Below are 60948 nucleotides of genomic sequence, written 5' to 3' on the forward strand. Positions count from 1 at the left end.
AGATTGATCGGTAGGGGCATGACTGGCCATACTCTAGGTCACAGGTTCAAGCTTGGCTAGCCCCTTATCCCCCTTTTTATTTTTGTTATCAGATGGGTTATAGGTAAATTATAAGGCTAGTCCCTAAACTTTCTATATATTCAAAAATTAACCCAGAAATTTCCATTTTGGTCATTTGATTAAATTAAACAAATTATTTATTTTCTAATTTTAAATTCGGGGTGTGACAATCTAGCTCTCTACCACCTTCTCTTTTCCTATGACCTTTGAAGCTTCATTATAAGGGCAGAACATAAGAGGAGCATGTGGGGCCCTGGCTCCCCAAAAATTGAGAACATATAGTTTAGTCCCTTAAAATATTTTAAAATTTTAATTTTAGTCCCCATAAAAATTTTAGAAATTCATATTAAGCTTTAATTTTTTTTAATATTCTTAAGTAAACCCTTACATAATTTTTAAAAATTCTCATTAAACCTCTCAAATTTTTAAAATTTTAGTTATACCCTTCAAAATTTTTGAAAAAATATTAATTTAAACCCCTAATTTTTTTTAAGTTTTAAGTTAGCCCCCCACATTCTATCACCAAGTTTTGCCACTGCTTTACCACCTTCCTTTACTACACAACATGTATACATGAATTACTATTTGATGACAATTCAAAATAAGCATGTGGAGGAACTTAAAGATATACAAAATGTCTCTAAAATCTTATAAAAGTTTTCCATTCATGGCCAAATTCATCAACCCTAAACTCTTCATCACCTCTCCATCAAACCCTTGAGTAAATGCTAATAATTTACCTTCTTGAAGCTTTGCAGGAGAAGGGGGTAAACAAACTTTACTTTTAACTCACTTTGTTTTTGTGATTTTTAGAGAAAGATGAATGAAGTAAATTTTAATGGAATGATGAAAAAAATATTTAAAAGTAAGATATGAAATAATAAGGGTTATTATTTAAAAATAGAGAAAATAGGTACAGGCAAATCACTTTGCCCATACCCCTATCAGCTAGCCAAATCTTCTTATATCAATGAGAGAGTTAGTTTTTAAAATGGATAATCACTCTTATGGGCATCCAACTTCCTACCACTTCACACAAGCTTCTCAACATCTTTAATTACTTACAAAAAGGTCCAAAACTTTTCCAATTTAAGCGCAACAAAACTAGAGCCTAAATTAATTTATTTATTATTAACCAAAGTTAATGCTCGAACATTGACTCGAGAAATTGGGTCGTTACAAATACATCTTAATATTAAAAATAATACATCATATATCTTTCAATACTGTAACAGGCCCTGAAAGAGAAGTAATCCATAGGTTGTTGCTTTCCAGATGAGAACTTGGACCTCAGAACATAGTTTAATTGGGCTAGGATGAACCATGTTTGGATGTAAGTATTGATCCAAAAAATTGAGTTGGATTTTGAGTTAAATAATATTTTTTAAAATTTGAGTCAAATTAAGAACAAATAAAAAGATTTAATTTTTAAATCAAATTTGAATGAATAAAAAAACTTAACTCAACCCTATACATAACTATCACTAATAAAGATTAGGATAAAATACATAAATGGTCCCTGACTATAAGGTAATGTTTTATTAAGTCTACCGACTATTAAAAGTTACAAAATGGTCATTTGACTATTGGACGTTACTTTTTTTAGTCCCCCGACTATTAAAAGCTACGAATTGGTCAATCGACTATTCATATGTTCTAAACTTATCCTTTTTCGTTAAAAAATACATAAGATGAGTTAAACGCGTTAATCTGTTGGTTGGATATGATAAAATATGATCTCAAAATCTCAACCGACTATGATATCCAATCAACGTGTTAGCGTCCAACTCACATGACTGTCAATTTTTTAACAAAAAAAGACGAGATTGGAACATATGAATAGTCAAGTGATCATTTTGTAACTTTAAATAGTCGAAGGACTCAACAAAGCAATACCAATAAACCAAATAACCATTTTCTAACTTTTAATAATTAGATGACTCAACAAAGTTGTCACAACCTTATTTTTAAAAAATAAAAATAAAATTAATTATAAATTTATTACCTAATTTGGGGATTAAATTACAAGTTTTCGAAACTTGCAGCCTAGTTTAAAAGTTATGGGAAGTTCATTTAACCCTAAATTTTCTCTTTTTTTTGGTCAGATGAAAAATTATAAAAAATGGGAAATTATGTGGATGGGGGTATTGAATCCCCTGACATCTTACATGGCCGGTCATGCCCCTACCAATCCAGTTAGGCTATTATTGGTGATTTGAAATAATAAAAATTTTATTTTAGTTTTTAATAACTAGGTGTTAACCCATTTTTGAAAACCCCTGGTGCTCGTGTGATCCCAAACCCAAAACCTATTTTCCCCAATTAAACAACCCCATCGTCGCATCTTCGCTTAGCTTTCTCTGGTCGATGGTGAAGTGCACCACAGCGTCCAGCGAGCTCGGCAACAACCTGTGATCCCCAACCCCTGTTTAACCGGATCGACCTCCGTCTGTCACAAAGTAGGAAAAACTCATCGAAACCCATCGCCTCGATTAAACGCATTTTTTGGCCACCACGAACATCACATTGCCTCACCGCTGCTACCATTGAACTCTCAGGAGATTTCGACCAAAACTCGATCGGGTTCGTCATCTGAATTCGTCTTGTCATCTATCGCATGGGTAAGCTTCTCGTCTCCTTTATTCAATTATTTCACCATGTTGTGGTGGTTAAATTAAGTTGTTTTGCATATGTTTGAATTTGGTGATACTTCCAGAGTAATTGGTTGTCCGAAACTGACTTGTCGCTGTCGTCACAGGCTGCCACGTATTGGCAACGTGTATGGGGCTTGTTCGTGGTTTAGTGAGCTTTCTAGAATCGGTCTGAGTCAACTCAGACTGAACTAAGTCAACCTGAATTGGCATGAATTAACTTGAACCGATCTAACCCATTGACCTTGACCCGAACCATTGACTTTGACATGACCGCTGACATGCCCATTAACTTTGACATGACCGTTGACATGGCCATTGACTGTTGACCTACCCGTTAACTTTGACCAAAAAGGTAAAAATTTCTGAAAAGTCATATTTTATGTTTTTCGACGTCTTGAGTCTAAATTCGAAGTCCATTTTGCCAAATTCGAACTCGATAAGTTGTTTTTCACTGATTAACCTCCCGATTCAATCCATTTTTTGCAATTAAGCTTCGTTTCTAATGTAATTTTTGTTGATATATATATATATATATAAGATATTATTAGACGTTAACTTCAAGTTTGAGAGTGATCGAATAGAGTTTAAATGTTTGACCAATGTAGCTCGAGAATTGAGGTAAGACTTTGCTACCCTATGCATGCTTTACGATACATGTTGGTATTGCTAAGTGTATAGATGAATATGTTTCATCACATCTATATAGTTAATTATTTCTAAACTTGATTCGAGTACGATAAAAAGTAAGTAACTGAATAAAACTCTGATTGCTCGTATAAGAAATTAGAAGATTTATAAGGAACAATTCCAAGTTTTGTGATTAATCAGTTAAGAGTTTAACCTTATAACCTTTAAAATTTGAGTACTCTTATTAAAAATTGAAACACCGAAAATATATAGAAGAGAAATTACAAAATTACCCTTGAGAGGTAAAAATAGCTCGGCTTAATTTTGATTGAGAAAGTACCCTAAGATTTCGTATCTAATCCGAAAAATTATTGATTTAACTATTAAGTTCCTATTTTATTCGGAAGATTTCTGATAAACAGTTCGTAAGCTCTTAGAATGAACTAGACCCAAAATTTCTTATTTTTGATCATTCACCTGAAGATTAACTTATCGAAAGTACTCTTACTGTCAGAAATGTTTGAAATGACTGAAATAAATAACAAGTTTGAATTAAATGGAAAGACTGGAAGGAAATAAATTATTGAAATACCCTTGAACTGTAAAATAACCAAAATACCCCTGAAGTGAGAAATGACCTAAATACCCCCAAGCTCTGGAATGATTGAATGCCCTTAAGCTCTGGAATGAATAAATCTACCTCAAATACCAGAATGGTCTAAATACCCTCATGAATTGGACTAAGTAAAATGCCTTTGGATAAATTCTAAAGATACTAGTGAAGTTTTACATGTTCTAATGCCCTTAAGGTTTGTAGAGTACTACCTTAGTAGGTCGATCATCTCTAATACTATTACAATATGAAAAGTAAATAAATACTACATAAATACTTGTTTTTCTCCTCATGATCCACCTAAAGATGGTTCTGAAGGTGATCAGTTCAATTTTGCAATGCAACCAGTTTGAAGAAATGAATATTCGTGATAATTGATAAGTGTCACCTTTGCTTGGAATTGTATAGTCAATCGAAATTGAAAACCTGTTAAGACGCTTGGAATCTAGAATTATATAAATCACTACAGAGCCTTATTAAATTGATTTATCAAATTTTTCAAGAAGTAAATGACTAATATACCCTTATAAGCTTGATTGTTGGAACCACTTTATGAATGTCTAAATCATAAATAATTATGATGCAATAATTCTTGAATACCTTGTTGATATATCTGAATACTATGATCTTGATAAATCACTTCCCAAATGACTGATGAATATGCTAGTTATCAAACTCTCTTCTTATAGGGAACTCGTTCTGAAATTCAATCAGTTTACAGAAATTACATAGCTCCCTACCTGATAAATACTAAGTACCTTCGAAAAATAATTGGATTCTCTAATGTGTTCCTTATGTTCTATATGATTATTTTATTTGTCCTGAAATGTGATTTACCGAAGTTATTGATTTACTGAATCTTTTAATTGTTCGATATTATGATTTATTGATGTATTGATTTATTGTTTATGAACTATGGCTACATGATATATTCTTTCTGATTACATGTTTTCATTGGAAAATATAAACGTTATTGATTTATGGATCATGGAATCTATAGTTTACTATATGAATCGATTATTAGGATACTGTCTGGGTAGGATTTTAAAGTATGAAGGTTCAGCTCTGATCAAGCTGGTAATTCTTTACGGGCCTAAGGTATCCTTGGGTGGCTCTAAGGCCCCAAGGCATTTCCTTAGGTAGGCTCTAAGGCCCCAAGGTACTTTCTTGGGTATGTTCTTAGGCCCTAAGATACTATTTTAGGTAGGTTCTCAGGCCCTAAAATATTCCCTTAGGTTGGCTTCTACGCCCAATGAGCCTAGGGTAAGTCCTTATGGATGCAGTTCTGGGGAACTGCATATCAGTGTTCGGTTGAAGGGTATTACTGTGGTTTTAAAATATGTTTTAAACTAATAATGTTTTTAAATGATCTATACACATTTCTCTATTTTGTTGGAACACACAAGACTCCCCAATTCAATCTTCTGAATCTGTCTCTCTCTGAATACTTCATTCAGACCATAAATGCATGTTTGTAACTGAAGACTTAGCTAATGTAATTTGAATTCACTGCTAGAATCTGATGATGATTATCCCACTAAGGAATTTATGCTTTACCTTATACCCGATGACCTATTGCATTCATATAGTAGTTATGTATTACCGAACTTCCCAAAGCTCACTCTTTACTCACCATTTCAGGTTAAAAAATAGATCTAATGTAGTTATCAACTTCAATATTGGGAGTTCCTTCGGCTTTTCTTGTAGAGTACGATATAATTTGTAATTAGGGGGCATGTAGGTCACATTTGCTCTTTTATACTGAGTCTGAAATTTGTATGATTTTAATTCCTTTTTTAATATATGAATGGTTTTTCTGAACTTGTATTTAATTATAAATTATTTTATGATTTTACACGTTTTAACAAAAAATTTATTTTTTCTTGGATTTTTACTATGGGTCACTCCGGTTGCCCTAATGTAATACCTCGGATCGGGTCACCCGTATCGGTCTGAGGGTATTACAAAAGTAATATCCTATAATTGGAGGATCATTTGTGTACTTTACCCTAAAAACTAATATAGAAATCTCATCTATTACTTTATGATATGAAAACAAAAAATAAACAGAAAAAACTACCAATCTTTGTAATCTAATATTTTATTTCTAAATAAAATAAATTAAAAACACATTTCACACATCTTTTAAGTCAATGACGGTGCCTCTCCCTGTAGAGATAGTACTGTTGATGGGTCAACCGACCATCATACTATGACCAATGACTGCCCTACAAGTAGGATTGGAATTGAGGAAGTCAAAATGGCTCTTAGAAAGATGGGTAGGGACAAAGCTGTCGGTCCAGATCAAATTCCTATCAGTGTGTGGTTGGCCCTAGGAGAAGAGGGAGTTAAGTGGTTGACCAATATCTTTAATATTATTTTAGAGATTGCCAAGATGCCAGAGGAGTGGAGAGAGTCTACGGTGATACGAATCTATAAGAATAAAGGAGATCCCTAACGTTGTGGTAACTATAGAGGTATTAAACTACTCAGTCATACCATAAAGCTATGGTAAAGGGTGATAGAGGCTAGGTTGAGATAGGTTACTAGGGTTTCGGAAAACCAATTTGGCTTTATGCCAGGCAGGTCTACTACGGAGGTGATTCATCTACTTCGACGGCTTATGGAGAAATATAGGGAAAAAAATAGAGATCTTCACTTGGCGTTCATTGACTTTGAGAAGGCATATGATAGCATTCCCCGCGATACGATCTGGAAGACCTTGGAAACGAGACGGATCCCAACTGCTTATATCCAAGCGATTCGTGATATATACTGTAGATCTACTATATGTCAGGACTACAGTTGTCGATACCGAGGCATTCCCGGTGGAAATCGGACTCCACCAGGGCTCATCTCTTAGCCCTTACATCTTCGCCTTGATTATGGACGACATCTATTGTGCGACACCAGACGGTGTTCCATGGTGTATGTTTTTTGCTGACGACATTGTCCTAGTTGCTGAATCAAAAACTATGCTGAATAGTAAACTGGCTACTTGGAAGACTGCTTTGGAAGAAAAAGGTCTAAGGATCAATATTGAAAAGACAGAGTATTTATATTCAAACTTCAGTGGGAGCCAAAATGATGAAGATGTAGAAGTATGCATAGAAGGACACGTTCTCCCCTCAAATGATTGTTTCAAGTACCTAGGGTCTATGATACATAAAGATGGGGTGTAGATGATGATGTTACACACCGTATAAAGGTGGGATGGCTAAAGTGGAGGGCTGCTACTGGAGTTTTGTGTGACAAGAAGGTACCTCTAAAACTTAAGGGAAAATTTTATAGAATGTCAATAAGACCAGCGCTGCTGTATGGATCAGAATGTTGGGCAATCAAAAAGGATCACGTAAGGAGGATGGAGGCCGTAGAAATGAGAATGCTTCGATGGGCATGAGGTAGGACTCTATGGGACATGACACGAAACTCTGCAATTAGGATTTCCTTGGGGTGGTGTCTGTATTCGAAAAAATTGAGGGAGTGAAAAGACTACGGTGGTTTGGGCATGTCCTTAGGTGACAACCGTCGGATACGGTCAGGAGGGTAGAGTCGATTACAGTTGACGGTGCTAGAAGGAGAGAACGACCAAGGAGGAAGTGGGTACACTGCTTGAGATCTGATTTGAAGGATTTAGCCATTACCGAGGACATGACCTCTGATAGGAAAGTATGGAGACTTAAGACCAGGGTAGCCGAGTAGTGTGGGTCACAACCATAGGGTGTAGCATCTCTGTCTTCTTTTTAATGCCTTTGTAGTAATTTCCATGACTTCTACTTTTTATACGTTTCTGACATTGGAATTTATGAAGGCTTAAAACTAGGGTAGCAGAGTAGTTTTGCCTTAGTTTAGGTTTTAACCCATTTGACTTTATTCCTTCTCGTAGCTTGCTATCGCTGACTTCTGTGTATCATTCTCTTCATGTTTCCTCTTTTTTAAATTTATCCAGGTCTTACGCTTCTGTCTATATGTAGAGATTTTTACGCATTGATTTATTTGCAGGGATTACTTCCCATTACAGACGTGCATCTGAAGACTGCATAAAAAGACTGTTCAACCATGTATTTATTTATTTATTTATACATGCATTGTGTTTTATATTTATTTTTAATTTTTTGACTGCCGGAGGTCTTCTACGGAAGCTGCTCTCAACCAAACATTGGGGGCAGCCTACTATCCTACCTCCCCTTTACTCCATTGCATATGAGAATAGAGTTTTGTTGTTGTTATTGTTTTAAGTCAATAAAAAATATTTATTTATTTTGTGTGGGGTTGAAGTTGTCATTTTCAATTCCTAAAACATAAGACTCATGGTAAGAAATGAAAATAAAAAATTATTTAAAAAATTTAATAGATTCATAGAATATATACTGAGATGGGCCCCCAATTTGTTTGTATAATTAGTAAAAGAAGAAAGGCAACATCCACATGTGATAGGGACCCAACATGGATGTTTATTTAACAGATTCAATGCACAAACACATGCATTGTACCCCCAAATTATTATACTACTAAAATAGCAATTAAATAAATATATATTTAATTTAAATTTAAAGATAAATTATTCTATACATTAACTATGAAGTTTTATTTTATGTATCTTTAATTAATATTAAAAAATCAAATGAAAAAAATTATTCATTGATTTTTCATTTTCACACGTGGAATTAAGAAAATTACAACCTCGTTGATTGAATTTAATTCAATAGATGATATCGTTAATATGATATATAAAAAGATATAAAATCAAATATATTTAGATATTCAATATCTTTCAATTTATAAATGAGGAGAGATTCAAATAATATATGCAAGTATAGGTATGATCAAGTCGAGTCAGGTTATTGATCGACTCATATTCAATCCAAACATTCTATCCATGCACATACTTAATTCGATTGGATAAAAATATATATCTACAAAGTTATATTTTTATTGAGGACAATAAGAGTCTAATTGAAAAAAAATACAGAGGAATATATTATTATAATTATTTCTAAATTTAAAAAGAATAATTATATTATTTTCTTGGATCAAAAATTTGTCATCTTAAATATAAATCTGATTTGATATTATATTTCAAAAGTAAAATCAAATTGACTCAACTTAAACGCGAGTTCTCTTTAAAAAAAATGATTATATAAAATCAAATTGGATCAGAACAGTTAGATAGAGGTTTCATGCTCATCTTTAAGTATATACATTGTATCAAATGGTTAAAATAAAATAAAATATCTATTCATTTTATTTATAAATTTATTAATTATAATTCATTATTCTCTCAAGTTCTCCCTAGACGCTAAATCAACTAATCAATCATTCATTGAATTAGATATTCAATTTTTTTTCTTCATATAAATCCTTTGAAAAACCTTCTTTCTTTCTTTCTTTTATCTTCTCCTCTTCGATCATCATTCATCATAAAATTCTCTCTGAAATCTCAACCAAAACCCACCAGAAAAGATAGAGAAAGAAGAAGAAAGAATGAATGCTTCATCAACGATTTCATCTTGTTTTCTCACACAAGGGATGTTTCTGTCGTTGGCGATCTCGTTTATTGCTCCGGTCTACATCTTCCTGCTCATCTTGGAGTCTCAATGGAGCAACAACGGAGCTCATTATTCTTCGTTGCTTCATCAAGATTGCTGTTTCCCGATGTCGAACAAGATGGGTGATTTCGTTGTTGTAAGTGATTCGAAGTTGTCAAATCTAATGGAAAATGGAGCCTGTTTTCCCTAGCAATTTCCTCGCAACATTAAGAATAATTGTTTGGAGTATATGTTTTCTTTTTTTGGGTTTAATTTGTAGGTTTAACCAAAGTTTTGATTTAGGGTTTCAACGTGAATTTTGTTTAATTTTGATTACAATTTCTGTTGATATTAATGATTAATATGGTGAATGATGTATTTGAGTTTCATCAATTAAATCCCTTAATTTAGCTATAAATTTGATGATAACCCAAATTGTGTTAAACTAATTCTCTAAATCATCATTGTTTAGAAATTTGATGGGTTCATCATATCAGCAATTAATCACACATAAAAAATAGAGAAAATAACCTCAGTGACCAAAAATCTCATATAATATACGATTTTAACCAACTTTTTTCGGATTTGCCAAAATGACCAACAAAATCGCAATGCGATTTCTAATTCGCAACGCGATCTCCATTATCGCAAATTCGCGTTGCATTTTCGCAATGCGATAGTTGAAAATCGCGTTGCGATGGTCTACAGTATCGTTGCGATTTTCCCAATTCGCAATGCGAATAAGTAAATCGCAACGCGAATTGGGAAAATCGCAATGCGAATAAGTAAATCGCAACGCGAATTGGGAAAATCGCAATGCGATACTGACTATCGCAATGCGATAATAAAAAATCGCAACGAGATACTTACTTTCGCAACACGATACTGACTTTCGCAACGCAATTTACATAGCGCCATTCGTATTAACGCGTATTTTTTTTTCAAATTCCAAACACGTATTTTTTCTTAATAAATCGGAAAATGAACCGTCCACAGTAATTACAACTCATAACCTCAAACCCAAAAACACAACACTCAGTCCCATCTCCATCTCTCACTCTCTACGGCGAAATCCGTCCCCATCTCCGAAGATTTCCGTCCCCATCGCCGGCGAAATCCCTCACAACCATTCACAGTCAAAAATCCCTCACAATCATTCAGAAATGGAAATCAACCTCCGAGGGTTAGTTTTTTTATTTTATTTTGAAATTTTGCATTATTTTAGGTTTTTCATATTGAGATTGATGATAAGTTTACTGGTAATTTCAATAATAGATTAACCATTTCACTTAGATTTCTTATTAAATTCATTCGATTGCTGCCAATACTGCTAAACTGTTTAGCCTGTGAAGTTAGTATTTGTCTTTGCTTTGTCTTTTGGTTGAAGTAATGCAGAAGAAGAATAGTTTCGAGAATGAAAATCGCAACGTGGAAATAACTATCGCAACGCGAAATAAAAATCGCAACGCGAAACCAAAATCGCATTGCGATTTTCATTTCGCGTTGCGATTTTTATTTCGCGGTTGCGATTTTCATTTCGCGTTGCAATTGTCTGGTCGCGATAGTCATTTCGCGTTGCGATTCTCGTTGCGATAGTCATTTCCGCGTTGCGATTCTCATTATCTCGTTGCGATTTTCATTTCAACCAAAAGACAAAAACAGTGTTGCAAATTTTAGTTTCAAGAATAAACTACTATTTATGTTTATTGTTTGTTTTGGTATATCTTGACAGTGTAATTTTTGGTATATCTAACTTGTATGTTATTGTTTTTTGTAGAAATTTTTTTCGGCTTCATTGACATTAAGGAATAAAGTTAGCCTAGCCACTACAATTGCTTCGAAGCTTCACCACACAAAGAAAATTGTTTGAAGAAACCTGCTTCGGGCCATGGCTGAGAGTACAGCATCCGGGTGGAGATGCTAGTTTGACCCATTTGTGGCTTCAGACCATGACTAGCGATCTACCCGACAGTATACAACGTGGTGAGGAAGAGATATGGTTTCATTTTCCACCGGCGTATACTTGTTTTGGGCAGAAGGAGTTCTGCTTAATCACTGGTCTACGATTCGGACACGATGATGTAGGCCGGTACACTCGTCATATCACCCGCCCATCATGGTTATCCAGGGTTTTTCCTGATGAGTCAATAGAGAAGCCGAACTTACACGTCGACGACATGAAGAAATTGTTTAATAAGAAAGATGGTTTTACTCGGATGAATGACGTCGATGTTGTCCGAGTATGCCTTCTACTACTTTTGTATGCCGGCTTTCTAGGCAGAGAGGCCAGACAACCTATTCCTCAGGAGCTAATATTATTGGTAGAGGACCTAAATGCATGGAATATGTTTCTGTGGGGTTCGTATATATGGAAAGCTACCTGGACTAAGTTGTCGTCTGCCTTTGATGACCGCAAAAGTTTGCGGGGCGATGGGTCGAAATACACTTTGTCAGGCTTTGTTTGGGCCTTTAAGGTAAGAATTTCTATATAATGTTTTCAAAATTATAATTAATTATTTAACAATTACTAATGTTTGTTATTATATTGTTTGTAGATTTGGATATTCGAGGTTTTCCCCAGCATGCGGACATATGCATTAAAATCCTCAGATGATATTCCTAGGGCTATTTCCTGGAAGAGGAAACGTATGTTGGATTGGGAAGACTTAACCATATGCGACAATAAATAATGTAAGTTAACACAAATACTATCATATATAAACAAGTTATTAATAGTAGACGTTTAACTTTGTTTTAGTTTTTATATTTTTAGGAGGCCAACACTCCATTAATGAGACTGACACCCACGGAGGCTGAGCTTGCCACTGATTGGTGGCAAGCTAGTCAGCGTTTTTTTGATGGCACGAATGATGAGCAGCCTCCACTTCCTCCACTTCGAGAGCCATCACCTCACCCAGAGCCATCACCTGATCGACCCGACTATACACCTCTACAACGAGAACCATCACCTATCCCGTCACATCATCGAGTCTCTTCTCCACCATCACCTCATGATAGGCGACCGACAAAGATGCCACGACTTCTATCTCCCTGTTCTCCACCTCCACGGGATGAGTCAAGGGAGTTACGTGATGAGGTCAATGCCTTGCGTGAGGAGATCGGTACTCTAGGCGATAACGATGGTGCATGGCGTGTGGAGGTGTCTACTTTACGTGGTGAGGTTGCCGTTCTACGTGAGATGGTAGTATCGTTGCAGAATGAGGTTCATACTCTACGCAACGAGGTAAGTTTAAGATTTTCCATATTTAACTTGATGATAAATTTACTCGTAATTTCACTTAAATTAATCATTTCACTTAGATTGCTTAGTAAATTTATTCGGTTGCTGCCAAAACTGCTAAACTTTTTACTTTAACACTGTGAAGTTAGTATTTGTCTTTGTTTTGTCTTTTGGTTGAAAGTTTGAAATATATTTATCTTTGTTTTCACTGTTTAAACATCATGTCTGTTTATTTACTGATATTTGTATTTTTATTTAGCGACCGATAAGGTGGATGCTTTACGTCAGGTTTTTCTTGCACGACAGAGTTCACGCATCAGACGGCGTGCACGTGCTATTAAGTCTCCGTATACCCCAATAGTGCGAAGACACCGCAAGAAGAAGCCCGACTCGCCTATCATCCCTCAAGAGTCCACTCCTATCGTTGAAGAGGCCCCTATCATTCCTCGAGAGTCCCCTCCCACCATTCAAGAGGCCACTGTCATCGTTGAAGAGGTCCCTCCCACCATTCAAGAGCCCGATTCACATGGCTCATATGTATATTCTTGAGAAACCCTCTGACGTGCCGGACATGATGGATTCAAGTTGGCTCTCGTATGAGTTACCGGCCAGTACCATACCGGTATCTGAAGAGGAGAAACAACTACCGGACACAATTCTGGATAACACCCTTTGGGCTAAGACCACAGTTGATTTTTATCTACATGAGCGAAGCCAGGGGTGTTTCACTGACATATGCAAGCTCAATGATGATATCTATTTGTTGCTTGATCGGTCTTGGTGGGGCGTATTATTAGGGGTCGAAGACAATGGCTATTTCGATGGAGGGGTAAGTCTTATATTTTCTTATATTTTCATTTGATTAATTTGTTTAAAAATTAATGTAATTCACTAATATATATTTTTTTTGTAAAACAGCATATCGATGCGTGGGTGTCACGTCTACTAATAATTAGGAAACTTAAGGAAAATAAAAGAAATACACGGTATACAATAATGCCGACGGCTTTTAACGCAGTTCACTTAAAGAATCAACGAGATGAATCATTTGCGTTGGGCAATGGACAAGCTAAACTTTATCCTGCATGGTGGAGGTCGATAAGGTTAGTGTTTATTTTAGATTGAGTTTAAAGGTATTCATAAATAAGTGCGCAAATGAATGAATTATTACTTAGATTGCAGGTGTTTATCCCTGTTTTGGAACGTAACCATTGGCTTCTCGTCGAGCTTCAGATCCCATCCCTTAAGGCAATAGTATATGACAGCATGATAATTACATATCATTGGCTGATTTAAGAGATATTATTAAGGGATGGAGCTCTTATTTGGCTAATACTTGGATGCGATAAATTATTGGACTCGTTCTGGAAACAAGAAGCCAAAGAAGCTCAATATTACAGTTAGCAGAGACGAGACCGCACCACAACAAACGAAAGGACCCAGAGGGATTGTGGTCCTCTCGTATGCTTGGCGTTGGACCGTTTGATCACAGGAAGTATAAAGTATCTACCTCCCACCGTTTGAACCCCGTACATCCATTTCACGCAGCTCACTTAAGGATTAACCTGCAGAAACCAAACATTTGCTCAACAAGACTTCCTACACATCTAAAACCTACAAACAGCAAATTATTGAATTCTAGGTACTTAACCAAACATTTTCAAACCAAAAGGAGTATATATGTTAACAAAACTTGCATTTGACTTACCAATTAACAATGAACACTTTCATAACGCGGATGCAGGTAGGCAGTGTCTCGAATATATTGCTCTAGCCATATAATGCCGAAACCACAAGCCTACTGCAGCTCTATCTCTATCGTGGGAGGTAAAAACTCTGTGCTTCCCGTCGTCAAACGCGCCAAGCAAAGGCATACTAGAGGACCACAATCCCCTCTGGCTCCCGGCGATTGCTGTGGCGCGGTCTCGTCTCTGACAACTGTGACATTGAACTTCTTTGGCTTCTTGTGTCCAGAATGACTCAAATACTTAATCCCATCCAAGAATTTAGCCAAATGAGAGCTCCATCCCTTGAAAATATCTCTCAAATCAGACAGTGATATGTAATTGATCATGTTGTCATACACTATTATCTTCAGGGATGGGAGCTGAAGTTGGACGAGAAGCCAGTGACGACGTTCCAAAACAGGGATAAACACCTGCGATCATAAGTAATAATTCATTTATTTGCGCACTTATTTATTAACACCTTTAAAAAATTTAAAAAATAACACTAACCTTATCGACCTCCCACCATGCAGGATAAAGTTTAGCTTGTCCATTGCCCAACAAAATGATTCATCTCGTTGATTCTTCAAGTGAACTGCGTGAAAAGCCGTCGGCATTATTGTATATAGCGAATTTTTTTTATTTTTCCTAAGCTTCCTTATTATTAGTAGACGTGACACCCACGCATCGATATGTTGTTTTACAAAAAAATACATATATTAGTGAATTACATTAATTTTTAAACAAATTAATAAAAATCATATATAAGACAAATATAGTCTTACCTCCCCATCCAAATAGCCACTGTCTTCACCCCTAATAGCACACCCCACCAAGACCGATCAAGCAACAAAAACATTTCATCGTTGAGTTTGCTGATGTCAGTGTAACACCCTTGGCTCCGCTCATGTAGATAAAAATCAACTGTGGTCTTAGCCCAAAGGGTATTATCCACAATTGTTTCCGGTAGTTGTCTCCTCTCCACTTCAGATACCGGAAGGGTACTAGCCGGTAACTCATACGAGAGCCAACTCTCATCCATCATGTCCTGAACCGGTGGGGGTTTCTCAATACTTCGATATATTACCCCATGTGAATCGGGCTCTGGAATGGTGGGAGGGACCTCTTCAACGATGACAGGCCTCTTGAACGGTGGGGGGGAATCTTGAGGGAGAATAGGGGCCTCTTGAACGATTGGAGGGGACTCTTGAGGGATGACCGGTGAGTCGGGCTTCTTCTTGCGGAGTCTTCGCACCATTGGGGTGAACGGAGACGTAATAGCACGTCCACGCCGTCTGATGCGTGAACTCCGTCGTGCAAGGAAAACCCGACGTAAAGCATCCACCTTATCGGGCCGCTAAAAAAAATTAATACATAAATCAGTAAATAAACAGACATGATATTAAACAAAGACAAATATGTTTCAAACTAGCATTGTATTCACCTAAATCATTATTCTATCATAGTTCACAAAATGCTCAGATAACATTCCAGAAGTAAGCACTTATATAAACATTTAAAAGGACAACATATATAAACATTCCAGAAGAAGAATAGTTTACTTTCGCAACACGAAACTTAAAATCGCAACGCGAAATGACTATCGCAACGCGGAAATGGCTATCGCAATGCGAAATGAAAATCGCAACGACAAATCGCAACGCGAAATGAAATCGCAACGACAAAATCGCAACGCGAAACACAAATCGCATTGCGATTTTCATTTCGCGTTGCGATTTTGTCGTTGCGATTTCATTTCGCGTTGCGATTTTGTCGTTGCGATTTTCATTTCGCATTGCGATAGCCATTTCCGCGTTGCGATAGTCATTTTCGTGTTGCGAAAGTAAACTATTCTTCTTCTGCAAATTGAAACTTGAATGGATTGCATTACTTCAACCAAAAGACAAAAACAAACCAAAAACAAATACTAACAAAACAGATTAGCAGCAACCGAATGAATTACGAGTATGAAAAATCTTAAACTTACCTCGTTGCGTAGAGTATGAACTCATTCTGCAACGATGCTACCATCTCACGTAGAGCGGCTACCTCACCGCGTAATGTAGACACCTCAACACGCCATGCACCATCGTCTTTGCGTAAAGTACCGACCTCCTCACGCAAGGCATTGACCTCATCACGTAACTCCCCTAACTCATCCCGTTGAGGTGGAGGTGGAGAACAGGGAGATAAACGTCGTGACATCTTTGCCGGTCGCCTATCTTGCGGTGATGGTGGAGAAGAGGCTCGATGATGTGAAAGAATAGGTGATGGCTGTCGTTGTGGAGGTGTATAGCCGGGTCGATCAGATGATGGCTCTAGGTGAGGTGATAGCTCTGGGCGAGGTGATGGCTCCCGAAGTGGAGGCTGCTCATCAACCGTTCCATCAAAAAAACGCTTACTAGCTTGCCACCAATCAGTGGCAAGCTCAGCTTCCGTGGGTGTCAGCCTCTGTAGAGGAGTGTTGGCCTCCTAACAATATAAAGCTTAAACAAAGTTAAATGTGTACTAGTAATAACTTGTTTATAAACATATGGTAGTATTATGTTAACTTACATTATTTATTGTCGTATACCGTAGTAAATCTTCCCATTGCAAGGTTCGTTTCCTCTTCCAGGAAATAGCCCTGGAATATTATTTGAAGTTTTTATTGCATATGTCTTCATGGCGGGAAAGGCCTCAAATATCCAAATCTACAAACAATATAATAACAAACATTAGTAATTGTTAAATAATTACTTATAATTTTGGAAACATTATATAAAAATTCTTACCTTAAAAGCCCAAATAAAGCCTGTCAAAGTGTATTTGGAACCATCGCCATGCAAACTTTTTCGATCATCCAAGGCAGACGATAACTTATTCCATGTAGCTTTCCATAAATACGAGCCCCACGGAAACAGTTCCACGCATTTAGGTCTTCTACCAATTTGATTAGATCATTTGGAATAGGTTGTCTGGCCTCTCTGCCTAAAAAGCCGGCATGCAAAGAATTAGAAGGCATACTCGGACAACGTCGACGTCATCCATCCGAGTAAAACCATCTTTATTATTCAAAAATCTTGTCAGGTCTTCTACGTGTAGACTCGGCCTCTCCAGCTCAGGAAAAAACCCGGGATAGCCATGATGGGCGGGTAATGTGTCTAGTGTACCGACCTACATCATCGTGTCCGAAGCGTAGACCGGTGATTAAGCAAAACTCCTCCCGCCCAAAACACGTATACGCCGGTGGAAAATCAAACCATATATCTTCATCACGACGTTGTATAGTCTCTGGTAGATCTCTAGTCATGGTTTGAAGAAACAGGTGTGTCAACATCGCATCTCCACCGGGATGTTGTACTTTCAGCCATGGCCCGAAGCATGTATCCTCAAACATTTTTCTTTGTGCAGGTGAAAGCTTCGACGCAATTGTTTTGGCCAGGCTGACTTTATTTCTCAAGGTCAATTGAGCCGAATAAAAGTTCTACAAAAACAATAAACATACTAAATTAGATATACCAAAAACTACACTGTGAAGATATACCAAAAATAATAATAAACATAAATAGTAGTAGTTTATTCTTCAAACTTAAATATGCAACACTGTGAATTTCGTATTTGTCTTTGTTTTTTGGTTGAAGTAATGCAATTCATTCAAGTTTCAATTTGCAGAAGAAGAATAGTTTCTGAAAATGAAATCGCAACACGAAAATGACTATCGCAACGAGAGAATCGCAACGCGAAACTAAAATCGCGTTGCGATTTGCATTTCACGTTGCGATTCTTGGTTGATTTAATAAGCAATCTAAGTGAAATGGTTAATCTATTATTGAAATTACCAGTAAACCTATCATCAATTTCAATATGAAAAACCTAATAATAATGCAAAAATTTCAAAAAGAAAATAATTTAAAAAACTAACCCTCGTTGGTTGATTTGGTTGATTTTCCATTTCTGATTGTTAGGGTGGCTCTGAGAGATTTAGATAGACGGATTTCGCCGGAGATGGGGACGGATTTCGTCGGAGATGGGTGAGAGAGTGAGAGATGGAGATGGGACTGAGTTGTGATTTTAGGTTTTAGGTTATGAGTTGCGATTACGGGATATACTGTGGACAGTTCAGTGTTCCAATATATTTATATTCATGTTTGGAATTTAAAAATAAAATACTTGGCCAGGATACTAATGGCGCTTTGAAAATCGCATTGCGATTATGTATTATCGCGTTGCGAAAGTCAGTATCGCGTTGCGAAAGTAAGTATCTCGTTGCGATTTTTTATTATCGCATTGCGATAGTCAGTATCGCATTGCGATTTTCTCAATTCGCGTTGCGATTTACTTATTCGAATTGCGAATTTCCCAATTCGCGTTGCGATTTACTTATTCGCATTGTGAATTGGGAAAATCGCAACGATACTGTAGACCATCGCAACGCGATTTTCAACTATCGCATTGCGAAAATGCAACGCGTATTTGCGATAATGGAGATCGCGTTGCGAATTAGCGATCGCATTGCGATTTTGTTGGTCATTTTGGCAAATCCGGAAAAAGTTGGTTAAAATCGTATATTATATGGGATTTTTGGTCACTGAGGTTATTTTCTCTTAGAATTATTACCAGTGGATGGAGACGTTGTATTTGACATGGTTAACCACTTTGACGAGAATGGTGTCATCCTCTCTAGCAACTAAAGTAGGGCCAGGGTAGCGTCCGTTGACGGTGACAATCGGCTTGGTTGAGCACAATCTTGTTGTATTTTTCAACACCACCTGCATAGTTTTACAAAAAAACAACATCGGTTCTTTTTGTAATAACCATGCTTGGAAAATTTTAAATTATCACGTTAAGGCCGATAAAAAGAAAGGGAAACGAAGAAAATCGATGATGGAAGAGCAAAACATTCATGAAGATGCAAAGTAGAATTAATAACATGTTAAAGTGAGTAAAGTTGACAAGATTTTATATCTGAAATATATATCACGTGAGTAAGCCAGTTTATTTACTAATCATCTAAAAACTTGAACATATGTTAGAATTGCACTCTATTTCATATTATCCAGATCAAAGAATATTAATAGATATTCAAAGTATTTGATCAATCATATTAAAATTTGAAAGTGAAGTTCAATGATGACGGAACAATTAATATAGTTTTAAATTTTAACAACTCAATTTAAGTATCAGATACGAGTATATGTTTGATATAGATATATTTTATATCTTTAAAATTTTCCTTTATATTTGAATGATCATATCATATATCTAATGTCCTAAACCTTCTATAAAATTTTCCTTTATATTTGAATGATCATATCATATATCTAATGTCCTAAACCTTTAAAAGATAAGGACTATTTCATGTCAATGAACAAGTTGGAAACTCTACCATGGGCAATGATAGAGAGTAGCTAATGGAGATCATGCTTTTCTTCTAAGCATTAAATAGGTCATTATATACCATTCAGGAAATAAAATTGAACTTACATTGAACTTGTAGTGCCGAACCATGCACTCTACTGATGCTGGAAACCATAAAAAAGCTAAAAGCATAAGAATTCTAACAATCCAAGCTCCCATCTCCAATAATTGTCTCTGTTTTTCACTCAATGCCAACCCCAAATTCAGTCTCTTTCTTGATCGGTGTGCACTCTCTCAAGGCCAACTCAAACGTATATAAAGAGGCAAAAACTAGGTCTTGGGAGAGCCTCTGTTGCCGAGTCGTTTTACTTAGTTAGGTGGAAATGGAGAATACTTGAGAAGGAAGGGGTGGCAATGTATAAAACCATAGGATATATATGAAAGATTTCTTTTGTATCACACAAAGTAGTTATCTATCAAACTAAAACACATTTAGAAGCTAAGCCAGTTGGGAGCTCCTAATGCCATTTTTTAATGGTCAGCCATGGGGGAGGTTGGTCTAACCTTATAGGGTAAAGTACACCTTATCTCTACCACAATGTTGATAGGTTTCCAAATCCATTAAGGTCATGGATAATTACATGAACAAGAAGCAATGTGGCAAACTTGCTTTATATTTTAACCAAATGTACCATATTTAAGGGTATGTTTTAAGCATTTGATTGGGTGATTAGTATAACATAAATCTCACTAATACTAGATGGATTAGCTATGCTTAAGTCATTAACCACTAAACTTTTTTTTGATCTAATAATATTTTTGACCTTCGATTTTTTTTTTTAAAAAATAAGTCATTTTAAGTCCTAAACTTTATTCCACCATTTTTAACCCTCGAACTTCTATTTTTTTTTAGTGAAATTGAATAAACTGACGGTAAATGGGCGATAGGGACTATTCATTGAGTGACTATATATATAGGTTGGCTTGTTAAAGCAACTGTAAATTATTCATTGAGTGTCTTCAAGTCAAATGTTTCGAACTAATGCAAGACACAGAGAAACATGGAGAAAATGGATAGCATATGTTATGACAGAGCTGAATGTTACTTCAAAATCTCTTTTCCATCAATGGCAGTTTAAGGGATTATTAATTGCTAGGTTTTCAATTTTAGAGAAGTTTGCTCTTGTGCCGTTGTGCATGTTCCCACTGTTTATGCGCTTTGGTATTGTGAAGACTGCATACATCCTCGTTTTTACATATATATCATATCTGATTCTTAGGAAGTGTTGCATCTTAAGGGGCATTCGATTCAAGTAATCCTACTCTGAAAGAAGAATTGAAGAAACATAGCTATAGTCCTGCAGTGTATGCAAAGGATCATCATATTGACCAACTGAACTGATTATCAAATATCAAATACACTGAGATCCTTGAAAGCAACTCACTATGTTAAAAATAAACCATTACTGATGTTCAAAAGAATAATAACAATGAAAATAAATTTAAAGGTGATAATTAACACTACAATTCCTCCCCAAAAACTAAATATCAAGATCTTCCGGTACAGAGAAGAAATATATTCAGGTGATAATTTGTTGAGAAATCATAAAAAAAATGCTTCAATATTCAAATACAAGGTAATATTGTCATAATTCCTAATTATATTTGATATAAATATACTATGATAGCTTTCCTTCGAGAAGCGTTTGTAGTCCAACGGTTAGGATAATTGCTAGACCCGGGTTCGACTCCCGGCAAACGCATTCATTTCCTTGCCCTACAACTGGCATCCATTTGGTTTACCAATTTTGCTGAAAAATCTGTCACTAAGCTTCATATCAGTTGGTTGAACGTAGGTCAGTTCTTTGAAGCAAAAAGGCGGCGGATCATTACATGCTAAAACCCCAAGCAGAATTATTAACTAAACCAATTAACAGAATCTCTACCTAATTAAAAATAGACTCATATTTTTCAAGTCCACTCATATTACAATGGCAACGTAAGTTAAGAAGAAGAGTCTATATTTCAGGTTAACTTGCCTTGTTGATGTCGAAATAGACTGTTAAAAAACTAAAATCTGGGCAGAATTATACTTTATTCCACATATCTTCAATTACAACAAATAGGTCCTTTATATAAACAATTTCCTGTAACTAACTCAATAACTAATATCTAACAAACTTAACAAACTAACAGCATATGTAACACAACTTAAAATCAGTTAACATTTTCTACACTCCCCCTCAAGTTGGTAGTTGTAAAGAGGTCTTTAAACCCCAACTTGGAAACTAGGTATTCATGTTGATGTATACTCATGGCTTTGGTCATCAAATCTGCTTGTTGCTCTCCTGTCTTGATGTGCTCTGTTTGTATCAAGCCTTCTTGAATCTTCTCTCTGACAAAATGACAGTCTATCTCAATGTGTTTAGTTCTCTCATGGAAAACTGGATTAGCTGCTATTTGCAAGGCTGCTTTATTGTCACACTTCAGCTTCGCTGGTGCTATGTTTTTCAAGCCCAATTCTGTCAACAAACCCTTCAGCCATACTATTTCTGTAGCTGTCCCTGCCATGCTTCTATATTCTGCTTCTGCAGAGGAACGTGCAACAGTGTTTTGTTTCTTGGACTTCCAAGAAATTGGAGACATTCCAAGCTTAATGCAGAAACCAGTTATAGATCTTCTAGTCATGGGGCAAGCAGCCCAATCAGAGTCACAATAGGCAATCAATCTGCACTCACTCGTAGCACTTAATAAAATCCCCTGTCCTGGATTTTTCTTAATGTATTTTACCACTCTCAATGCAGCTTCAAGATGTGATTGTTTTGGTTTATGCATAAATTGACTGAGGAAATGAACAGCATAGACAATATCTGGCCTTGTGTGAGTCAAATATATTAGTCTACCTATAAGTCTCTGAAAAACAGTTTTGTCTTGCAACAGTTGTTCACTGCTACAAACAGCTTCATCATACTCAACTGTAGTAAACTTCTTGTTTTGCTCTAGAGGAGTCATGGCTGGTTTGGCTCCCCCTACTCCAGTTTCTTCAATCAACTCTAAGGCATATTTCCTTTGATTCAACACAATCCCTGCTTTTGACCTTAGAACTTCTAATCCTAGAAAGTATTTCAACTCTCCAAGATCCTTCATTTTGAAATTCTTATTCAAAATATACTTTAGTTCTGCTATCAATACTTCATTACTTCCAGTAATTAAAAGATCATCAACATATACTAACAAAACAACTATATCACTACCTTGTTGCTTTGTGAACATTGAGTAATCATATTTGCTCTGCACGTAACCAGCTATAAGTAAAGCTTCTATTAGCTTCAAATTCCATTGCCTAGAGGCTTGTTTTAGTCCATAAAGTGATTTATGCAGCCTACACACCTTAGACTCCCCCTGGCTGCAAAAACCATCAGGTAGTGTCATATAGACTTCCTCAATAAGGTCACCTTGTAAGAACGCATTGTAGACATCCATTTGGTAAAGAGGCCAAGAAAAAACTGATGCAATAGCGAGGACAGTTCGAACAGTGACCAATTTAGCAACTGGGGAGAAGGTATCCACAAAGTCAACCCCTTCTCTTTGATTGAATCCTTTAGCAACAAGGCGAGCTTTGAAACGTTCAACATCTCCATTAGCCTTGTACTTGATTCTGTAGACCCACTTACAACCTATTGGAAATTTCCCTGAAGACAGGGTGACTATAGACCAAGTGTTGTTTGACTCCAAAGCATCAATCTCTTCCTTTATGGCTTGGATCCAAAGAGGGTTGGTAATGGCTTCAGAATATGTTTTTGGTTCACTTAAATGAGAAGTGGAAGACAAGAAAACTTGAGTTTTAGAGGGTAAATGAGAATAAGAAATGAAATTGGAAATAGGATACTTACTTGGAAGAGATGAAGATTGGTAGGGGTGAACATAGTCATGTAGCCAATTAGGAGGTTTGACAACCCTAGTGGACCTCCTCTGAGGTGGACACTGATTTTCAGGTGGAGCAACTGAACTAGAACATGGATTTGGTGAGTGAATGGGTAAACCAGTTGAAACTTGAGGTGATGCAGAAGAAGAAGAGGACAGATTAGGTAAAATAGAATTTGGACTAGATGAGGCAGAAATTTCAATGGTAAGAAAATCAGAATCAACAAGGTGAGGTTGAGTAGGGAAAAAAGGAGAGGGTTTGTTTAATGGAAAGGAGAAGGGGAATACATTTTCATGAAAGACCACATCACGATTGACAAAAAAAAGATCGTGTATGAAGATCAAAAAGAAGATAGCCCTTTTGGGTTGATGAATAACCCATAAAAACAGAAGGAATAGCTTTTGGAGAGAATTTGTCTTTATAGTTAACTTTGGTTGCATAGCAGAGACAACCAAACACTCTCATATGAGAAAGGTTAGGTGACTTGTGATAAAAGATCTCAAATGGACTTTTCCAGTTTAGAATGGCAGTAGGAAGCCTATTAATAATATAACAGGCAGTTAGAACACACTCACCCCAAAATTTAATAGGCACATGGGAATGGAAACGAATAGCACGGGCTACTTCTAAAAGATGTTTGTGTTTTCGTTCAGCAACCCCATTTTTTTGGGGTGTGTGAACACATGAGCTTTGGTGAATAATGCCAAGAGATGAAAAAAGCTGAGAACAATTATCACTAAAAAACTCACCACCATTATCACTACGAATATATTTAACTGAAGCAGAATGGTGGTTTTGGACAAGAGCAAAGAATTGTTTAAGAAATAAAATAGCACCACTCTTAAGTCTCAACAGGTAAACCCAAGATAGTCTAGTGTGATCATCTACAATTGTTAAAAAAGATCTATGACCACTATATGTTGAGATTCTATAGGGACCCCACAAGTTAACATGAATTAAATCAAAAGGTTTGAATGATCTAGATACGCTAATGGGAAAAGGCAATCTTGACTGTTTTGCAAGGGGACACACAGAACATTGTTTAACAGTGTTTTCATTCAAAGGAAGAGTACTCAAAAAAGGAGTCTTATGCATTTTAACAGAAGTGGCATGCCCTAAACGTGCATGCCAAAGCATTGTATTATTAGAAGAAGAAACAGTCATACAATCAGAATCAGTCTTGTATTTTGATGGTGACAAAACAAAACTAAAATTTGTAGATGACAAACCAGAAACAAGGTCCTTGGAATTAAACATGTAGAGACCATGATCCTGCCTACCAATCCCCCTCATCTTCCCAGTGAAGAGATCCTGCAAAATGCAAAAATGAGGGTAAAAAATGATACTGCAATTGAGGTCTTTGGTTAATTTTGACACTGACAGTAGGTTATGATGGAAATCAGGAACATACAAGACATTTCGGATGATATCAGTTGAGTTAAAGTGAAAGTTACCAGTGTGAGTAATGGGGACTGTTTTACCATTAGGCAGATGGACAGAACTAGGCTTACACGAATTAAGAGATTGTAAACAATGGATGTCAGACACTATGTGGTCAGTAGCCCCTGTATCAAGTATCCAATAAAATGAATCAGCAGAAGCAGGTAAGCATTTAGAAGTAATACCTGCTAGGTTGACTGCAGCATCAACCGATGGTGGTTTATGTAAGAGCTCAAGTATTTGGTGATATTGAGCTGTTGTGAAGACTGGAGCAGACAGAACTGTACTGAAACCACCAGATTGTGCGTCATGATCCGATTCAGGTAACGAGGAATTGGTAGCAAGAGCGACCTGAAGATTCCTCTTTTTTGTGAACTTAAAATCAGAAGGGAATCCGATTAAGCGATAACAATTGTCACGCTTATGGCCTTTGATTTTGCAGAAGTCACAAACACCAGTGAAACGCCTTCGATCAGAGTTAGCAGACGTATTGGAGTACATAGCCGTGACTCCCGAAGCAAGAGGCAACTGGGCTCGTTGTGCCTCTTCTTGCACAATCATAGAGTATACTTTATTCACGCTTGGAAGAGGTTGCATAATGAGGATTTGACTGCGAATAGCAGAGTACGTATCATTAAGCCCCATAAGGAATTGCAACAGTTGTTGATGTGCAAGATGCTTGGAATTTTGTTGAGAAGCCTCGCAATTACAGGCTGAAAGGGGGACTAAGGCATGATATTCATCCCACAAAAGTTTTAATCGCGTAAAATAGACCGATACAGTAGAATCACCTTGACTTGAAGTAACAATTTCTCGATGCAAGAAGAAGATTCTGGATCCATCAACTTTGTCAAACCGTTCTTTCAGATCTGTCTAGACATGAGTAGCGCTTGAAGCAAATACAATCCCAGCCGAGAGATCACTGATGACCGTATTGAGAATCCAGGAAAGGACGAACGCATTACAACGTTCCCACTGAGAGTGCAAGAACTCATCATAGGTCTCTTTGCAGCAGGTGCCATCAACAAAACCTAATTTGTTCTTTGCCAGTAACGTAATCCTCATAGAGCGGCTCCATATGTTGTAATGGTCGATTCCAACCAGGCGATGAGAAACGAGAACGCCCCCGGGTGTATCAGACGGATGTAGAAATAAGGGATGACTGAAATCAAGAACGACGGTGGTTTCAGGGGTGTTCATCTCGTCAAGGGAAATCGCACAAATCAAAGACCTAATCAAGAGGGTTATGGGTTGAAGGAAGAGTGAGGACGGCCCAAGAATAGCCTGGGCTAAACTGATACCATGTTAAAAAACTGAAATCTGGACAGAATTATACTTTATTCCACATATCTTCAATTACAACAAATAGGTCCTTTATATAAACAATTTCCTGTAACTAACTCAATAACTAATATCTAACAAACTTAACAAACTAACAACATATGTAACACAACTTAAAATCAGTTAACATTTTCTACATAGACAAACTTCAACCAACACTAGCAAATTGCGAAATACCTCCACCGCCCATCCGTGTTTAGCATTTGAGAAAAATATAATATAAAAAATCTCAACCCATCCATAGAGTTCCCGGAAACTTGAGTTAGCAAGTTGATCAAAAGTTTCAATAATTCACATAGCTTATCCTTCTTTCAAAATGGGGTCTGTAGTCCGTACATGAGAACAAATTTCCCCCCAATCATTTTTCGCTCCGTCCAATCATAAGTTTTCCTCCCATTATTCATATTTTGCCAACAAATCCAAGTGCAAAATTACTATATATAACCAGTAAGTATCCTTTGTATCATGCATGTAAACTAGCTTTCTATGCATATTCGGATGATGACAAAGCACCCGAGTTTTGTGCTACATATAGCCACGTCTTCATTCTACCCGATCGTGAATATATCTTTAAATTGCTTGTACGTCGATCAATAGTTATAATACGGATTTGATGGAAGCTAGAAGGGGTTTTGTCTTCCCTTTGTTCCGTTTCTTGCTGACAGCCTGACAGTGATTCCCTCAATCAATGTTGATTTCTGTCCGGACGCCTCTAGAAGACTATGATCCAACAAGCACTTTCGACAATCTAATGAGAAAATAAGCCATTTTCCTATTCCGAAACAATCCAATCAATGATAGAGATAAATATCAAAGCCACAATTCTAAAAATATCTCTTCTTTTTCATTTTTCTTTTAGAAAAACATCCCTGTACTCAAGTCTCCATAAAATTTGTCTATACAAGTCGGCTCTTCTATATATTCATATCCAATTTCAATTCAATTCCATTTAAATTATAATTTTTTGGGGATAAATGTTAATTTATTCATCCAAAAGAACTTCACTATACATGCCATTTACAAACAAGGAAAAGTAAAAAACGCAGCACCTATAAAAAAACCATAAGACAATGAAAAGAAAAAACTTTACCAAATCCCACTCTGCAGCAAGCTAATAGGAAGAAACCCCTCAATCTCAATCTAATAGTATGTTTTATCTGCAGAACAATACACTCAACGTGTCGAGGATCAGTCCCATGTAATCTACTATTCCTCTCCTTGTTGAATATTCAAGTGGCCGCCGGCATTGTTGAAAATGGATGCTAGCAGCCGACTGCTTGAATATTTGGGGAGGTTAAATTTTTTAATATTTTGTAATAGGTATAATTATAAAATTGAGTCATTGAACTTTAGGGTATTTTTAAATATTAGTCCCTAAGTTTCAAATATAAATACCCTAGCTCATTTAGCTTCAAAATCATCCCAAAAATCATTTCTTTCTCCAAATACTAGAGAGCTTTATTGTGAGTAGTGAGTGTTTTATAAACACCTGTAAATTTTCTCTCTTAGTAAAAGATCTGCAGCAGTCCGGAGACGTAAGCAAATTGGCTGAACTCCGTTATTAATTTCGGGTATTATTTTTCCGCTTTTATTTCGCATGCTCACTAATCTGGTTATAGGGAAATTACTTGTACTCGGTTTATTTCCTAACAACTGGTAATCAGAGCTTTTGGTTGTGAATTTTGTTAATTTTTTGCGAGGTTACTATTTATTACTATTCACGCGAATACTGAATTTCGTGAATAGTAAAAATTTTGTCGGCGATACGAATTTGTCGACGGAGGTGTTCTAATACACGGTGGTTCGCAAGAATTATCAGAAACGATCCAAACGAAGCCAGATTCGAGTGAGAGCGATGGCTGCAGACGAAGGGAAGGTGAAAATTGAAAAGTTCGACGGTGCGGACTTTGGCTTCTGGAAAATGCAGATTGAAGATTTTCTGTACCAGAAAAATCTATATCAACCTCTCTCAGGAAAACAACCAGAGGGCATGAAGAATGAAGACTGGGCTCTTCTCGACAGACAAGCCCTCGGAGTTATCCGACTAACGTTATCTCGCAATGTTGCTTTCAACATAGCAAAGGAAAAGACCACGGCGGGTCTTATGGCGGCTCTCTCCAGTATGTATGAGAAGCCATCAGCCTCAAACAAAGTGCACTTGATGAGTCGATTATTCAATTTGCGGATGACGGAAGGGGCATCGGTGGCACAACACCTAAATGAACTCAACACAATCACAACCCAGTTGAGTTCAGTGGAAATTAAATTCGATGATGAAGTTCGAGCTTTAATTCTCTTATCATCTTTACCAGACAGTTGGAATGCTACTGTTACAGCAATCAGCAGTTCGTCGGGAAACAACAAATTAAAATTTGATGATGTTCGGGATCTGGTACTGAGCGAAGAAATTCGACGGAGAGAATCGAGTGAAGCATCAACCTCCTCAGCCTTGCACACGGAGTCTAGAGGGAGAACTTCAGAAAGAAATTCAAATCATGGCAGATCGAAATCTAGACAGGGAAAATCCAGAACGGGAAAGAAAGATTTTACCTGTTATAATTGTGGCAAGAAGGGTCACTTTAAAAGAGATTGCCGAGCACTGAAGAAAAATACCGGCGCACAGGAATCTGCCAACGTGACAGAAGAGACAGGTGATGCCATGATTCTAAGCGTCAACAGTCCGATTGAATCATGGATCTTGGATTCAGGGGCATCTTTCCACTCCACCCCATGCCGAGAAATCATGGAAAATTATGTCAGTGGTGATTTTGGGAAGGTTCATCTAGCTGATGATGAAACCTTGAAGATCGTCGGAAAAGGAGACATCCGACTAAAATTGCCAAACCAGACCACCTGGACGCTGAAAGAAGTGAGACATATTCATGGCCTCAAAAGAAATTTGATTTATGTAGGACAGCTTGATGATGAAGGATTTAGCACAACCTTTTCAGGCTGTGAATGGAAGATTACCAAATGAGCACTTGTCATTGCTCGTGGTAAGAAAACTGGTACTCTCTATATAACATCAAATTTAGAGAATATCATTGCAGTAGCAGATGCTGATGGAAAATCAAACCTATGGCACCAAAGGCTTGGCCATATGAGCGAGAAAGGGATGAAGATACTTTTTTCAAAAGGGAAGCTGCCGGATCTAAAGAATGTAGATGTCGGACTATGTGAGGATTGCATCTTTGGCAAACAAAAGAAAGTCAGCTTTACAAAGATTGGCAAGACTCCCAAGGCAGAAAGGTTAGAATTGGTTCATACTGATGTATGGGGACCATCCTCAGTTCCATCTCTTGCAGGCTCACTATATTATGTCACCTTCATCGATGATTCAACAAGGAAGGTATGGGTTTATTTTCTGAAGAAGAAATCAGAAGTCTTTGATACCTTCAGAAAATGGAAGGCCATGGTGGAAAATGAGTCTGTTTTGAAAGTCAAACGATTGAGGTCTGATAATGGAGGAGAATACAGAGACAGTAGATTCAGAGATTTCTGAATGAACGTGCCAGAAGCATGAGGATACATGCCGGATTGTCCAAATTGCTATGGGCTGAAGCTATCAACACTGCAACTTACCTGATCAACCGTGGGCCCTCAGTTCCCTTGGATGACAGAATACCAGAGGAAGCTTGGAGCAAGAAAGAAATAAACCTTTCACACTTAAGAGTGTTTGGTTGTATTTCTTATGTACACATAAACTCTACTGAAAGAAGTAAACTTGATGCCAAGTCCAACAAATGTGTCTTTGTTGGTTACGGTGGTGATGAGTTCGGTTACAGGTTTTGGGACTATGAAAATCGAAAGATCATTAGAAGCAGAGACGTCATTTTCAATGAAAATGTGATGTACAAAGACAGGTCAACCGCAGAATCGAGTAATACCGAAGCTGAAACAAAGGAATTTGCTGAGTTCGAGGAGATTTCTGGAAATGATGTTCAGATCAATCCTGAAGTAGTTCAAGAAGAACCACGCACGCCAGAACTGAGACGCTCCTACAGAATTTCTAAACCAACCCAACGTTATTCGCCTTCTTTGCACTACTTGTTGCTGACTGATAATGGTGAACCAGAGTGCTATGATGAAGCAATAGAGGTGGAGGATTCAGTCAAGTGGGAGTCTTCCATGAAAGATGAGATGGACTCGTTTATGTCAAATCAGACGTGGGAATTATCTGAATTACCACCAGGCAAGAAAGCGCTCCACAACAAGTGGATTTACAGGATCAAAGAAGAGCACGATGGGAGCAAACGCTACAAAGCAAGATTGATAGTCAAAGGTTTTCAATAAAAAGAAGGTATTGACTACAATGAAATTTTCTCTCCAGTCGTAAAACTGTCTACAATCAGACTGGTGTTGAAAGTTGTAGCTGCAGAGAATTTACACATTGAGCAGTTAGATATAAAGACAGCTTTCCTTCATGGTGATTTGGAGGAAGAAATCTATATGAGGCAGCAAGAAGGCTTCATAGAGGCAGACAAGAAAAACCTGGTATGCAGGTTGAAGAAGAGCTTGTATGGTTTAAAACAAGCTCCTAGACAGTGGTACATGAAGTTCGATAACTTCATGAGTAGTAGTGGTTTTACCAGATGCCAAGCAGATCATTGTTGCTATATCAAGAGGTTCAACAATAGCTTCATTATTTTATTATTATACATTGATGACATGCTCGTTGCAGGCTCAAATATGCAAGAGATTATAAACTTGAAGCAAAAATTGTCGAAGCAGTTTGCTATGAAAGATCTGGGCGCATCAAAGCAGATTCTTGGGATGAGGATCAAGAGAGACACAAAGTCGGGGACTTTGATGTTATCACAGGCTGAGTACATCAACAAAGTACTCTCCAGGTTCAACATGCAAAATGCTAAACCAGTAAGTACACCTTTAGGTGTTCATTTCAGACTCTCCAAAGACCAATCACCCAAGACAGAGGAAGAACGTGCACACATGGTGAAGGTGCCGTATACCTCAGCAATTGGAAGTCTGATGTATGCCATGGTTTGTACCAGACCAGATATTGCTCATGCAGTTGGAGCTGTTAGCAGGTACATGAATAATCCGGGCAAGGTACACTGGGAAGCAGTCAAATGGATCCTAAGATATCTGCGGGGTACCACAAACAAAGCACTTTGTTTCAAAGGTGGAGATACGATACTGACAGGCTATGTAGATGCTGACTTAGCCGGAAACGTTGACATCAGAAGGAGTACTACAGGGTATGTATATACTCTATGAGGTACTGCAGTGAGTTGGGTTTCTCAACTACAGAAGATAGTTGCTCTTGCCACAACTGAAGCAGAATATGTCGCTGTTACGGAAGCCAGCAAGGAGATGGTTTGGCTCTAAAGTTTCTTGGAAGAGTTAGGCAAGAAACAAGAAAACAATGTCTTGTATTGCGACAGTCAAAGTGCTATCCATCTAGCAAAGAATCCGTCTTTTCATTCCAGGACAAAGCACATACAATTGCGATATCATTTTATCCGGTCTCTTCTGGAAGATGGGATTTTGAAACTTGAAAAGATTAGTGGAGCTCAAAATCCTGCAGACATGTTGACAAAGGCGGTGACTACGGACAAACTGAAGTTGTGTTCAGCTTCAGTTGGCATGCTAGAATAACAAGACCAGAAATACTGCTGCATCGATCGTGTTGTGAAGACAAATTAAAATCAGTCTTCAAGTGGGAGATTGTTGAATATTCAAGTGGCAGCCGACATTGTTGAAAATGGATGCTAGCAGCCGGCTGCTTGAATATTTGGGGAGGCTAAATTTTTTATTATTTTGTAATAGGTATAATTACAAAATTGAGTCATTGAACTTTAGGGTATTTTCAAATATTAGTCCCTAAGTTTCAACTATAAATACCCTAGCTCATTTAGCTTCAAAATCATCCCAAAAATCATTTCTTTCTCCCAATACTAGAGAGCTTTATTGTGAGTAGTGTGTGTTTTATAAACACCTGTAAATTTTCTCTCTTAGTAAAAGATCTGCAGCAGTCGGAGACGTAAGCAAATTGGCTGAACTCCGTTATCAATTTCGGGTATTATTTTTCCGCTTTTATTTCGCATGCTCACTAATCTGGTTATAGGAAAATTACTTGTACTCGGTTTATTTCCTAACACTCCTGTCAAATATAGTAATGATAACAACATCAAGCTAATCGAATGATGGTCTCCTTCAAGGATTTACCCGTACCATGAGCTTGAACCCAATGCACCATATCCACCCAACAATACATAGATCAATCAACATGACTTGCTCGTAAAACAACAATCCAAACTTGTATAGAGAAACTACATCTCAGCAAAAAAGATGATCCCTATTTTCAATACCATAATCACAAAGAACACAAGTAGCTCTATTCCATCCAAGAAAAGTTCCAGATTTAATTAATTAAATCATTTTCGTATTTTTTCCTAAGAAAAGATCCATTTTTTAAGGAGAGTCCGATTGGAATAATTAATTTTTTAAGATTTAAAATGTAATTTTTTTAGAGAACTAAAATACAATTTCATGAAAAATTCAGGAGTTGTAAAATACTTTTCTCACTTATGCGTTGTTTATTTTATATTCTTAGTTTCGCTCTCAAGACGTTAAATGTATTGATAAGATATATTATATTATCAACGAGAGAATCATATAATTTAAGTTTTGTTATATGAATCATAAAATAAAAATTAAAGAAAATTTTAATGAATTTATGTAATTTTTTTTGTAAATTTAAAAAAGTTATAACTTCTACGATTTTGAAATTTCATTTTTTCAAGATTTATAATTTATTTTAGCCAAAAAATATGTCTAAGAAAATAATAAAACATGGCGAGACAAGGTTTAAAGTGATCTTCAATAATGCTGTGGAAAAATATCTGATGCATTAAATTAAATACTGTCTCATTTAAAATAATAACAATTATATGAATTGTATCATCCCCACAACACAACAATAAAAGAAAGAAACAGGGGAAAAGCAACAAATCCCAGCAAAGCACTGAAACGCAAAATAATTTTCATGTACATCTAAATTTTAAAACTAATAATATTTTTGTAACTAATTTATATTTGAAAATCAAATCAGGGAATTTAACGTAAACAAATTGTTTTTTGTTATCTAATAATTTGTATGTATGTTAATCTAATTCATAGCCAAAAATTAAAATTACTTGTTTTAATAATGCTATCTTTAAAAGTTAAATATTATATAGTCTTATTAATAATATAGTACACCCTGCACACTTATTGATTTATTTTAATACATTTAATAATTGATGCATGAATCTTCGAATTAAGTACACTCTGATAGAGACGAGACTACACAGATTTCTTTAAGATGATACATGCCACTTGAATGGCTTTATATGGAATCCAACATCTTTCTTTTTGTCTTGCTTCTTTATTAATGGTATATAAATTATTCAATATGTCTAGATTAAAATTTAAATAAAATATTAGTTAATTATAATTTCCATCCCCTCTATAAAAATTTAACAGTAGATTGTCGGTAAATATACATGGACTTAAACTATTATTTCACGTATTTATTATGTATAATTTGTTTTAATATATTATTTAATCAGATTAATAATTTTTAAATACAATAAGTAAATTTTAATAAATTAAAATAAAGAGACAAAAAAGTAACTGAAATAACAATATCTTACGGCATACTTAAAGAAAGTATGGTACTATGAATTATGATTTGGTTCTAAAAAGAAATAGAAATTAATGTTTTATTAATTGTGTTTTATTAAATCGTCTTATGATTGATTATTAACCGTATGGGTGTGTGAATCATATCAAGTTCGTCCTTATAGCCTTTTTCAGTCTTTAAATACCCAAGTTTCTATTACTTGGCCTCCTTCGTTTTTGGTTGCATTTTCTGTTTCTATTACTTGGCCTCCTTCGTTTTTGGTTGCATTTTCTGTTTCTATTACTTGGCATTTAGCTTTGCCAGTGTTGGGGAGTGTATCCGCGGGAGACGATGCTTCCAAGCAGCTTGCTTTGTTCCATGAGGCCAAGCTTCTCAAGGTAATTCTTTCTTTATTCCTTGATTTTGACCTGCTTTTCGTCCATTTTTTTCAAAGTCTATTCATCAATTTTGTTGGGATTTTGCTCATTTAATTTAAAGGATGGATATTGAGAAATGGAAACTCTTGATCCAAACTAAACTATGATTTTTCTTTTTCAGTACATTACAATTTTTGCTTTGAGTGCCCCTTTTTAGGTAGTTTGAAGAGAATTAATTTGGATGAAATTGCAAAACTTAAAGATGGATCGACGATAGTGTAGATCCCTAAACAAAACGCTGCTTGACAAGCTCTGAAACTATATATTTGATGGGCTCGGGCGAGTGAGTCAGGTTTTTTAGTTGTTTGATTCTGATTTTAAAATTAAAGATTTTTATTTGATTTTAATATGTCTTAATATTTAATAATATTTTATTCATTTTAGTTCATTTTAAAAATTTTAGGTTAAATCTATTTTGTCCCAGCTTAATATGAATATTTTTTTATTTGAGAAAATAAAAAATAATTAAAAGAAAATATATAAATACTTATTATAATAATTTTTTTTATAGAAGTTGTTAATTTTATTAAGAAGAGGAAATATTTAGAATTACAACGAATGTTTACAGACACAATCGTAATCTAAAACACATAATTAACACAAAAACTAGTTACTTAAGATCACACAAGGATCATATAAAGAAAAGATTAAAAACCTAATCAAAAACTCGAACAAAAGATAAATACAAATGAATCTGATTGCATCGGTAAACGAACCACAAAACGTATGAATCTATTAAAAGATCACCGACAAATCGCAAATCAGATTTGAACGGCGTGAAAAAATAATTCACGAAGGCAAATCACATATTCAAATTTAATTTGAGGGTCTAAAGCAGGGAAGATCAACGTGATAATAAATAAACGTCATATTGATCAGTCGTGACGAATGTCAAATATAACCTTGAGAAAAAAATAAACAAAAACAACGGTTAAACAATTGAAAACGTGCAGCAAAAATAGAGTTATTAAAAATTGAAAAAAAGAAGAAGAAAATTAAAGATATAAATTTAAAAAGTTAAGGGAAAACAAGAATCATCCCCTATCAATCAAAAATGAAGAGAAGAATAAATGACGTTTAAGCTAAAATTTTAATATTTTTTCTTAAATGTATAGATAGAGGATTATGGTAATAAACTCAACTTGAATAATTTTTCTCCCGAACAGAATTTCTTCTTCATTCTGACTCATTTTTTTTATCAAATTTATCTCGAATTTAAATTTTTTAAAAATAATTTCATAAAATTAGATCGAACTAAAAGTCACCAACCGGACAATATGACAATCTATAATAAGAGACGAATTAATCCCATTTAAATCATACGTCATGTAATTTCATTTAATGATATATCTTAATTTGATTGTGAAATAAATTTTGTTCTACAACCTTAGTTTAAATCAAACTTGACTTTTATATAAAGCAAGGTTGCAAAACGTCAACAACCAATTAAATTGTTAAAAAAAGAAAGAAAAAACTTAAAATTCACTAGTCAAATGTCTCTTCCCCAAGAGAGTCTTTCTTTTTTGTTTTTAAGTAATGAAACAGGGCTAAGGTCTTGTAATGGATTATTGGAGATTTGGTTTTCATATCTGCAATGCGACCAACTTAACATCACATCATCACCATATAATGTAGCATGACATATTTACTATTTCAATTCTTTTACCATTACAAATAGAGATTACATTCACAAAGTTTAAATATGTTCATTTGAAAATATTCAATTTAAATTAATGATTATATCAAAAAAAATATAGCACTCATTATATAAGATTTGAATTAATTCGAATTTAAAATTGAAATAACTTTTTATTATTTAAATCAAATTATTTTACAACAATAACTTTCTTTCCAATTCGGGTGAAATCCTATTTACAAAGGCGGAGCATAGATGGCAGATGCCAAAACACAAGAAAGCAAATTGTTTGAGGACCTCTCCAAATAAGATTGTAAACACAAATGGACGAACACTAGAGAACACGCACATTAATTACAAACAAAAATCTACACCATATACGTGTCTTAAAGGTTATTTTGGTAAAATTAACTCTGGACCAATCACACGTGTGAACAAAGTACACAGTGAAAAAGCCTTTAACAATGGCTTCAATTTTTGTGCTGGCTAGCAGGAAGAAGAAAGGTAACCGGGATAGCCTGGAAACAGAAGCCGAACACCTTGATTTTTGGTACTCCGTTCCATTTAACAGAGATCCGTTTCAGAACCAGTCGTCGTCAAGATCCTCTTTACGATCGGATAATCCTCGCTTATCCAGGTCTGCTTCCTTTTACAACATTATAAAGAACTCTTTTTTATTTCTCTTAATTTTCTTTTTATTGGTATTTGGTTTTGGATATCTTCAACCGATGAGTTGTTACGTTTAATCCTGCGCATCCTCGTTTAATACGGAAGCTTCCAACTTTACTTGAACAGACTCGACAGCTTTTTTTGCAACTCACTGAGTTCGCTGCTCATCTCATTTTGGTTGTTTCAGGAAGGGAAAAGCGGTGAAGGCGAAGAAGAGAGGGGAAATGGCGACCAAAGTATCCAACTTTTCGGATCTGATACAACGAGTTGCAGCTTCTTGTTTATTGCACCCGCTCGCTGCCGGCAGGCAAGAATCCGGCGATGCTGACGCCCTGACTCATTCCGTTATTGAGGAGGACCCCGATGAAGAAGAATACTACGAGTACAATAATTCGAGCGAGGATGAAGTGAAAGAAAACGACTTCAAGGACGTGGAGAGCTCGAGGAGAATAACGCGGGTTTGGAACGATAACGGAGAGAAAACGAAGGAAATGGTGGCGTTAATGGAGGAGGTTTTCGAGGCGGTGGCGGAAATGAAGAAGGCTTACTTAAGGTTACAAGAGGCGCATTGCCCGTGGGACCCAGAGAGGATGAGACCGGCTGACGTTGCGGTAGTGGGTGAACTGAGAAAGCTTGGGGTGTTGAGGGAAAGATTTAGGAGGGGGACACGTGGTGGTGGAGGTGGCGGGAAAGGGCACGTGGCTATGCTTAGGGAAGTGGTGGCGCCGTACGAAGCGGCAGTGGAGGACTTGAAGAGGGAAGTGAAGGTTAAGAAGGTGGAGATCGAGAACCTGCAAGACAAGCTCAATACTGTTACTTGCCTTTCCAGTGGCGGAAAGAAAGGGCGGAGTCTTTCCAAGAAGAAAGTCGGCTGCAGTCAAGGTAATTCGCGTCGAAATTACCTTTTTAGACTACTCATTCGATTGTTGTTTTTCTTTCTATATTTGATGAAGTCTAGGGTTATATTGGTAATTATATGAATTGGACAACATGCAAACGAAGGTGGAAATGTTGTTACTGGCCAATGGTTTTATGCCACGTCATCAGGAGTTTGGGATTGCTTAGGGAAGTGTTTTTTGTCCAAAAATCCGTTTTAAAGGCAAAACCAATCTTAAACAGCTCATTCAGTCAAAAATTCACGTTCCAAAGGAATTGACTCAAATTAAGAAATTGAAAAACGATACTTTTACGTTGGAAAAGTTATTAGAGAAGCATTCCCAAACGAAACAATTAGACCAACTATTCCTCTTTCATGTCCAAATGACTTGGGAATTACTATGGGATTTTAAAGGTTTGATTCAATGATTAGAAACTAATGGTTTTTGTTGAAGTACCGGCGATTAACACAAACGTATTTAAAATCCATGAAATATTGGGAAGAATTAACCATATTAGTGTTAAAATCTACTGTTTTCGAGATGGAAATTGAATCCTAATAATATGGTTTAGAACATCAATACGATGAGTTTTGATTTTTTTTTTTGCTTGTTTCTGGTGGCAGTACTTGCAGCAGCTCCAACGCCAGAGCTGTTTGAGGCTACAATTAGTCAGGTGAAGGAAGCATCAAAGTCCTTCACATCTCTCCTGCTTTCCCTCATGCGTGAGGCTCGTTGGGATATTGCAGCCGCTGTCCGATCCATTGAAGCTGCAACCGCCACTCCTGATAATGCCAATTATACCACCACGATGATAACTCCATCCGTCATTGCTAATCACCATGCCAAGTACGCGCTAGAGTCGTATGTCTCACGCAAAATTTTCCAAGGGTTCGACCACGAGACTTTCTACATGGATGGCAGCCTCTCTTCCTTGCTTAATCCCGATCAATACCATCGGGAGTGCTTCACTCAATACCGTGATATGAAAGCAATGGATCCGGTCGAACTTCTAGGGATCTTGCCTACATGCAATTTCGGTAAGTTCTGCTCCAAGAAGTTCCTTGCCATCGTCCACCCCAAGATGGAGGAATCCTTGTTTGGCGACTTGGAGCAGCGCAACCAATTAATGGCCGGAAATCACCCCAGGAGTCGGTTTTACCGGGGGTTCCTGGGGTTGGCCAAGGCAATTTGGTTGCTTCATTTGCTTGCATTCTCACTTGAACCAACACCAAGCCAATTCGAAGCTAGTCGGGGAGCAGAGTTTCATCCACATTATATGGAAAGCGTGGGCAAGGTTTCAGGTGGGCGAGTGCCTGCAGGTCAGATTGTGGGATTCCCTGTTAGCCCTGGGTTCAAGCTTGGAAATGGATCTGTTATGAAGGCTAGGGTTTACCTAGTGACTAGCACATAGACTTGTTGCATCTTCGATAAGTTTTAGGATGTACAGTAGGTGGAATTCAGTTTAGGGTGCTGTTTCCTGGGATCAATGGGAGGAACTTATGGGGGATTGTTATTTTAAGAATCTGGTTTGAAGTCCTCGGATGTTGCTTCTTCGGTTTGTCGTCTCGGATTCTTGCATTTCAAGAAGCATGTCTCATTTTGTTACTGGCAAATTATTTGCTCCCAAACCCTTAAAAAATTGAAAAATGGAAATTATGATGTAGGAATGCAATAAGTTACGGAGAAAATAACTTCAGTGACAAAAAATATCTTATAATATACGAATTTAACCAATTTTTTTTGGATTTGCCAAAATGACTAACAAATTCGCAACGCGAACTTCAATTTCGCAACTCAGTTTCTAATTTCGCAACGCGAATCTGTAAATCGCGTTGCGAATTTGGAAATTCGCAACGCGATAGTCAAATTCGCAATACAAAGTCAAATTCGCAACGAGAATTTAATTTCGCAACAGGTTTTAGTTTCCCAATACAAATGTTTTGGGTATATAACAACGCAACAACTAATAAGCTAAATCCCTAAATCGCAACTCATTTCATCTCCATCTATCACTCTTTTCGGCGTTCCTATATCCAACGACATCCTTTCTCATCTCTAATTTTTTACATAATTTTGTTTCTATATATTTTTTCAATGATTTCTCTCCCAGATTATCAACTATCAACTTAATAAAGGTATGTTTTCTCTAAGTTAGTGATGATATCTAATTTATAGCTCGTTTGTTTAGTAAATTAATTTACAATTTGTAGAATGAAATCATCTAATGTTGATTATGTTTGGATATATTTATGTTTTGGAGGGTCATGGGAGAATGTTCATGGTGTTTTACAACATGTGTCTTTACCCATGAATCTTTAACTAAAACTGTCATTAAAAAAGTTAACTTATGAAACTCTGATGTTACGTGTTGCAAAGAAATTGAATTTAGAGCCTCTAAGTGGATTTAGGCTATCTTATCAGAGAAAAGGTAAAGTTTATTTGTTAACCGACAATGAAGATGTTGAACAGTTCATTGCTTACATTAGTGTTTCGCAAAAAGATGATGTTACATTGTATGTTGTTGAACCTAGAAGTAGTGAAGTTGGGTCAGTAGCGGGTAGTAATCAACTAAGTTCTTCAACCCAAAATTTAATGGTTCCACCACAATTTCATCACCAAGCAAATTTTGTTTCACCACATTTCCAATACCAAACATAATATCAAACACAATCTAAAAACCCACAACCTTTTCCTAATCCAAATCCCAATCATATTTCAGCACCAAATTCCAGTTTTCGTATTGACCAATTAGACGATTATGAGCCAACAGAAAAAATTGTGAGTACTAGTCAGTATTCGAAATTTGATCTTGGTCAATACCTGGATTTTGATCTTGGTCAATACTCGGATTTTGATGATATGATGGAAGAAGAAACAGACCCTGCATGTAATGATTTTGATATTGGTCAATACCCAAATTTTGATGATGAAACAGCCGCTTCCGAGGAAGATGTTGTTGATGATAATGAGGAGGAAGTTACGACTGTGAATGAACATGTTGAACATCCATTCTGTAATTCATATAACCCTGAAGAAGAAGAAGAAGAATAAGAAGAAGAAGTCCCTGAAGAAAGGAAAAAGAAGAAAATGCCACGGGAGTATAACTGGAATATGCCAGAATTACTTCAGATACCGGAAGAAGAGTTGGTAAAGATAGCAGTTGATTGTTACACAAAAGTTATTCATATCAAGAAAGATGATTGTTTTGATACAAAGGAAGACTTGAAGATAGCTTTGTATACGAAATGTGTGGAAGATGACTATCAACTAAAAGTTAACAAATCAAGCAAAGATCGTTTCGAAACAAGGTATATGATTGCAAAGAGGATAAAAGATTGCGAAATGTTTCAAGTTAGGACTTTTATTGATAAACATACATGTTCAAGAACCCAAGTTTTTCCTCACCATAGACATGCAAACAAAAAGGTGTTTGGTGGTTTTCTGGCTGAGTTAATGTTTTTGAATGGAAGGGTATATTGGGGACATGAAATTATGTCTGACATGAATGCTCGATTCAAGATTAGTATCTCATATTCTCAAGCTTGGAGAGCCAAATGTTATACCTTGGAATTGTTGAGGGGGTCGCCAGAAGTATCATTTGCCCAACTGTCGGCTTATTGTCACAATTTAAAGCTGAAAAATCCTGGGTCGGTAACTCATATCAAAACAGATAGAGATGGACGCTTTGAGTTGCTGTTTATCTCTATTAGTGCTGCGGTTAGTAAATAATTATAATTTTTTTGACTCATTTTTTTTAATTGCATGCATTTCACATTTAAATGATTATATTTCTTGTGTATATGATTTTGTAGATTCGTTTGTTTATTACTTGCATGCGCCCAGTTATTATAGTTGACGGAGCACATTTGAAAGGTCGATACCTTGGAGTAAACTTATTAGCAGTAGTCATGGATGCTAACAATGAGATACTGCCAATATCTTACGGGGTTGGCAAATCTGAAACCTCTGATTCATGGACATGGTTTATGGGGCATCTTAGCGATTGCATAAGTCCTATTAGCAATCTGACAATCATATCCGATAGGGCAAAATCAATTGGCAACGCTGTTAGAAGGTGTTTCCCAGATGCTTTTCATGGACTTTGTGGTGTTCATTTGTACATAAATCTAAAATCAAGGTCTGCTGGTATAAAAAATCACAAATGGACATACTGGAAGGCTGTAAAAGCTTATCGGGAAGTGGATTTTAATAAGTATATAAATTGTTTAAGACGTATTTTGCCTCAATGTGCTCAAACACTAGAAGATGTCGGGTTTGAAAGATGGTCAAGAGTACATCAACTTGGAGCAAGATATGGTTTCATGACGTCTAATAGTGCAGAATCAATCAACGCTCTAAGTCGTCATTCCCGAAAATTACCTATTACTATGTTAATGGAGTTTTTTCGAGCCTCTATTCAACAGTGGTACTACAAGAAAAGAAACCATACAAGTATTATTTCTTTAAATTCGTAACTTATCATATATTTTACTAAGTATTATTTATTTAAATTTTCAGGAACATTGGAACGTCGTGTTACACCATGGACTGAAAAATAGATAACGAAACGTGTTGTGAAGTCAACGTCATGGAGAGTTGAACCATGTTCAAACACTTTGTTTGAAGTATTGGATAATAACTTAAATGGGCTTGTCGATCTAAATGCAAAGACGTGTAGTTGTAAGAAATGACAAACATCTGGTTATCCGTGTGGCCATGTTATAAAAGTTGATATTCATCTAAACCAAGATGATTCAAGCGCATACGCTATGGATTGCTACACTACAGAAGTATATCGACAGACTTATGCCGAGATTGTCTACCCATGTCCACATCCTTCTGAGTAGGACATAGCAGATGACTTACAAACAGTTTTGCCACCAGTCATGGACAGCAGGCTACCTGGCCGACCAAAAAATCACGATTGTATACCGTCTAAGGGTGAAGAGAAGAGGATATCGACATATAGTCGGTGCAAGGAAAGTGGTCATACAAGGTTGACCTGTGGATCACCAGTGCCATCACAATCATTTTTCCTCTACCAAAAAATGGATCCTCATCAAAATCCAAAGCTCATATGGTGCCAAACAAAAGGAAATCAAAATCATAATCAAAATCAAAATCCAATCACAACCAACTTCACCTTTTTGGACTTATTAACTTAGGTGATTTTTAAATGCAAACGTTTTATTATGTGTATTTTATGTGTGAATGCATACATTTTCAGTTAGACATTCATTAGTAACTTGAGTTTGAACATTGCTATGATCTGTTCAGTTGTTATCATGTTGGGATTTTCTCTTGTGTTTGATTGCTTGGATAGTTGTTCTCTTGCTTCTTCAAGTGTCCTTAGCTTGTATTTATAGCTTGGAATGTGTTTGATGTTGTATATAACTTGATTTTGTATGTTGCGATCAACGCGAAAGTCAAATTCGCAACGCGAAATCGCAAACCGAATTTGACTTTCGCGTTGCGAATTTGACTTTCGCGTTGTGAATTTGACTATCACAACGCTTATTTCGCATTGCGAATTTACCTTTCGCGTTGCAAATTTGACTATCGCGTTGCAAATTTGTCTATCGCGTTGTACATTATTTGAACATTGTTATGGGTACATTATTTGGAAAATAATGTTCCGGACTTCGTTAGAAATAACCCTTTTTCATCGGATTAATTTCGTTTTTGTGGGTACATTATTTGAACATTGTTATGTATAATTTTGTTGTGTATGTATGTTTTGGTTTGATTATATTGTATGTATATTTTCATTCAGATGAGATGGACTGTGTATAACAAAACAATCTATCTCTTCCATGTGAGTACTTTATTCCAACCATGTGACAACCCCATCAACTCACAACTCAGCTTTGAACTCAATCAATATTATATTTTAGCTTGATGGTTCATAAAGCATGTTACTTGAACAGTATGAATCAATTATGCAATTTCCATGTTCAATTTAACACTGTATTTCAAATTCATTTCATATGTAATTGGAGTTTGAATTTAAATTTCAATTTGAGTTTGAATTTCAATATAAATTTCGGCTCCACTATAAATATTAGCCCATGCCAATATGCATGTTATCATTGATTATTCTTAATTTCCATTGTTTTTTTTAAATTTAAACGCGAGGGAAATCCCGACCATCGTAATTTTTGGCCAACTTTAAAGCGTCAGAAACGTTTCGAGCGTATGATCTGGGTGGTATACGAGAAATGCAACAAATGGCAACTAAAAATCCCGATAATTGAGGGCTACAACTTGTAATAATAACAAAAATAATAAGTCCGAAATGCTTCCGAGTACCACCCAAATCATAAGTCCGAAATGCTTCCGATGCTCATCAAAATCCAAAGCTCATATGGTGCCAAGCAAAAGGAAATCAAAATCCAAATCTCATATGGTGCCAAGCAAAAGGAAATCAAAATCTACAACTTGAGTTTGAACATTGCTATGATCTGTTCAGTTATTATCATGTTGGGATTTTCTCTTGTGTTTGATTGCTTGGATAGTTGTTCTCTTGCTTCTTCAAGTGTCCTTAGCTTGTATTTATAGTCTGGAATGTGTTTGATGTTGTATATACCTTGATGTTGTATGTTGCGATCAATGCGAAAGTCAATTCGCAACGCAAAAGTCAAATTCGTAACGCGAAATAAACGTTGCGATTGCCAAATTCGCAACGCGAAAGTCAAATTCGCAAACCAAAAATCGCATTGCGAATTTGACTATCGCAACGCTTATTTCGCGTTGCGAATTTAACTTTTGCATTGCGAATTTGTACCTTCAACAGGTCTTTTTTCCTTCAAACATAATGCATATTGAATTTTTTAGAAACAACAAATCAACTTTTACAAATCAATTAAACAAACAAAAAAATAATTCTTATTTACACATCAAATTAAACAAATCAACTTTTACAAATCAATTAATCAAAAAATAAATCTTATTTCCTCATAAATTAAACAAATCAACTTTCAATGTAAAATTCAATTAAACAAAGAAAAAAAGTGTACCCCAGACTATTGTTTATGCACAAATACATCAATTTCACGCAGCTCACTTCAGGATTAATCTGCAGAAACCAAACATTTGCTCAAACAACACTTTCTACACATCTAAAACCAACAAACAACAAATTACTGAATTCTAGGTACTTAACCAAATATTTTCAAACCAATTAAAGAGTATATATGTTAACAACACTTGCTCAAACTTACAAATTGTTTATGCACACTTTCAGCACGTGGATGCATGTAGGCAGCGTCTCGTATATATCGATCTGGCCATATAATGCCAAAACCACAAGCCTACTGCACCTCTATCTCTATCTGTGGGAGGTAGATACTATTTACTTCCTGTCATCAAACGTTCCAAACACAAGCATACGAGAAGACCACAATCCCTCTGGCTCCCTGCGTTTGTTGTGGCGCAGTCTCGTCTCTGATCATTGTAATTTTGAACTTCTTTGGCTTCTTGTTTCCAGAATTTATCCAATAATCATTCGCATCCAAGTATTTAGCCAAATGATCGCTCCATCCCTTTGTAATAATATCTCTCAAATCAAATAATGGTATGTAATTCAACATGCTGTCATATACAATTATCTTCAGGGATGGGAGCTGAAGCTCGATGAGAAGCCAATGACGACGTTCCAAAATAAGGATAAACACCTGCAATCATAAATAATTGCGCACATCAAATAAAATTTATGAAAACCTTTAAAATATTCAAAAAATAAATACTAACCTTATCGACCTCCCACCACGCAGGATAAAGTTTAGCTTTTCCATTACCCAACGTATATGAAGCATCTCTCTGATCCTTCAAGTGAGTTGCGTGAAAAGACTTCGGCATAATAGTCCATCGAGTATTTCTTTTCCTCAATTTCCTTATTATTAGAAGACGTGACACATGCATCAATATGTTGTTTTATAAAAAAATAAATATATTAGTGAATTTATTAATAATTTAAAAAAATTTAATCAAAATGCAATATAAGAAGAATATAAGACTTACCACCCTTTCAAGATAGCCATTATCTTCAACCCCTAATAAAATACCCCACCAAGACCGATAAAGAAACAAATGAATAGCATCGTCGATCTGGCATAGGTCATAATAACACCCCTTGCTCCGCTCATGTACATAAAAATCAACTGCGGTCTTAGCCCAAAGGTGATTATCCGTAATTGTATCCGGTAGTGTTTCCCTCTCATGCTGAGGAATGGTACTGGCCGATAACACATACGAAAGCCAACTTGCATCCATCATATCGGGCACGGGAGGGGGTTTATCAATATGTTGACATATGACGCCATGTGAATCGGGCTCTTGAACGGTGGGTGTGACCTCTTTAACGATGACAGGGGCCTCTTGAACGGTGGGAGGGGCTTCTTTGATGATGAGAGAGGCCTCTTGAACGATAGAAGGCGCCTCTTGAATGATGATAGGTGCATCGAGCTTATTCTTACGGAGTCTTGGGGTGAACGGAGACGTAATGGCACATGCACGACGTCTGATGCGTGAACCCCGTCGTGCAAGAAAAACCCGATGTAAAGCATCTACCTTATCGGGCCGCTGAAAATAAAGTAATACATAAATCGATAAATAAATAAATAAATAATTCCGAAAAAAAGTTATTTGCATTTTTAGTATAGTATTAAACAAATTTACCTCATTGCGTAGAGTATGAACCTCATTCTGCAACAATAAAATAATCTCGCATAGAGCGGCAACCTCATCACGTAAAGTAGATACCTCACCGCGTAGCGCACCATTGTCATTGCGTAAAAAATCCACCTCACCACGTAAAGATCGAACCTCATCACGCCATGCACCATTATCTTCACGTAAAGTACCGACCTCATGACGCAAAGCACTGAGCTCATCACGTAATTCCCCTAACTCATCCCGTGGAGGTGGAGAACAGAGAGATAAATGTCATGGCCTCTTTGCCGGTCACCTATCATGAGGTGATGGTGGAGAAGAGGCTCGATGATGTGATGGAATAGGTGATGGTGGAGGTGGAGAAGAGGCTCGATCAGGTGATGGCTCTGGGTGTCGAGCTGTAGAATCGGCCCGATCAGGTGATGGCTCTCGAGGTAGGGGGTGCTCATCATCCGTCCCATCAAAAACCGCTTACTTGCTTGCCACCAATCAGTGGCAAGCTCAACCTCTGTGGGTGTCAGCCTCTGTAATGGATAGTTGGCCTCCTAACAATATAAAAACTCAAACAAAGTTAAACTTGTACTAGTAATAACTTGTTTATATATGGTATTATTTGTGTGTTAACTTACATTATTCATCGTCGTATATAGGAGTAACTCTTCCCAATCCAACATGTGGATCCTCTTCTAGGTAATAGCCCTAGGAATATCATTTGATCTTTTTATCGCATATGTCCGCATGTTGGGGAAAGCCTCAAATATCCAAATCTACAAAAAATATAATACACAAACATTAGTAATTGTTAAATAATTAATTATAATTTTGAAAACATTATATAGAAATTCTTACCTTAAAGGCCCAAGTAAAGCCTGTCAAAGTGTGTTTAGAACCATCGCCCCGCAAACTTTTTCGGTCCTCAAAGGCAGACGACAACTTCTTCCAGGTAGCTTCCCATAGATATGAACCCCACAGAAACAGGTTCCATGCATTTATGTCCTCTACCAATAATATTAGGTCCTCGGAGATAGGTTGTCTGCCCTCTTTGCCTAAAAAGTCGGTATGCAAAAGTAATAAATGACATACTCGGACAACATCAAGGTCATCCATCCAAGTAAAACCATCTTTATCAAATAATCTCTTCAAGTCGTTGACGTGTAAACTCGGCTTTAACTTTGCCAACTCAGGAAAAACCCGAGATAACCATGATGGGCGGGCGATATGACTAGTGTACCAACCTGCATCATCGTGTCCGAAGCGTAGACCAGTGATTAAGCAAAACTCCTCCCGCCCAAAACAAGTATGTGCCGGAGGAAAATGAAACCATATCTCCTCATCACCACGTTGTATCCCCTCAGGTAGATCGTTAGTCATGGTCTAAAGAAACAAATGTGTCAACATAGCATCTCCACCCGTATGTTGCACTTTCAGCCATGACCCGAAGCAAATATCCTCAAACAATTTTCTTTGTAGAGGTGTAAGCGTTGACGCAACTTTAGTGGATAGGCTTAATTTATTCCTTAAGGTCAATGCAGCCGAAAAAAAATTCTACAAAAACAATAAACATACAGTTAGATATACCAAAAACTACAAATTATACACTATAAACAGACATGATATTAAACAGTGAAAACAAAGCCAAATATGTTTCAAACTAGCACGGTATTCACCCAAGTCATTATTCCATCATAGTTCACAAAATGCATCGATAACATTCTAGAAGTAAGCACTTATATAAACATTTAAAAGGACAACATATATGTTTAGTGTAGGTTCAAGGACAACATAAAGAGTAGTAGTTTATTCTTGAAACTTAAATTAGCAACACTGTGAAGTTAGTATTTGTCTTTGTTTTTTGGTTGAAGTAATGCAATTCATTCAAGTTTCAATTTGCAGAATAAAAGAAGTTTCTAAAACTTAAATTCGCAACGCGAAAATGAAAATCACAACGCGAAACTAAAATCGCGTTGCGAATTTGGTGTTGTGATTTAGGGTTTCTTCAACAAAAAGACAAAATAAAAAGACAAATACTAACTTCACAGGGTTAAACACTAAACAGTTTAGCAGTATTGAAAGCAACCGAATGAATTTACTAAGTAATCTCAATGAAATGGTTAATCTATATATATTGAAATTACCAGTAAATTTATCATCAATATAAGAAAAATCTAATAATAATACAAAATTTCAAAATAAAAATAAGAGATTAAAAAAACTAACCCACGGTGGTTGATTTTCCATTTCTGACCGTGAATGGTTGTGAGGGTTGCTCTGAGAGATGGAGATAGATAGATTTCGTCAGAGATGGGGACGGATGTCGCCGTAGAGAGTGAGAGATGGAGATGATACTGAGTTTTGATTTAGGGTTTTAGGTTAGAGATGATTTGCGATAATATTATTTACATTTGTGTTACGAAATTAATATTGTGTTTCGCGTAAAAACATTTGACTTTCGCGTTGCGAATTTGACTATCGCGTTACGAATTTGACTTCTGTGTTGCGATTTACAAATTCGCGTTGCAAATTTGACTTTTGTGTTGCGAATTTGACTATCGCAATGCGATTTACATATTCGCGTTGTGAAATTGGAAACTAGGTTGCAAAATTGGAGTTCGCGTTGCGAATTTGTTGGTCATTTTGGCAAATCCAAAAAAAGTTGGTTAAATTCGTATATTATAAGGCATTTTTGTCATTGAGGTTATTTTCTCTAATATTTTCCCTCTGTATGTTTCGGTTTTGAATACATACATTTTTTTTAAATTTTTTTACCAAAAAAATAAATTAACAGACACTCTCGAAAATAAGATTAAAGATAAAATTAAAAAAAATATAAAATGATAATAAACTATCAAATAATTATCCTTGAATAATTCTAATTTAAGTTTAATATCTAAATCAAATGGCCATAAATTAATCCTTTAATCAAGATAACATTGAATAAATTTATCAAAACAAGATTTATCCTAAATCATACAGTATCGTCTTTGCTCAACTCTTTAGCAGTAACAACTAACTAACAAGCAGAGCAACCCCATCCCCTGCCAATTTCTCACGATTCAAAGTCGCATCACATTTGCTTTATATAAACCCTAATTTCTTCATTTCTTTTCATTATTCCTAAGCCCTAACCGTAATTCCTGCATATACAAAGCAACGAGGAGAAAGACAACACCCTAAAATATTGGAGCTCAAACTGGTTCAAGGTTCGCTTCTAAAGAAAGTATTGGACGTGATTAAGGACTTGGTCAACGATGCGAACTTTGACTGTTCGACGACTGGATTCTCGTTGTAGGCTATGGATTCAAGCCACGTGGCGTTGGTTGCTCTGTTGCTCAGATCGAAAGGGTTCGAGCACTATCGCTGCGATAGGAACCTCTCAATGGGGATGAATCTCGGTAACATGTCCAGGATGGTAAAATACGTCGGTAATGATGACATCATCACTATCAAGGCTGATGAAGGTAGCGATACTGTTACTTTCATGTTCGAGAACCCAAGTGAGCTTCCCGTTTTCCTAGAATTTTTCATTTTAATATCGTTCTTGTTGAATGATGTTGTAGTTGGAGAATAAAGGAAAGATCGAGGAAAGGAGCAGGATTCGAATGAACATAAATTGGGAATGGATGAGGAACGAGGGTTAGGGATTATGGAATGTAATTTGGGAATTGGAATGAAAAAGGGAATTGAAGCACGAGGAGAAAAGGGATTAGAGTTACCTGAGGGGTTGAAGCAGGCCGAAGATATCCAAGGCAAAGTGGAGCAGCCCAATTAGAATAGCCCAGTACCTGTAACAACCAAAGAATGATATGAATCAGTTTGTTAGGCAATTTGTTAGCATAGCATGCCAGCTGACATTTTTAGATTCTCTATACCAGCCTGTAACTAAATAAAACTGCTGTGTAATCAATAATCTCCCTTATGAAATGAATGAATGATTGTTTCCTTCTCTAAATTCTCTCATTCTCTTCTCGAATCTTACTCTATTTCTCTCATTCCATAACAATTTGGTATCAGAGATTCGATTCTGGCAAAATTTTATTGTGGGTATGCCAAAGAAGAACCAAGCTATGGCGGAAACTGAATTATCTGGGATACAAAAACAAATTGAAGACCTAGATTTGTTTGTGAAACAAGGCCAGGATGAGACTAATCCACCTAAATGGTGGGAGACTCAGGAAAACAGGATTGCAGCGCTAGAGGCAAGAATGTCCACTAATCAAGGCTATGTGGAGGAGTTATTGAAGATATTAAATGGAAAAAATGGTCAACAAGAGCAGTCTGCAGGTGATCAGGTACACACCCCTAATAATTCTAAAAATAGGGAGAAAAATCCTGTTTTGGTGACTGTAGTGAAGGATAAATCAAAATTCACTTATAAGACTGATGAACCTGGGATTTCGAAAAACAAACCTGATGCTTGTTTAGCCCTTAAGAACAATTCTAGGTTTGAAAATCAAATGGGTAAAAACAGTCAAACTAAACCTATTATGCTAGGGTTGGAAGCTGAAAATAGAGGACCAGGGGGTTCATTTAGCAGTTCAGGGAGTATGTGGCATAGACCTAAAATTGAACTGCCATTTTTTAAGGAATAAATCCTAGGGGGTGGCTTCAAAAGTGCCTTAAGTATTTTTCCCTATGCAATGTTCCTGTAGAGCAGAGAGTTGAGGTGGCTACTATGTATCTCACAGGAAAAGTAGAAATATGGTTTGGTGGCTATATTATGCAGAAGCATCATGTAACTTGGCATGAGTTTAAAGCTGATCTTTGTCATATATTTAGTGATAGATCTTTTTCTGACATTGTGGAGGAATTCACTAAGCTAACTCAGAAAGGATCTGTTGAGGATTATCAAGAGAAGTTTGAGGAGTTACAACCTCATATGCTTTTGCAGAATCCTACTTTGACTGAGGATTTTTTGTGTGTCACTTTTTATTAGTAGACTCAGAGATGATATTAAGCATAGGGTCAAGGCTTTAGATCCTAATAATCTTTTTGAAGCAAGTAAGCAAGCTAAACTCTATGAATTATCTGTGGAGTTTGAGAATATAAGATTGATGCCCTATTTTAAAACCCCACTCTACCCAAGCCCCATTACTGTTTCTAAACCATCTTTACTACCAGCAAATACAAAATCTACAACAATAAAAAATCCTAAACAGACTCTTATTGAGTATAGAAGATATAATAATCTCTATTTTAAATGTGGTGAAAAATACATTCCAGGTCATAAATGTAAAAACAGACAGCTGAATATGATTACTGAGGAAAGTGATGCTCCTACAGTGGATTTTTTTCCTACAGATTCAGAACAGTCTCCACAAACAGAAGAATAAACCTTAGAAATCTCTATGAATGCTATTACTAGCTCTATTGGTCATACTACATTGAGAATCCAAGACACTATTTAAGGAAAACCATTGAATATCTTAATTGATAGTGGCAGTACACATAGTTTTTTGACCCCTAAATGGGTTGATACTGGTATTCAAATTACTACCCCCTATCCTTTGGCCATTACTGTGGCTAATGGCCAACAACTATTCAGTACTGCTAGATGCAATAAAGTACAGTGGCAAATACAATGACATACTTTTTTGTATGATTTTAGACTGCTTAAATTGGGTGGAAGTGATATGGTTTTAGGGGTTGATTGGATGAAGTTATTCAGTCCAATTTTAATGGACTTTAATAATATGACTTTAAGTTTTGATCATGAAGGAAAGAAGATTTGTATTCAAGGCCAACAACCCTTAACTGAACTGTAGCAAATTTCAGGGGCTACTTTACTTAAAATGAGTACAGGGGATTCTGATATTTTGGGCCATATTATCCTATTGACTATGACAGGACATCCTACTTCTATTCCTATGGAAGTACAACATGTACTGGACAAATACAGTACAATTTTTGCTAAACCTGAAGGTTTACCTCCACAGAGGTCTCATGATCATGCAATTCCACTTAAACCTAACGCCACATCAGTCAATTTAAGGCCCTACAGATTTCCTCATAATCAAAAAGTTGAGGTAGAAAAACAGATAGCTTCTATGATTTCTTCTTCTATTATTCAACCTAGTAGGCGTCTATTTGCCTCTCCCTGCCTTCTTATTAAAAATAAGGATGTCACATGGAGATTTTGTGTGGATTATAGGCAATTAAATAGTCTGACTATCAAAGATAAGTTTCCTATTCTTATTGTAGAAGATTTATTGGATGAGCTATATGGGGCTGTTTACTTTTCAAAAATTGATTTGAGGTCAAGCTATTGGCAGATCAAAATTAAACTAGAAGACATTTACAAGACTGCTTTTAGAACACATCAAGGACATTATGAATTTAAGGTAATGCCTTTTGGTCTTACTAATGCTCCTGCTATATTTCAGGCTCTTATGAATGAATTATTCAATTCTTTCCTTAGAAAGTTTGTTTTAGTTTTATTTGATGATATATTGGTCTACAACAACAGTATGACAGACCATGTTGAACGTTTACAGTTAGTTTTGGAAGTTTTACAAAGGAACCAATTATTTGCAAAACTCTCCAAGTGTTTTTTTGGTCATACTAAAGTGAAATATCTAAGTTATATTATCTCTGCTGCAGGGGTTTCTACAGACCCCAGTAAGGTGGAAGCTATGCATACTTGGCCCAAACCTAAATCTCTTAATTCTCTTGGAGGATTTCTTGGGTTGACAGGATATTACAGAAGGTTTATAAGAAATTATGGCATTATTAGCATACCATTGACACAAATGTTAAAGAATGATGGCTTTCAATGGACTTCTGCTGCTTGTACTGCTTTTAAAGATCTTAAAATAGCTATGTGTTCTGCTCCAGTATTAGTTTTACCATATTTTTCTAAACCCTTTTATTTAGAAACAGATGCTAGTTCTGGAGGTGTGGGAGTTGTTCTTTCACAAGAAGGAAGACCTATTGCTTATTTGATTAAAGCTTTAAGTCCTAGACACTCAACACTATCTATTTATGAAAGAGAATATATTGTTATTCTCTTGGCTATTTCTAAATGGAGACACTACTTGGAGAGTAAACCATTTGTGATTAAAACTGACCATGAGCCCTTAAAGTTTCTTCTAGAATAGAAACTGACTACCACTATACAGAAAAAAGGGCTGACAAAACTATTGGGATTAGACTATACTATTCAGTATAGAAAAGGAAAATCAAATGTAGTTGATGATGCTTTATCTAGAAGATAGGAAGATCAAGCTCAGTATTTGGCTATGGGGTGACAGTTTTGGTACCTACTTGGGTTCAAGAAATTGAAGAAATCTATCAAGGTGATTCTTTAGCTCAGAATTGGATTTCTATTCTGACTATTAATCCTTCTGCTGACAGTAAATGGAAATATTCCAAGGTTGTTCTTAGATATGATGGAAGAATTTATATTGGGGCTACTGGAAGCCTTAGGGTGAAGATTATTCAAACACTACATGATTCTGCTTAGAGTGGACATTCTGGAGCACAGGCTACATATTACAGAATCAGGTCAAATTTTTATTGGCCAAACCTAAAACCTATGGTTGCTACTTATGTGAGATGTTGTGAAGTTTTCCAGCAAACTAAGGTTAAACATGTGGCAAAACCTGGTTTGCTATAGCCCCTGCCTGTTCCTAATCAAGCTTGACAGATTATAACTATGGATTTCATTGAAGGGTTGCCTATTTCTTTTAAGAAAAACTGCATTTTGGTCATTGTGGATAAGTTTACAAAATACAGTCATTTTTTGACCCTATCACATCCTTATTCTGCAGTAGAGGTAGCTAAACTCTACTTAGACAATGTCTATAAATTACATGGTTAGCCTAAAATGGACATCTCTGATAGAGACAAGACCTTTACTAGTTTGTTTTGGAAACAATTGATGAAGCAATTGGGTACTAAGACCCTTTTTAGCACTGCTTATCATCCTAAAACGGATGAACAAACAGAAAGGGTAAATCAATGCTTGGAGCACTATTTAAGGGGTATTTGTTTATATCAACCTAGACAGTGGGCTAAATGGTTACCCTAGGCAGAGTGGTAGTACAACACCACTTACCATACTACTTTAAAACTGACTCCATTTCAGGCATTATATGGGTACAAACCACCTATTATGGTTTGGCCTACTGATACTACACTACAGTCAGTCAGTGAAATCATGCAGAGCAGAGAACATATGAGGCAATTGGTTAAACAACAGTTAGAATTAACTAGCAATAGAATGAATCAGCAAGCAGATAAAAGTATATCAGAAAGAGTTTTTACTATTGGAGATTTGGTTTACCTCAAATTGCAACCATATATGCAGTCTTCAATTACCCTGCGAAAAAAATTGAAATTAGCAGCTAAATACTATGGCCCCTACAAGATAATGGAAAAGGTAGGGGAAGTGGCTTATAGATTGGACTTACCAGTCTCATCGAGACACCACCCAGTATTTCATGTCAGCCTTTTGAAGAAATTCATCGGGGACTCCTCACGTGCTGCAGCAGATCCTCCTGAAATAGAAGACGATGGTCAGTTCCGAATCAAACCCTTAAAAGTTATTGGGAGACAAATCATAAACATAAATGGGAAACCAATCACTCAACTTTTGGTTCGATGGCAAAATCTGGATGAAGCAAATGATACTTGGGAAGATTATTCGGTGTTACGAGGCCAGTTTCCTACGTTTGATCCTTAGGGACAAGGCTCCTCTCGTGGGGTGGGTATTGTTGTAGTTGGAGAAGAAAGGGAAGATCGAGGAAAGGAGTAGGATTCGAATGAACAGGAATTGGGAATGGAGGAGAAATGAGGGTTAGGGATTATGGAATGCAATTTTGGAATTGGAATGAAAGAGGAAATTGAAGCACGAGGAGAAAAGGGATTAGAGTTACCTGAGGGGTTGAAGCAAGCCGAAGATATCCAAGGCAAAGTGGAGCATCCCAATCAAAATGGCCCAGTACCTGTAACAACCAAAGAATGATATGAATCAGTTTGTTAGGCAGTTTGTTAGCATAGCATGCCAGCTGGCATTTTTAGATTCTCTATATCAGCCTGTAACTAAATAAAACTGCTGTGTAATCAACAATTTCCCTTATACAATGAATGAATGATTGTTTCCTTCTCTAAATTCTCTCATTCTCTTCTCGAATCTTACTCTATTTCTCTCATTCCATAACAAATGATTAGTTTATAAGAAAACTATCATCTATTTGATTGATGTGATTATGTGTTTTATCTCTATTAGAACGACACTATACACCATGTTCAGTTTTCTTGGGTAAAAAGTTTGCTATATTTGTTCGCAATTTAAGTCTGAACTGACATGTTTGTTTGTTTATACACGGGCTAATGGATTAAAGAACAAGATAAGATAGCAAATTTGGAGATGAAGCTAATGGATATTGACAACCAGCACCTTGGAATTCCAGATGCTGAATACCAAGCTATTGTTAGGATGCCTTCAACTGAGTTTGTAAGGATTTGTAAAGATCTTTCTAGTCTTGGTGATACTGGTATCCGTCGATATATATATATTGCTTTATAAGATTTTTTAGATAATATATTCTTTTGCCTTCATTTTTATGGTTGACCTTATTTACATGTAACTTTGCAAACCTTAACTCTAGTTTGATTTGGTTGTAGTTGTTTTCTCTGTAACCAAATAAGGTGTTAAGTTTTTCACTGCGGGTGATATTGGGACTGCAAATATTGTTCTCAGGCAAAACACCACTGTAGATAAAGTATGTCCTTTGTCCTGTCATATTATTTTTTGTACTTTTCTTTTTAACATGGTTATCAATACTATGATATTCCCTGTTTTCAAGTAGGTAACTTCTATGTTGCTTGGAACCTAGTGAGTGTTGGGTGTGAATATCTATTAGAATATTCTTTGGGGATTAGAATTTGGTATGTATGTCCAGACATATGATATTGTGATGGTCATACATGAATACTTAAATGCATAGTTTAAGCAATATAGTATAACATTATCGTTGACCAATTACTGGCCTAGTAGCAAAAAGTCTTATGAGACATCAGGTCGAGGATTCAAACTCTATGAAACTCTTCTCCCTTTGAATTGTACCAAGAAAACATGATCGATATGATGACTTTATTGATTTTTTGTATAAACACTTGCAACCAAAATAAGCTACAATCATAGAGATCAACAATCCAGTATCATTGACATTTGCATTGAGGTACATGAATTCATTTACAAAGGCTACTCCGTTATCAAATACAATATCAATCAGTTTGTCTTCAGAACTGCCTGTTGTGGTTGAGTACAAGATAGTTGAGATGGGTTATATCATGTTTTACTTGGCACCCAAGATTGAAGATGAAGTGGATGGATGAGACTAATCCATAAGCTAATTATGCATTAGATATAGATATATGATAGGTGATAGCATTTCTTTCATGTGACTGGATTTTTCAATACATTTTCTTTATTATTTGTCTTGTAATTGGATTTGTGTATTGCACTTTCAATACAAATACGACATGAATATATAGAATCATCGAGAATGTGATTTGAAGGTATTTTCATCTTTTCTATGCACTGTAAATCAAACGAGCTACATGAGCTGAGGCAGCATTACAACAACAATTTCAGATCCACCCGTGTTTTAAGCAGTAATCTAAAAGCAATTCATTACACGAATAGCATAAAAATAATTAAGCTTCGAAGATGCTGTCATGGTGCCATACCATACTTTTATAAATAGCTCTTAGCTTTTATTTTCTCATGTCACTACGAAAGCACTTGATGAACCGGTGAAATGCCGAATTGATCCTAAAAGTCCCTTTGAAGCACCAAAATGTCTTATTCTGTATACTCCTGGCGAGGCAGATGGTGGGATTGTCCATCCGATTGTTGCCTTACTTATGGGACTTAGCTTTGAAGGTCTTGTCCACGTAAAGCGTAGGCACCAATCCTCATCGTCATACATTGGGATCCATGTATCCTTCCCTTGGAGCATCTCAACTAGGGCGAATGTACCTTCTGTCAAGAGATCATTCCTGGAGCAAGCTGACCAGAAGGCAACAGTCACGTTTTTGCCTGTCTTGAAGGTTGAGTTGACTGGAACATCAAAGATTACATCTCCGAAGTTTATACCAGCAGGAGTTGAGTCCATTACAACAGGAGTAAGTAAGCTTATTTGCTTCTTTAGAAGATCTGGGGGTTGCGGACTGGCTTCAACTAGTTGACCTTTGATGAGAGCGCTTGCAAGTTTCTGGAACTCTTGAATGTAAGCACTGAGTGTGTGGACCATACAGTGTAGAGGCACCCTAAGAAACAAAAACACTTGATAATAAAGTACACAAAAGAATTACAAGTTCCAAATAAAATGGAACAATATTCAGAACATTCACCATTGTTAACGTTCGTGTGTGGAAATGGGTATGCAAATATGACCAAATAGCCATAATAGAATCAAGTAGACGTGAATTTGATAACTATTTACGAGCAAGACAAGCTATATTGGGATATCATTGTCTATTTGACACCGACCTCATATCTCTGCACTTGGTACTCCGAGGTAGCAACATACTGAGAATATGTATTAGTCAAGCCTTCTATAACAACGTGAATGTCACGGCCAAATTATCCATTACCACTGCTTGTAAGCACTGTCTTCACAGCATCCCGGAGACGCCTCCCAGACATTGTCGTAAATTTTGATCGAGACAAAAAAGGGTAAGGATTGATCTGATTATTGCTTGAGTGAGCAAAGAAATCTAGTTCTAGAAGGTAACCTCTAGACATGCTACTGCCCTATCCAATTCAAAGTTAACACAGAAGATAAGAATTGAAAGAAGCTACTACCTCCTGGTACACTGAGAATGACTAACTGCTCGATCCAAATGATCTGGATTGGAAGTATTGAAGGCTGCAGGATGTAGAATAAACAAATATTTTCATCAGTGAACTTAGAGTAATGGAAAATGAATAACAAGGATAGTTGTGTCTGAATGATAAGACTAATTAACAGAAGAATATATGCCATCAAAGGAATCCATAGATTCAAATGATTGAAATACTTAATCAGGCATCTAAAGCTAATATTCTGGAATGAGTCTTAACTTTATGAAGACTCAATTGGACTAGCATGTCTCCTATGATACAGTTGCAACTTACCGCCCAATCATAGGGTAGCTTCATTTCACCAGTATCTAGCAAGATGGGCTTTGGATGCGGGCAATCAACTTGTTTCTTATCGGGAGTTTTAAGTAAGTTGCGGACAAGCCTCCAAAAAAGGATTTCCCTGATATAACATATGGACAACATTAAAGTATATGGTATAGAAAATGTACATGTTATTGGTGCAGAGTCTTAAATCACCTGGTCATCTCCTTGCTTAAAATCAAATGCCCCAGGTCCATCAGTTGTTCCTGCAGCAAATCTGAATCCCATAGCGGCAGGACAAGCTTTAACCACCATGGAACCTCCTCCCTCTTTCCCAAGCGTTCCCTAGCAGTAAGTCTAGGTAAGAGTGGCGATAATCAACCTTTCCTTTTAACTGTTCAGATGCTTTCTCATACAGATCCACAGCTTTTCTGAATTGCCTTTCTCCAATGATCGGGTACTTTCAAACTCATCGGGATAGCTGCCAAATGAAGCACACATTAGTCTTATGACACGAGTAATATTTGTGACGAGAAGTGCATATCAGGAAGAGGAAGTATACCCTGGTCCTCGACCGTAGCACAGTTCATTCTTTCCACCGCAGGTACTATGATTGAAGTCACAAGGAAGACCAGTGTCGATGCAAAATGCTCTGAGTACATTGGGACTAACATCACCGCAATTTCTTTGGCAAAATGCAGATACAAATCCGGGCTTATCAGCCTGTCTAAGAGTGCCTCTGACACTCTTAGCAACACTCATAGTCCGGGTTGCTGGTCTACCAGGAGAAGAGAGGAATGATGCAGCAAGCTCCAGCAACTCATGGTCTGCATCAAGGAGTTTGAGCTACATATTATGGATCCATTGGCTACAGATACGAGATTTCCAATTGCTCTTTCTATTTATTTTTTACATTACTACATTGTGAAATAGAAAGCTAAAAACTTACGATTATCGTGACTGGTGGGCATGATATTTGAGACTCTGAGGTAACCCGTCAGAGCCAAATTCATTAGTATATGAACTTTTAGTAACATTTTGCTTAAACCAGTCTTCCATAAATCGTGCTGCGGCACCTTTGTTATCCCCACTGATCAGTGAGTTTGTACGACTCATCGATGTACCGTGAGTTGCAAACCAGTTGAAACTACCCACCGGACCCCACTCTTCGTCTACGAACTTCAAAAGGGTCATTTCATTATCAACATCATATTTATATTTTCTCCGTTCAGATGCAGGGTTATCGAGATAAGCACTGGGGCTACGGTTTACACCAGCATCTAGTAGTTCTCCTGTTGAAAACACAATCTTTAAGAACAAATAAGACCAATCAAGGAAGATTTTCCCTTCAGATTTCCGGTTCCTTGCCCTTATTCACAAAAATAGATCCTGGTCGAAGATTTTCATGAGCTAGTATAATACTTTTCTCGATGCCGTCTACCAGGACATCAAATGACTGACGAATGAAGCCTAAAGGTGTCACAAGATATGTCACATATTGGAGATAACCTGCCGGACCCGCATGTGTATGAATACCACTGCTAGCCACGTTCTGCTCAGTGTATAGTTTCCCATATCTGCATGTATATGCAGCAGTTGTAGACAATTCAGAAGATCAAATCCATGTCCTCCTAACATGTTTGTGATAATAATTACCTTGTTTTCAATCTCTCGATCACTCTAATCGTCACCAATTGTGAAGCCATGCAAGCATCGAGATTAACAAATACAACTCGTTTCCCCTTTGGCTCTGCCACGATGAATGAGCGAACTCGCAGCCTGAAATGAATCCCCGAAGCAATTTGTTCTGCGTTAGCATATCCCATCATGTTAACATCAGCTGCCGGTCCAGTAATGTCATAGCTTCCGAGTCCAATCAAATAGTCGAAATCTAAGAGCACTGTTTTACTTGATTGGAACACGAGTACCAGAGATATTCATAACCAAAAAGTTCTCAAAGGACTCATAAAATAACACCCAGTCGAAGCAAGTAACTCCATCACGAACAGAGGAGTAAACCAAGCAGCACTTAGTTCATTCCCCTACATCAAAGGCGATAACAGGTCAAAGCATTATTCATGGAAAAACAAGCATTTGTGTGCTTATTTTAGTTAATATTTTATTTTTAAATTATTTCTTAATAATTGATTTTTGTGGTTTATTTGTTTATTTTAATTCATTTTCTGTATATGACGTAAGATTCTGAAAATTGCATAAAAATGACACAATTCTGCAGTTCTTTTCATTTTCGGAATCAAAGCTGGCTGGAATTCGGATTTGAATTAAACTCAAGTTTAGGATACTATTTTAAACATTATATTTTATCGTTATATTTTAGTTTAAATAGGTTTTAGTATTTTAATTAAGTTTTAGGATATTACTTTTATATTTTATTTGTTTTAGGTATTTTAGTTTAAATAGGT

General features: G+C 36.5%; 1 protein-coding gene and 2 pseudogenes across 2 annotated transcripts; 2 read left to right on the top strand and 1 right to left on the bottom strand.

Moving 5' to 3' along the window:
- Positions 1 to 34474: 34474 nt before the first annotated feature.
- On the top strand, positions 34475 to 39239 carry LOC120137127 (protein GRAVITROPIC IN THE LIGHT 1-like). 2 transcript variants are annotated; one of them, XM_039152967.1, is made up of 4 exons: positions 34475 to 34521; positions 36687 to 36833; positions 37053 to 37747; positions 38367 to 39239. In XM_039152967.1, the coding sequence occupies exons 1-4, from the start codon at positions 34475 to 34477 to the stop codon at positions 39152 to 39154; spliced, it is 1677 nt and encodes a 558-aa protein (XP_039008898.1). In that variant the 3' UTR covers positions 39155 to 39239. The 2 variants fall into 2 exon arrangements, with proteins under 2 accessions (XP_039008898.1, XP_039008899.1); XM_039152968.1 differs by having other exon boundaries at positions 34476 to 34521; positions 36690 to 36833; positions 38367 to 39237.
- A 7449-nt stretch (positions 39240 to 46688) lies between these two features.
- LOC120137129 lies at positions 46689 to 56751 on the top strand (annotated as a pseudogene).
- A 273-nt stretch (positions 56752 to 57024) lies between these two features.
- Positions 57025 to 60563, bottom strand: LOC120137164 (annotated as a pseudogene).
- Between the last annotated feature and the right edge of the window lie 385 nt (positions 60564 to 60948).

The sequence above is a fragment of the Hibiscus syriacus genome, unplaced genomic scaffold (genome assembly GCF_006381635.1).
Source record: "Hibiscus syriacus cultivar Baekdansim isolate YM2019G1 unplaced genomic scaffold, ASM638163v2 tig00110652_pilon, whole genome shotgun sequence".
Classification (NCBI taxonomy): domain Eukaryota; kingdom Viridiplantae; phylum Streptophyta; class Magnoliopsida; order Malvales; family Malvaceae; genus Hibiscus; species Hibiscus syriacus.

What these genes read in the sequence shown, in the direction of transcription:
- LOC120137127 (XM_039152967.1), top strand. Translation starts at nt 34,475, where the DNA reads ATGCTTCCAAGCAGCTTGCTTTGTTCCATGAGGCCAAGCTTCTCAAG. An exon ending in ATGAGGCCAAGCTTCTCAAG is followed by an intron (nt 34,522 to 36,686) that starts GTAATTCTTTCT and finishes TGTGCTGGCTAG; the next exon opens with CAGGAAGAAGAAAGGTAACC. An exon ending in GAAAGTCGGCTGCAGTCAAG is followed by an intron (nt 37,748 to 38,366) that starts GTAATTCGCGTC and finishes TTCTGGTGGCAG; the next exon opens with TACTTGCAGCAGCTCCAACG.